Raw genomic sequence first — 72,089 nt, forward strand, 5'->3', positions numbered from 1 at the left:
ACAACTTATACCTTTTCTGATTTTACTTACACCTTCTTATGAAAAGTTACATCATTTATAAATTAATTTTGTTCATAAAAGTTATACATTTTCTTGGAACTTACACTTTTTGTAAAAATAAAACTTACACATTTTCAGAAGTCACTTACAGCTTTTGTGGAAAAACATACGCCTTTTGTGAAAACATGACTTACACATTTTGTGAAGTGACTTACACCTTTTGTGAAAAAACATACACCTTTTCAGAAAATTTACACTTTTTGTGAAAGAAATTGTTTCATAAAATTTACACATTTTGTTAAAACATTCACCTTTTCTAAAAACTTATACCTTGTAGTGAAATTACTTACACCATTCCTCAAAAGTTATACTTTTTGTAAAATATATTTTTCCCAAAAATTTACACCTTTTGTTCGAACTTACACATCTTCTAAAAACGCAACTTACACCTTTTGCGAATTTACTTAGATCTTTTGTGAAAAAACTTATACCATTTCTAAAAAATTACACATTTTTGTGAAATAATTTCTTTCCAAAAATATACATCTTTTGTTAAAACCTACACATTTTCTTAAATCTTACACCTTTTGCTAAAATAGTTACACCTTCTCTGAAAAGTTACTTCTTTTTTGAAATAAATTTTGCATAAAATTTATACATTTTGTTGAAACTTACACATTTTGTGAATCGAAGACTTACACTATTTGTGAAATCATTTACACCTTTTGTGAAAAACATAAATATTTTTTGAAAAGTTACACCTTTTGTGAAATAAATTTTTTTCATAAAATTTACACCTTCTGCTAAAAATATACACATTTTTTAAAAGTTTACACCTTTTGGTGGAAATACTTACACCTTTTTCTGAAAAGTTACTTCATTTGTGAATTAATTTTTTTATAAAATTTACACCTTTTATTGGAAGTCACACATTTTCTGAAAACAAAAGTTACACCTTTTGTGACATTACTTACATATTTTGTGAAAACATTTACACGTTTTTTGAAAATTTACACCTTCTATGGAAAATTTGCTTTCATAAAATTTATATGTTTTGTGAAAACTTACACCTTCTCTGAAAGTTTACACCTTTCATTGGAAATACTTATATCATTTTTGAAAAGTTACTCCTTTTGTGAAATTATTTTTTCATAAAATTTACACCTTCTATTGGAACTTATACCTTTTTGAAAAGAAAACTTACACCTTCTGTCAAATAACTTACATCTTTTGTGAAAACATTTACATCTATTTTAAAAATTTACACGTTTTATGAAAAATTTACACATTTACACCTATTTTAAAATTTTACACCTATTTTAAAATCTTACACCTTTTCAAAAAGTTTACGCCTTTTAATGAAAATACTTACACCTTTTCAGAAATATTTTTTCATAAAATTTACACCTTTCATTAGAACTTACACATATTCTTTTGACAAAAGTTACAACTTTTGTCAAATAACATACATCTTTTGTGAAAATATTTACACCTTTTTAAAACTTTACATCTTTTATGGAAAAAGTTGTAAATGTTTTTACAAAAGATGTAAGTTATGACACAAAAAGTGTAATTTCTAATAAAATGTGCAAATTTTATGAAATTTTTTTTTTCACAAATGGAGTAACTTTTCAGAAAAGGTGTAAATATTTTCCCCAAAAGGTGTACATTTTCAGAAAAAGTGTAAGTTTTTAACAAAATGTGTAAACTTTATGAAAACATATTTTCCATGAAAAGTGTAAATTTTCAAAAAACGTGTAACTGTTTTCACAAGAGATGTAAGTTACGTCACAAAATGTGTAAATTTTGTTTTTAGAAAATGTGTAAGTTCTAATAAAAAGTGTAAATTTTATGGAAAAACTATTTCACAACAGGAGTAACTTTTTAGAAAATGTGTAAGTATTTCCACCAAAATGTGTAAGTTTTGAAAAAAGGTGAAAACTTTATGAAAACATATTTTTCATAAAAAGTGTAAATTTTCAAAAAAGATGTAACTGTTTTCACAAAAGATGTAAGTTATGTCACAAAAGGTGTACCTGTTGTTTTCATAAAAGGTGTAACTTCTAATAAAATGAGTAAATTCCATGGAAAAAAAATATTTCACAAAAGGAGTAAATTTTCAAAAAATGGTAAGTATTTCCACCAAAAGGGGTAAACTTTTAGAAAATGTGTAACTTTTTAATAAAAGGTGTAGACTTTACGAAAACATATTTTTCATAAGAGGTGTAAATTTTCAAAAAATGTATAACTGTTTTCACAAAAGATGGATGTTTTGTCACAAAAGGTGTAACTTTTGTTTTCAAAAAAGGTGTAAGTTCTAATAAAAGGTGTAAATTTTATGGAAATAATTATTTCACAAATGGAGTAACTTTTCAGATAACGTATAAGTATTTCCACCAAAAGGTGTAAACTTTAAGAAAATATGTAAGTTTTTAACAAAATGTGTATATTTATGAAATGAAGTTTTCCATAAAAAGTGTAAATTTTCAAAAAATGTATAAATGTTTTTAGAAAAGATGTAACTTATGCCACAAAAGGTGTAACTTTTGTTTTTAGAAAATGTGTAAGTTCTAATAAAATGTGTAAATTTTATTAAAAAAATTATTTCAAAAAAGGGGTAACTTTTTAGAAAATGTGTAATTATTCCACTAAAAGGTGTAAACTTTCAAAAATGGTGTAAGTCTTTAAGAATATGTGTAAACTTTATGAAAATATATTTTCCATAGAAGGTTTACATTTTTTTAAAATGTGTAAATTTTTTCACAAAAGATGTAAGTTATTTAACAAAAGGTGTAAGTTCTGTTTTCAGAATGGTGTAAGTTCAAATAAAAGGTGTAATTTTTTCTAATAAAATTATTTCACAAAAGGGGTAACTTTTCAGAAAAGGTGTAAGTATTTCAACGAAAATGTGTAAATGTTCAAAAATGTGTAAATTTTAAAAATAAATTATTTCACAAAAAGTGTAACCTTCCAGAAATAGTGTAGGTGTTTTCACAAAAGATGAAAGTGACTTCACAAAATGTGTAAGTTTCATTTTTTCGCAGAACGAGTAAGTTGCTAAAATCCAATCAAATCGTATATGTGTTGTTCATGGCAATGTGTGAGAGAAGAGGTGTTTGGGAGGGCTTGGAATAGTGAGTCCAAGTCCAAATCCAACCAAATATGCCAATGTAAAAAAGAACCTGTTTTTAATATGCTGGAAGGAAGGGAGAGAGCCAAAAAGAGATCGATCGACAGAGAGACCGAGAAAGACATGGTTTGACAGAGAGAGAGAAACCGAGATCAACACAGACAGACCAAGATCGATAGAGAGAGACCAAGATCGATAGAAATAGAGATCGGCAAAGAGAGAGAGACCGACATCAATAGAGAAGAGCCCAAGATCGACAGAAAAAGACCGAGATCGATAAAGAGAGAAAAAAAAACCTTTGATTTGCGCCAGCGGCGGTGGCGGTGGCGGTGGCGGTGGCGGTGGCAATGTCAGACGGCGGTGAGCAACGGTGGCCCGCAACAGTTGGGCGGTCAGCAGGGGTGAGGATTGGTGGTGACTGTTCTGTGTGCGTGTGAGAGACAACAGAGAAAGTGTTGGTGTGGAACAGAGAAGAATGAGGGCCGATGGTGATAAAATTTACAACATATAGCGACTAAACTATTATTCGTCGATAAAATTTAGACCTTTTTGGGGAACTTATATCTTTTGTAAAAACAAAACTTACACCTTTTGTGAAATATTCTCTTTCACAAAGTTTACAACTTTTCCTAAATTTTACACATTTTCTAAAAATTTACACCTTTTCGTAGAAATATTTATTACTTTTTTGAAAAATTACTCCTTTTCTGAAATAATTTTTTTGATAAAATTTACACATATTATTGGAACTTACACCTTTAGTGAAACAAAACTTACATCTTCTCTGAAATTATTTACACCTTTTTGTGAAAAACATACACCATTTTTGAAAAGTTATATCTTTTGTGAAATAATTTCTTTTATGAAATTTACACCTTTTCTGGAAAAGTAGAACAAAAGGTGTAAGTTCTATGCAAAATGTGTAAATATGAATAATAAAAAAAACTTGAGAAAGGTGGAAGTATTTTCACCATAAGGTGTAGACTTTTAGAAAAAGTGTAAGCTTTTACAAAATGTGTAAACTTTATGAAAACATATATTCCATAAAATGTGTAAATTTTCAAAAAATGTGTAAATATTTTCACAAAAGATGTAAGTTATTTGACAAAATGTGTAAGTTTCAATAAAAGATGTGAATTTAATAAAAGATTTTTTTTTCACAGAAGGTGTAAGTTTTCAGAAAAGATGTAAGTATTTCTATCAAAAAGTGTAAACTTTCGTCAAAGGTATAAGTTTTTAACAAAATGTGTAAACTTTATCAAAACATATTTTCCATAAAACGTGTAAATTTTCAAAAAAGGTGTAATTGTCATCACAAAATATGTAACTTATGTCAGAAAATGTGTAAATTTTGTTTTCAAAAAAGGTGTAAGTTCAATTAAAAGGTGTAAATTTTTTTAAAATTTTTGTTCCACAAAAGGAGTAATTTTTCAACAAAGGAGTAAGTTTTTTAAAAAATGTATGAACTTGATGAAAAGATGTTTTCTATAGAAGGTGTAAATTTTTAAAAAAGTGTAAATTTATTCATAAAAGGTGTAAGTTTTGATTTAAGAAAGGTGTAATATCCAATAAAATATGTAAATTTTATGGAAAAAGTTCTTCCACCAAAGGAGTAACCATTCAAAAAAGGTTTAAGTATTTCCACAAGAATGTGTAAACTTTCATAAAAGTTTATGAAAGGTGTAAACTATAAGTTTTTAACAAAAGGTATAAATTTTATGAAAATATTTTTCCCATGAAAGGTGTAAATTTTCAAAAAAGTTGTAAATGGTTTCACAAAAGATGTAAGTTATGTCACAAATGGTGTAAGTTTTGTTTTCAAAAAAGGTGTAAGTTTCAATTAAAGGTGTAAATTTTGTGGAAAAAATTATTTCACAAATGCAATAACTTTTCAGAACAGATGTAAGTATTTCCACCAATAGGTGTAAACTTTCTGAAAATGTGTAAGTTTTTAACAAATGGTGTAAACTTTATGAAAATATATTTTCCATACAAGCTGTAACTTTTCAAAAAATGTGTAAATGTTTGCACAAAATATGTAAGTTGTGTCAGAAAAGGTGTAAATTTCAATAAAATGTGTAAATTTTATGGAAAAAATACTTTCACAAAAGGAGTAACTTTTCAGAAAATGTGTAAGTATTTCACCCAAATGGTGTAAACTTTCAAAAAATGTGTAAGTTTTTAACAAAAGGTGTAAACTTTATTCAAACATATTTTTCATAAAAAGTGTAAATATTTTTAAAAAATATATAAGTTATGTCACAACTGGTGTAAGTTTTCTTTTCAGAAAATGTGTAAGTTCCAATAAAAAGTGTAAATTTTATGAAAAAAACTATTTCACAAATGCAGTAACTTTTCACAAAAAATGTAAGTATTTCCACTAAAATGTGTAAACTTTATGAAAACATATTTTCCTTAGAGAGTGTAACTTTTCAAAAAATGTGTAAGTGTTTGCCCAAAATATGTAAGTTATGTCACAATAGGTGTGAATTCCAATAAAAAGTGTAAATTTTATGGAAAATATGATTTCACAAAAGGTGTAACTTTTCAAAAAATAAAGGTGTAAGTTTTTAACTAAATGTGTAAACTTTAATCAAACATATTTTCCATAAAAGGTGTAAATATTTTTAGAAAAGATGTAAGCTATTTCACAAAAGGTGTAAGTTCTAATAAAAAGTGTAAATTTTCTGAAAAAAATTGTTTCACAAACGGAGTAACCTTTCAGAAAAGGTGTAAATATTTCTACTAAAAAGTGTAAACTTTCAGCAACGGTGTAAGTTTTGGACAAAAAGTGTAAACTTCATGAAAACATATTTTTCATAGAAGATGTAACTTTTCAAAAAACGTGTAAATGTTTGCACAAAATATGTAAGTTACGTCACAAAAGGTGTAAGTTCCAATAAAATGTATAAATTTTATGGAAAAACTAATTTCACAAAATGAGTAACTTTTCAGAAAATGTGTAAGTGTTTCCCCCAAAAGGTGTAAACTTTTAGAAAAAGTGTAAGTTTTTAACAAAAGATGTAAACTTCATTCAAACATATTTTTCACAAAAGGTGTAAATATTTTTAGAAAAGATGTAAGTTATGTCACAAAAAGTGTAAGTTCTAATAAAATGTGTAAATTTTCTGAATTTTTTTTTTCACAAACGGAGTAACTTCTCAGAAAATGTGTAAATATTTCCACTAAAAGGTGTAAACTTTCAGAAAAAGCGTAAGTTTTTAACAAAATGTGTAAATTTTATGAAAACATATTTTCCATAGAAGGTGTAAATTTTTTCACACAAGATATAAGTTATGTGACAAAAAGTGTAAGTTCTGTTCTCAGAAAAGGTGTAAGTGCCAATAAAATGTGTAAATTTTTTTAATAAAATTGTTTACAAAAGAAGTAACCTTTCACAAAAGGTGTTAGTATTTCAACGAAAACGTGTAAATTTTACAAAATAAATTATTTCACAAAATGTGTAACCTTCCACAAATAGTGTAAGTGTTTTCACAAGAAATGTAAGTAACTTCACAAAAGGTGTAAGTTTCGTTTCTTCACAAAACGTGTAAGTTCCTAAAATCCAATCAAACTGTATTTGCATTGTTCAAATAATGGCAATGTGTGAGAGAATGGGCGTTTGGGAGGGCTTGGTCTTTCTCTCACTACAAGTCCGTTTTAGAGAAGAGACATTTGGAGGGGCTTGGAATAGCGAGTTCAAGTCCAAATCCAACCAAGTATCTCAATGTAAAAGAGAACCGTTTTTAATATAGAGGAAGGGAGAGAGACCGAGATCGACAAACAAAGAGACCGAAATGGACAGTGATCGACAAAGAGAGATAGACCGAGATCGACAGAGAAAGACGGACCGAGATCGACAGAGAAGAGACCGAGATCGACACAGACAGACCAAGATCGATAGAGAGAGACCAAGATCGATAGAGACAGACCGAGATAGACAGGGATCGACAGAGATCGGCAGAGAGAGAGACCGACATCGACAGAGAAGAGGCCGAGATCGACAGAGAAAGACCGAGATCGATAGAGAGAGAGAGAGAGAGAGAGAGGGAAAAAAAAAAAAAAAAACCTTTGATTTGCGGCAGTGGCAGTGGCGGTGGCCGTAGCGATGGCGAGGTCAGATGGCGGTGAGCAACGGAGGTCACCGACGCTTGGGTGGTCAACGGGGGTCAGGATTGGTGGTGACTATTCTGTGTGCGTGTGAAAGAGAATAGAGAAAGTATTGGTAGGAAACAAAGAAGATGGGGGCCGATAGTAATAAAATTTTCAACCTTTAGCGACTAAACTATTATTTGTCGCTAAAATTTAGACTTTTTGTTAGAACTTACAACTTTTGTATAAAAAAAATAATTTATACCCTTTTTCTGAAACGTTACACCTTTTGTGAAAAATTTTCTAAACTTATACTTTTTCGTAAAAATACTTATACCATTTTGTGAAAATTTACACCCATTTCTAAAAATATTTACACATTTTACACCTTGTGTAAAATTAGTTACACATTTTCTGAAACCCATTACATCTTTTCTGAAACGTTACACTTCTTATGACCTTTTATGCAATTATTAATATATTATATTATTTTATTAATTTACGTGGAAAGTGACCCGCTTAATTGGTCACCAATGTATAAACTTTTAAAAAATGTCGTATAACCCAATACAGAAAAAGTGTAAATGCGAAATAGAAAGGGTGTAAATGCCTTGCATACCATATGCAAGGCACACCTAAGAAAATTCCATGAAAACTAATCCTGTGCACAGTCTCATGGTATCCAATCCCATCTAAATTAATTCTGCAACCAAACAAAGCCTTAGGGCACTGTTAAAAAACTGATTCTGAGGCTATATCTCTCTGATCCAAACTTTCGGTCCAAATGTTTTAGTTCAACGACCAAATCATTTGAAGGGCACCCAATTCAACAAGCACAGAATTGAATTCTGGCTGTCATACGACTCTTTGTCGTCACAAACAAGAAAAAGCACGACACACAAAGATGTCATTCAAAACGAAGAGTAATGATAGGAATCATGGAAAAAAATGTCATAAAGATGATCATGAAACATTCTCTACCTTTGAATTACATATATAATAAAACACAACACACTAATCAAATAATGAAAAATCTTCGTAATGCATTTCATAATATTTTTTTCATGATTCCTAATTTTACTCCAAAAAGAATGTCTGCGTCTATAACCTACACCAATTCCTCTATATTGAAAAAAGAAAAGAATACAAGGTGACTGCTTGTGTAGACAATAATATTTACGCTACAGTTTACATAAACAGATTATCGTAATACCTTTATGCCCTGAATATAGAGGACAGTTAAAAACATGAGGATCCCACCTTTTTAATATCATTTGTTTGGTTACAAGATTTGAAATCCAACGGCATACTACACTCATCCAATATCCAACGGTAAAAAATAACCACTCCCCTCTTATCGCATACTATATTTTATCCTAGCCGAACATAATAAATTGACTCCAATTATATCTAATCCATCTCATATTCTAAGTATATTATATCTCATATCCCTAAATATTACAAACCCTCCTCACTTCCTTATATCTAATCCTCACAATCAAATAGGACTTAGTACTCGAAAGTAATTCAACTGCGTGGTGAAATGTACAGTAGTAACCAGAGTCCACAAACCCAACACCAATGACAAACAGCCAACAAATAATTTCAACATAAAACCAACAACACATCTATTTACAGAGACAAAGGAAACTAATAGAAGAGGCAGAGATGTTCTTTTTTCACCCCTCCCCAATAAATAGTTTCTTTATGCAGAGTCTAGGTACAGAAACTGAAACATCATGTACATATACAAACACTTGAGAGAAGCAGAGAGGCTACGGATCCACAGGCCCTGCCATTGCCTCATCGCTAGATTCGTACTCGTCTTCACTCATCTCCTCGTCATCACTAGATTTCTCTTCTGGAGCAGCTCCCACGTCTTCTGGTTTCGCATATTTCTGACAGAATTCTGGATGATACAGCAGCACAGCAATGACAGTCAAAATTCACATTTAGTTGCTCATGCTCTGCATTTTTTGGTGTTTGGTACAACGGAAAACGAAAGTCTAATGGGAAAAAAACCTATTTGAGCAGAAAATGTTTTCCAGAATTCTTTGAGAAAACTATTTTCTACTCCTTCGACATCTAAAAATGACTAGTTTTTGGTTCAAATAACTATTTTGCAATGCCTAGAAGTTGAAGATATACATAATGCAATTCATAGAGTACAAGCCAAAGAACCATGAACTATTCATTACATCGATTGAATCCTCTTAACTTCTTATGTTATTACCATAGACATAGCCACTCACTCCAGCCTATCTGAACTAATCTCATATTTTCCACACAAGGATGGAACTTTAGCCCCTTTACCCTAGAATTTTAGACTCAAAGAGGAAACATGATTAAAACTTCATTATAAACCATCCATAATTCATAGGTTTCCAAAAAGCAAGTCCATATATTATCCGTAATCCATCATGCATTATTCTAGATGGGCTCATCCCACAAATCCCATTTCAAGCCCTAAATGTAAATTAAACCCTGAAAAATCATCTACTCCAATTTAGTAATTTCAAACACATTAATGAGGGTGAACATCTTCCCAAATAACTTTTTTTTCTATAATGGATATGCTAGTGGGACGTACATAATTTTGGTCTGCCTAACAAGATATGAGCTTCTTATTTTAAAACCATTAGAATCAATTCCAATCAAACAAATTAGAACCTAGTTTTAATATGTTTTTGAACCAAAAGTCATAGCCAAAAGTTAAATCACTGCTCTTCTGACTTTTTACCTTGTTCTGGAAACAACTGACACAATACAGGCCGCAAGCAAAATCAGCACATAATGCTGCATTAAGCACTTAAGAGAGTTTTTAAGATTGATTACAACAAGCAGCGTTGTTTTGTTTGTATAAGTATAATAACCAAAGGGCATTAACCCCTTTCTTTTCTAGCCTCAAAATTTGTTTCCCAAATTATGAATTTAAAGTTTGCAATCAAGACTACCCTTCTTGAGCTTGGAAATGAATTGGTTCAAAGCTGCATGACATGAAAGATTGGTCAACAATTGGCATAAGCAAAAGCTTGTTGCTTTTCAAAGCAAAATATTTCATTTCCCCATAATACAGGTAACATCACCAGCAACAGCATTGTTACCAACAGCATCACATCTACCAGCCCCACAACCACCAGATCTTCACCCCAATACTGTTAATTCACTAATTATCCCAAAAGCTTAAATTGTCAAAAAATGGGTCCAACAATGTATAACACGCTATTTAACACCCTCCCTCATGTGCAACTCCATCTTGCATGTGGAGATGCAACATACATACATACGAAAGAAAGAATGCAAACGGAGAGATTTGAACCCAAGTCCCACCCCAACCTAAGCTCTAATACCATGTTAAGTCACCAATTGTCCCAAAAGATAAAGTTATTAGGAAACGGACCCAGCAATATATATATATATATATATCAAGCTATTCAACAAGCATGCACTATAGTCTCATATTGCACTCCTACAATACCATGAGATGCATGCTTTCTTTCCAGTTTTGTCCAGTCTTTGCATGTCAATCCACCACACATGCTTTTCACTTCTATTTTAAATTTTGTTATAATCAAAAAGTAGGGAAAAGCATGTTTAGATAATAGCTAAGAAGCATGGACACGGACACGTGACACGACACGAATACGACACGGACACGCCGACACGTTAATTTTAAAAAAATGCAGGACACGACACGTGGAGGACACGCATGAAATATATAATTTTATATATTTATTATATGTTATATATATGAATATATCATTCAAAGATAATAAAAAATGCAATATAGCACTAATTCCTATAAATTTATATGCTTTTTGTTTTATTATTGTATCTTAAGTTGTTTTGTTCAAACTTATAATTAGTTTCACATATGTATAATCAATAGACACATGTGTTTAAACAATTGACACGTGTGTCTTCCAAGTGTCCAAAGAGTGTTCGAGTCTTTAAAAATTTTTAAAAAATAGGATACGTTTTGAAGAGTATCGGACACGTGTCCTAAGAGTGTCCAAAGAGTGTCGGTGTCTGACACGGACACGACACGGATACGTCACCTTCTTAGAAGTGTCCGTGCTTCTTAGGATAATAGTCATGCAAAAGGAATATTTAGTAGGAAACTGTATTTGGTGTGGTATGAGGGCATAGCATGTTTGAGGTGACGAGACATTAAAGAACTTCTGGCAGTGGTGACAGAATTTCAACCAAAAACAACATTTTTTTATTTCGCCAAAAAACTACTCTCTTCTCTTATTACAGAAAATACTTCCAATGTGCATTACCAAACCTAACTTCGATGTTAGCTTTATTTTCTTCACTAAGTATTCTTAAGATACAATGTAAACTGTTTTGCAAGGGCAACGTCTGTTGAGTTTAGATACATTTGCTATTACTTCAGAATTTATAAAACAAGGCCTGCCATTATATTCAAGAATAAAAACTTCATTAATTTTTTACTAGCAAGCATCCTATGTTCGTTGGAAGGGAGAAAAAAAAAATAAGAAAAGGTAATTTTGTTGTGAAGAATCACTCACACCATCCAAACAAAAAAATAAGAAAAGAAAAGAAAAAGAAGGTTTACTTACATTGTTCAACTCTTAGCTACATTATTTCCAAAAAAGCACCTTAGTTATTTCATGATTTAATTTCACATTCATGTAAAAGCTTATACGTAGTCCGCTTCATAGATAAAAAGTAATATGGAAAGACAAGACCAATAATTTCTGAAGAACTCTGTACTGTACTTAAGCCAACAATAGTCATTATATATAAGCCATGATTTTGTTACCAATAGCTTTGTAGTTGACAGTGAAAAAAACTCCTGACCCACAAGTTACACATTATATATTCATGATGACATCAAGTTCATTGACATCAGAATTCTATTCAGAGATCACAGTAATGTTGTATCTTTCCTTTCAAAGCTAGTCCTACCAGGGGCCCCCGATTTTGTGTTTTTTCTTTCAAAGCTAGTCCTACTAGGGGCCGTTTTGGTATGCGTTTCCCTATTTTGAAAGCCTTTAAGAAACTCCTCCTAGTGATACTGAAAATGCTAAATTGAAAGTGATTCAGAGTTAGTGGCAGGAAGGATAAGTTCCAAACAAGTAACAGTCTTCCCTGTTGTGATTATATCATGAAACGAGAAGGCTTGAGGTCAATTTTCAAGAGCAAGGTTTGTTGCATTTAATTACTTTTTCTCATCATTGGAGTTTTCTCTTCTCCAATGTTTGCTTTGGTTTACAATGTGTTGGGTCTCTTATGTTGTCAATTTCTCAAACAAATGCCTTTTTAGTTTGTAATCTGTGTTTTGTTTTGTCATGGACCGCTCGAGTAATGGAATGATCGCTCGAGCGAAGAATCCCATCTCCCAGAAGTTTAGTCAACCTGCAAAAGTACTAGGAGGGTTCAATGTTCACTCAAGAAAACTTGTTGGTGGCTCGAGCAAACTCACTAGTTGATTTCAAGCGTACGTGACACATTGCTCAAGCGACCATTCCATGGCTCGAGCGGTCTTTGCGGCCGCCTTGTTCTCTATAAAGTTTGCGTGAAGGACTGTGTTACATGGACTCGGCACTTTGGGGCGAAGTACCCGTGTCGACCCGACACAGGTGTGGGTGTGGGGTCTGTGTCGGATTCGCCTGTTCTCTCTCGGACACGGCTCATCACAGAAAGCAAAAGAAATTAAAGAGGAGAGCGCAAGAGAGAACCTGGTCGAAGCTCCATCCAGTCGAAGATCGAAGACCTCCAGTCTCCATCCAGTCGATCTAGTTGAAGATCGAAGCTCCATCAGTCGTTCGAAGCTCCATCTGGTCTCTCTCTCTCTCTCTCACATTTTATCTTCTTCTTGATTCAGATCTGTCTCGCTATCTATCTATTCGTATCTATCTATTATTATAATAACTATAATAATATATAATAATAATAATAGTTAATAATAATAATAATAGTTAATAACTATAATAATAACTATTATTATTATATATTATATAATAATTATTATATAGCCTATAATATATTTATAAGATAATATATTTATTATAATAAGTATAATTATTATTATTATTATAGTTATTATAATAAATATATTATCTTATAAATAATAAATATATTATCTTATAAATATATTACACATTATATAATATGTAATATATTTATAAGATAATATATACTTATATATATTAATAAAAAATAAATAAACACATGTATGTAAAATAAAATAAAAAAATTAATTAGAGCATATTGTTTAAAAAATATAATAAATAAATTAAATAATTAATGTATATTAAAATAAAAATATTTATAAAAAATGTATACATAATATAACTCATCTTCATAAAATAAATATATATTTTTTAAAAAAACTATTTAACGTATCCTCGTACCCATATCCAAATTTGGATACATATCCACGTATCCTTAATTTTTAATTTTGAAGTGTCCGACCCTTAGATACGCACCCGCACCCGATATCCGTACCCGAGTCCGTGTAACATAGGTGAAGGATAGAATTTAGGGTTATGTGGGAGCCGAATAATGGGGGTCGTAAATAGGCCGAGTATATGAACTTGAAGAACTGGAACGTATGTATAGTATTCGGCTTCATCCCACATCCAAATCCTACTCTATTCAGTCAAATAGCCGAATAGGGCAAGGGCCGAGTAAAAAGCAATTTGCTACAAAGGAAGCCAAATGACGAACAGAAAGTGGGCCTAATCCCGAGGCCCAAGAGAGAAAGGATATAAATAAAAGAATATCAGCCAGTAAGAGGTATGTGAGAATTATTGTGCTTAATTTAGAATACAAGTAAACTTGAGTGTAAATACTGACTTGTCCGTCGGAGTGCTAATTCTGGTACCCCCGACCGGAGTGTTTATTCCTTTTCAGGTGACTAGAAGAGGATCACTAGCGTCTCCCAGGATCAGAAGAGTATTTCTAAAACCACTTCTCCACAACTGGCGCCGTCTGTTGGAATACTCAAACACATCCATGGCGGGCGTAACAGAAGTCCCTCCGATAGTCACTGATGAAACCACGCATAGAGACGACCTCACTCCATCAAACATGCTTGGACCGGAGACCATCCCCGTAAGACGCGCTCTGAACTTCGCCTCACCCTAGACTCCAGAGCGTGAAGCAATGCAAACGATCATGGAACAAGCAAAGCAAAGCGAACAAAGATTGGATAACATGATCGCAAAGAACGAACGTCTCCGCCAGGATTTGGCCTTGGAGGTGGCGAAGTCCAAACAAGGTGCACACCAAGGCCCGAAACGACCTGTGAGGGCAGGTGGCCGACGATCTCGAGCCCGATAACAAGATACCGATAGCAACTCCGACTCATTATCCCCGGAGCCCAAGAAAAAGGGACGATCTGAAACTTCCAGTTCCTTTGAAGAGAGTCCCCGTATAAGGCATCAGCGAAGAAGAAACAGTTCGGATAAAGATCAACACGATCCTTTTGTAAGACGGATTGCAAAGGCAGTGCTACCAAAGAAATTCAAAGCACCGTTATTCACCTTGTACGAAGGTAAATCAGACCCCACTGATCACATCCGCCATTACAAACAAGCCATGACACTGCATGCAGATGATGAGGCTTTGATGTGCAAAATATTTTCGAGCAGTCTGGGACCACTAGCTGTTAGGTGGTATTACAAACTGGAGCCGGCTTCGATTAGAAGTTTCCACTAACTCCAAAAATCCTTCGGGGCAAGGTTTATCACTAATGAGGTCCAGCCAAAGCAAGCCGATTCCCTCTGGGCAATGCAGATTCAATCGGGAGAAACCCTTTGTGCCTACTCGGCGCGGTATTGGGAATGTTTCAATCTGGTAGACGATGCTTGCAATGACTCCATGGCCATCACCACCATCAAAATGGGGCTGCATCACGACAGTGCCCTCCGCAGCTCTTTGACCAGACGGCCCCCCAAAACAGTTTGATCGTTGATGAAGAAAGTTGAAGAATACTGTAAAGTGGAAGATGATGCCTTGAGGGTTAAAGCCGGCAGTGTGACCAACATGACGGCTCCTGCTGAAATTGCTCAGCCGTTAAATTCTATAGCACCTCAGAGCCCTGAACCACGGCATCGGGCGAAACGAGATAAGAGACGGGATTCCCACCGATCAAGCGACCAATGCTCTAACTAAGAAAATGAACAACTGCAAGTTGATAGCAGGCGCACGAGGCGCGCCGACAAGAAATATACAGAGTTGACTAAGCCAATCAGTGCGGTTATGTCCAAAATCCAACACCTTCCATTCTTCAAATGGCCGTCGAAAATGGTGGGACCACCTGATACGAGAAGACGGGATAGACGGTGTGAGTACCACAAGGACCATGGCCATGATACTGATAGTTGTTATGCACTGCAGGACCTCCTGCAGGAATTGGTACAAGATGGCCGGCTACAACAGTACGTCCGAAAAGGAAACCCAACCAAAGCAATAGCCTTGAGACAGGATTCACCCCCGCTCGGCGTGATCCACATGATATACAGCCTGCCAATGTTATCGGCAGTGCATGCGATTGAGTCGAGGTCTAACCCTCAAAACCAACTCACTCCGGCTAAACGGCCCCATGAAGCCGAGGTTATTACTTTTGATGATTCGGATTTGACCGGAGTAACACTATCCCACATTGATCCCTTGATAATTGAGTTACACGTAAACCGATTTACAGTTGAGCACGTACTCATTGATCCAGAGAGCACATCGGAGATTATGTACTATAAGACATTTACCAAACTCGGCTTCTCCGAATCGGATCTCTCTCCAGCCCCTTATCCACTATTCGGCTTCAATGCCAATCCAGAGTACCCGTTGGAGAAAATTAGACTACCCGTTCGAGCAGGTTCCCAAACAGTGGATGTGGAATTCTTGGTCGTCAAGCTGCCGTCGCCATATAATCTCATCATGGGGCGATCCTAGTTGCATACTATGCGGGCCGTGCCAAGCACCTATTATCAGCTGCTACGCTTCCCCACAGAACGCGGTATTGAGCAAATCCGTGGCTCCCAGAAATCAACACAAGCATGTTATCTCCTTGCTGAAAAAACGCCAAAAAAACTACATGTGAATTCCATTGAGGTGCCGGATCGAGAGAGCCTCGACGATGTTGGGCGGCTCCCAAATGAAAAGGCCACGGAAGGCTTAGACCAAGTTGAAATCGATGGAAGCCTAGACAAGTTCTTCATGGTCGGCGCCTCCCTGAATCAGGCCGACAGACAGCAGCTAAACTCTTTCCTACTCAGTAACCTCGATGTCTTTGCGTGGACTCCATATAAGATGTCGGGTATAGATCCGTCAGTTTCACAGCACCATTTGAATGTCGATCCTAAGTGCAAACCGATCATTCAGAAAAGCCGGCAGTCAACCGCAGAGCACACTGCCGCCATTGTTGAGGAGGTTGACAGGCTGCTTGACACCGAGGCAATTAGGGAAGTGACCTACCCTACATGGCTCTCTAATATAGTGGTGGTGAAGAAGAAAAATGAGACATGGCGAGTGTGCGTCGATTTCACGGACCTAAACAAAGCCTGCCCCAAAGATTGTTTTCCCCTACCCAGAATCGACCAACTTGTAGATGCGATGGCACGCCATCAACGCATGAGCTTCCTCGATGCTTACAGAGGCTACCATCAAATCGCCACGCATCCAGAGCACCAAGACAAAACTGCATTCCTCACCCCACGAGGAACCTACTGTTACAAAGTTATGCCTTTTGGGCTGAAGAATGCAGGGGCAACCTACCAAAGACTGGTCACCGCCATGTTCAAGGAGCAACTCGGCCACACTATGGAAGTGTACATTAACGATATGGTGGTCAAGTCCAAGGAAGAATAGAATCATATAGCCGATCTAGAAAAAACATTCAGCATTCTACGCAAATATAGAATGAAGCTAAACGCTTCCAAATGTGCGTTTGGGATCAGCTCTGGCAAGTTTTTGGGTTACATTGTCAACCACCGAGGAATCGAGGCCAACCCGAGGCAAATCACAGCAATCTTAGAACTCGGCTCCCCTCGTTCAGTAAAAGAGGTTCAAAAGTTGATGGGGATGGCCGCCGCACTCAACAAGTTCATCAGTCGGTCTACAGATCGCTGCCGACAATTCTTTCATACACTACGGCAGGGCAAGGCTTTTGAATGGTCCGCCAAATGCCAAGCCGCTTTCAACGGACTCAAGACCTACCTCCGCTCAGTACCACTCTTGACAACACCCGCTGCTGGTGACCCGCTCATTTTGTATCTGGCAGTTTCCGACAGAGCCGTCAGCACCGTACTGATAAAGGAAGAGCTGGGGGAGCAGCGGCCAGTGTATTATGTGAGCAAGGCAATGGTTGACGCCGAAACACGGTACCTTCCGCTGGAAAAACTCATCCTAACCCTAGTCATGGCGGCAAAAAAACTGATGCATTACTTCCAGGGACATAGCATTGGGGTGCTAACAGATTATCCCCTCCGATCAGTACTACGAAGTGCAGAAGCATCAGGACATGTTTCAAAGTGGGCTCTTGAACTCGGCCAGTACGACATTCAGTTTCTACCCAGAACCTCAATCAAGGGACAGGTACTTGCCGACTTTGTTGCCGAATTCACTGGGGGTCTTGCTGATTTCAAGTTCGATGAGATTCGTCCGGAGCCCAACTGGAGAATTTATGTTGGGGACATTTGGCAGTTGTACTGTGATGGATCATCCAATTAGCGAGGCAGCGGAGCCGGAGTTGTAATCATGGCTCCCGACGGCGCAATAATTTAGCAGGCCGTCAAGCTCGGCTTCAAAGCGTCAAACAACGAAGCCGAATACGAAGCCCTTCTAGTCGGTTTGCGGAATGCACATCTTCTGGGTGCTCGGCGTTTGTTTGTATTTTGCAATTCAAAACTGGTGATCAATCAGCTAAAAGGAGAGTACCCGGCAAGAAACGACCGTATGGCGACTTACATGAAAACAGCCAACTCCTTACTAGCAAAATTTGACCATCATGAATTGAACCAGATAACACGTGATCAGAACACACATGCAAATGCCCTTGCTTGCCTAGCCTCCGCCATCAACTCAGAGATTAAACGAACTATCGAAGTAGGTTTCATCCCAAAGCCGAGCATTGGCCCTTCGGAAGAAGTCCAGGTCAATGTTATAGAATCTTGACCGAGTTGGATGGATCCCATTGCCGCATTCCTGTCTTCCGAACAGCTCCTAGAGGACAAGAAAGAAGCGCACAAGCTGCGAAACAAAGCCCTGCGATAATACTTGGATCCGCAAGGAAGGCTTTATAAAAAAATCTCTCTGGTCCATATTTGGAATGTGTACACCCAGACAAAGTCGAAAAGCTTCTAACTGAAATACATGAAGGCAGTTGTGGCGCCCATTCTGGCAGGCGGTCCTTGGCCCATCGAGCCGTGACACAGGGGTATTACTGGCCGACAATGAGAGCAGATACCGAAAGCTACGTGAAAAAGTGTAAACAGTGCCAGAAGTTCTCTCCTTTGACCCACCTGTCTGCTGAAGAGCTGAGCTCCATACCCAGTCCTTGGTCATTCGCCCAATAGGAACTTGACATCGTCGGACCACTGCCTCGTGCCCCGGGTAACAAGCGATTTTTGATTGTCACGACAGATTATTTTACAAAATGGGTAGAAGCGGAGGCACTTACCCACAACCAAGATACCGACGTGAAGCGTTTTGTTTGGAGAAACATCATAACACGATTCGGCATTCCGAGAGCACTTATCTCAGACAACGACACCCAGTTCGATTGTAGCGTCTACCGAGAACTGTGCAGCAAGTATGGTATACGGCCTTACTTTTCCACGCCGGCTTATTCACAAAGCAATGGTCAGGCTGAACACTCTAACAAATCCATCTTGGATGGCATCAAAAAGAGGCTGGAGAAAGCTAAAGACAAATGGGTCGAAAAATTACCGAGTGTGTTGTGGGCTCATCGAACTACGCCGAGGCGGTCTACTGGGGAAACGCCGTTTGCTCTATGCTTTGGAACCCAGGCAATCATACCCCTGGAGATCGGCCTCCCAACCTTAAAATCGACAGTTTTTGATATGGACCAAAACGACATGATGCTGGCCTTGGATTTGGTTTTGATTGAAGAACGAAGAGACCGTGCCCTCGCATCCATGGCGCGGTATCAACAGCAGCTTGCTAAGTCGTATAATCAACGAATTCAGTTGCGCCGCTACACACTAAGAGAGTTGGTCCTGAAGAAGGTACTTCCAGCTGCCAAGAAACTGACTGATGGAAAATTGGGTCCTAACTGGGATGGCCCCTATCAGATTGATTCGATCGCAGGAGTAGGGGCATATCGGCTTAAAGACATGTCAGGAAGGAGTCTGCCACGGCCTTGGAATTCCACGCATTTACGCAAATTTTATCATTGACCCGACTTGTGGGACATGATGTTTGTTCTAAACGGTTCGCCATGTACATCTCTTTTTCTGTAATACAAAGATCCCTATTTACTCGCTACAAATTGCAGTTCAACGGTGTTTCGAAAAAGCCTCTGGATTCGGAGCGCCCATCGGCAAATGACGCCTTTGGGCCGAAAAAGCCTCCGGATTCGAAGCGCCTTTCGTAGATATCACGATTGGCCAAACAAAGTCTCCGGATTCGGAGCCCCATCGGTGCATGACGTCTTTAGGCTGAAAAAACCTCCAGATTCGAAGCGCCCTTCGTGGATATCACGATTGGCCAAACAGTCTCCGGATTCAAAACCCCATCAGCACATGACGTCTTTGGGCCGAAAAAGCCTCCGGATTCGGAGCGCCCTTCGTGGATATCACGATGGGCTAAAAAGACTCCAGATTCGGAGCCCCATCGGTGCATGACGTCTTTGGGCCGAAAAAGCCTCCGGATTCGGAGCGCCCTTCATAGATATCACGATGGGCCAAAAAGACTCCGGATTCAGAGCCCCATCGGCGCGTGACATCTTTGGGCCGATTAAGCCTCCAGATTCGAAGCGCCCTTCATAGATGTTTGAGCCGTGCGTAACATGATGTCGATTAAATACGTAATAAATCAGGCCGATCAATGTCCATTCAATCTTCTGAAATACGTTTATTCAAACTTTTATACAATAAAACACATGCAAGCACGTGTGTGCCGAACAAAAATTATAACAAAACATTGAAAATAAAATATTTTTATTTGACCAACCAATAATTACATAATTTTAGACGCAATTCGCGTTTGAACATTACAATGCATATTTTTATGCGGCGTCTCCCTCATCGTCGCTCTTTTCGACTTCAAAGGCGGAAAATGGCAAATGATCACGATGGTACAGCGGCAACGCCGAATCGACACCCTTTGCTCGGAGAGCTTCCGCGGCCTGAAGTGCCATAATCCAACCATGCTTAAAGCCCCGATTCTCGCATCGGCAGACCTCCTCTGCAAGTTTCTCTTTCGTTTTGTCGATCCCAACCTTCCAGCCCGCATGGAAGCCTTGCTCATAACCCTTGGCCCTCGCATTTTCTACGGCAAACATGCTTGCCGTATCTCGATCGGCAATGGCATGACTCAATAGCCGTTGGGTCACCCTCTCCTCCACAATCGGGTTAGACTGACCCGCCGCATGCGGCTCGGCGGCTTTAGCCTTCCTAAGCTCCCTAAGCTCACGCTCAGCTTTCTCCGCACGAGCCCCCGAACTGTGGATCCGTTCGTCCATTTTCTCTATCTCCCGCCGCGCGGTGCGCAGGCGCATGCCGACTTCGTAGGCGGTGTACAGCCCCTTCACCGCCCCAAGGGAGGCAATTGTGGGGACCGAATAATGAGGGTCGTAAATAGGCCGAGTATATGAACTTGGAGAACTAGAATGTATGTATAGTATTCGGCTTCATCCCACATCCAAATCCTACCCTATTCAGTCAAATAGCCGAATAGGGCAAGGGCCGAGTAAAAAGCAATTTGCTACAAAGGAAGCCGAATGACGAACAGAAAGTGGGCCTAATCCCGAGGTCCAAGAGAGAAAAGATATAAATAGAAGAATATCAGCCAGCAAGAAGTATGTGAGAATTATTGTGCTTAATTTAGAATACAAATAAACTTGAGTGTAAAGACTGACTTGCCCGTCGGAGTGCTAATTCCGGCGCCCCTGACCGGAGTGTTTATTCCTTTTCAGGTGACTAGAAGAGGATCACTAGCATTTCCCAAGATCAGAAGAGTATTTCCAAAACCACTTCTCCATAGGTTAGATCTTCCAGAGCATATTCTTAAAGGCTAGGGTTTCTCTCTGGAGGTTTTTGCTTGTTTCCTTTGATGTCCTGTTGAGGTTATCTCATGAACTAAATTGTTTACATCAAAAGAATGGTTGATCATTCAAATACAAGAGTTCTTGTTCGGTGGATTCTGAAGATCGGAGCGTGAAGGCTATGAAGGAGTTTGAAGCGGCTTGTTGTCGTAGATTCAGCATGGATGTTGTGGATTCAACATCAAACTAATCAATTCTGAGACGAAGGTGTTGGTGAAAGAGGCACAAGTTGTTGAAGACAATTTTACAGAATGTAGGGTAAATTGTTTGGTAATCTTGTGTAATTTCATTCTTCATAGTGGATTGATTAGTGGCGTTTCGCCCGTGGTTTTTTTATCACGATTGGAGATGCTCCAACTATGATTTTTTTCACATAAAAATCGTTTGTGTCAATTGATTAATTGTGAAACAACAATCTAAATCACTTTTTTACGTGCTAGATGATTTAGATTGTTAGTTTTGTTTGATTGGAAATTGTTACAATTAAATTTATTTCGAATCACGAATCACTTAGGTTTTTCACAATGGATTCATCATCCTCCTAATTCTCGTATTTATTTTCTTATGTATACATTGAATTATATTCCACACAAGAAACTTTACCCTCTTGAGAAACATAAATTACATACAAACAAGACTTTAAGGGCTGCACCTAAACTTTCATTTGTTATGACAACCTACAATAGTCAAAATCTTGCTCATAAATAATTAGAAACAAATACATGTGATTTTCCAAATCACATTGGCATTGCAAGGCATGCACGTGCATATAGCTTTAAATAGGTTCAATACCTTTAACTCTTTGCTCATAAGCAGTTTTGTCACGCATCATGAGAGCTGCAGCCTCCCCATTCAACGGGTCTGATGGGTTAGGATACAACAGAAGTTGTGGAAGGAACACTTCGAATACATTTACCAGATCTGGGAAAACACAGGCAATGAGATCATTTTTAACTATTTAACCGAAAGGTATCTTTGCCTTTAATTTTAAGAAGTCCATGGAATCTTGTTAGTGAAAAACAGCAATATAACTTAATTTACCAAACATAGGGCTCCAGGTCTGATTGATAACATCTAAGCACACCGAGCCTGACCTGTATTTACATAATCCACCAAGATTGTCAGAGTGGAAACCATTATAGAAAAATTATAGAATCTTAACATTTTTAACTCACATTTCATCAACATTTGGGTGGTAGATCTTATTAATAAAGCCTACTGATGGAGATTTATAGGGATAAGCATCAGGAAGCTCAACCCTTATCCTCCACACACCTCCTTGATAAGGACCTGCCATGGACAATTCAGTAGAAAAAAAAAATGCTTGGAGTTAAAAACACCCATTTCCATACCATTACTAAATTTAGCAGATTCATTGAGGACTATAAGCAAACAAGTAAAGAAGAGGTCTGCAGCAATTGCGTGAAAACAATTATTGCAACAAACCAATAACTCTTTTAGAAGTCTTCATTCACAAAGTCCAATTTAATGCTAGATGTGGAGTAAGAACCCACAATTATTGCAAAATTGAGGGTACCAAAAGCCCAAATAACCAGGCTTATGTCAAATTAAAACCCAGAGAAGAAGGGTAGACATATAAAGAAACATGTGAATTGCAAAAATAATTGAACCGCTCAACTATACATCAAACTACTAAATGTGGCAAATTCATTAGGACCACAATTAAACAACTAAACAAGAAGCCCGCATCAATCATATGAAAACAATTATTAAAACAAACCAATGAGTAACTCCTTTAGAAGTCTTCACAAAGGCCAATTTAGTGCTAGATTTGGAGTAAAAAGCCACAATTATTGCAAGATTGATTGAGGCTCTAAAAAGCCCAAAAAACCATGCTTGTATCAAATTAAATTCCACATGCTCATGTCAAAAAAAAAAAAATTAAAAAAAAAGGTAGACAAATAAAGAAATATGCCAATTGCAAAAATAATTGAATCCCACAAATATATCTACCAAACACCCTTTTTAGTGCTAGAGTAGGAGTAAAAAGACACAATTACTGCAAGATTGAGGGCATTAAAAAGCCCAACAAACATGTTTATGTCAAATCAAAACTCAGGATTAAAAAATATATATATCCCAATTGCAAAAATAATTGAATCCCACAACTATATCAAAAACCCAGATCAAGAAAACCAGTCAAAAAGAAAATTTCAATCACAACATCTAAATATGCAGGCTTATCATATATGTCGATGGTCAAAAGAGCAAAATCAGCGAATACCCAGAATAACAAACATCTAAAAAGCTCAAGATTTTCAATCAAAAGGTGTAGAAAGCATCTGATTGAGATATGGGTATGAAGATTTACTGTCACTGGGTCCATGGAAATGTACATAGAATTCTTGCATCCCATCATTGATCATCTCCACCTTGTAATCACTCATCATCCTAATTTTTAAAAACAAAAAACAAAAACAAAAATCAAACAAGTTCAAATTAAGTCAAGAAAATTTAAGAGATGAGTTAGAGGATTAACAGTTTCATCAAGTCCATCTCTCGGCGTTTGCTCGGGGAAGACATGGTTTTTCTTGAAATTCTGTGGGTTTTGAGAAGCAAAGAAAAGTATTAGATAGAGAGAGAGAGAGAGAGAGAGAGAGGATGAGTTTTACTTGCGCAACTATAAGAGAAGCGAAAATGGTTTTCAGACATGAATGAGTGAAAATTGGAGATAAAAATAGATCATTGTATTTGCAATTAGACCCGTTAAATTGTTGTTATTTTATTTTACATTTCCTTCCATCCATTTTCAAGATTCTTCTCTTCCATTATGTATATATATGACACCTCATACTTGTATATAAATGTGATTTTGTCTTTTTTCATCATCATTATTACTTAGGAGGCTATGATCTTTCTTTTTTTTTAATTTTTTATTTTAATAATTGTTGGATTATTTAATAGATTCGGACACTCCGTTATTAAAATTGATAAATGATAATAGAAGAAGAAACTATGTTCTTGATGAAAATTTGAATTCAGACATCATATTTGATTAAATCAAGCTTCAATGGAGAATTAATATTGTAAAAAATTAATCATTATTTTCGTTTATAAGCTATGAAATTTGATTTTAGAACTTCTACAAATAAATAAAGAATCATTTGATAAACTAAACATAGATATTCTAGAATCAACTTTTATTAACAGTAAAGTTGGAGTTATTTGACGCATGTGATTTGTAGATAATTATATCTAGAATTTACCTTTGAAAGCTAGTTGCAAGTAGAACTGTTGATTAATTATTATTAACCAAAAAAACTCTGAAATTTTATGTAGTCAAATATACTTTTTTTTACTTCAGTTTAAAATTACTTATGTTATTAAAACACGAATCCAATATTTTTTTAAAAAAAAAAGAAAAATTAGTTTAATGTTTCTTTTGGTTAGAAAAAATATATATATACAATAAGCACAATAATTTTAAAATAATTACACTGACTTCCTTTTCCTTTTCAGTAGGGTTAAGACCTAATAATAAATAATATATATGCATGTTAGTATAAAAATAATGATACATCGTTTTTTAATCATATAATTAATGAATTATGAAAAAAAATTAACTTTTATGTAAATTAAAATCTTAAAGAAACTTAATGTAATTATGTTAAAAATGTAAGATTTATTATATATATATATATATATATATTAATTTTAAGAGAAATCAATCTAATATAAAAATAAGTTAAAAAATATATGAGAAATAAAGAGGTGGATGGCTTTTTGGATAGGGTGTTGGTATAGAGGTCTTTGCCCCATCCTTATTTCTTATTGAAGATTCCAAGCACTTGATTTGGTAAGAAACTTTACATTATTTTATATCTCATGTTTATTGTTTGCCCAATTGAGAGGAGAATTGAGACTATTATATATATATATATATATATATATATGTGAGCCACGTCTCTCTTATCTCATTGATCATTGTTTGGTTCAAACAAAATAATATTTGAGATTATCTTTTATCTCTCATATGAGATATTAAATTAGGCGTAACCAATCATACCCTTTTGGTATTAGTTAATCCCCTTTGGATTATCCTTATTCCTCATCCAAAAGCTTTAAATAATCCTTTCCTATCATCTAATCCTATTCAAATTATGATAGATATAAAGAAAAATCTTAAATAAGTCCTATTTTTTTTTTATAAAAATTATATTGGGTCTTATTAACACTATATTGATTTCCCATCCAAAAGTTTTAAATAATCTTTTCCCATCATCTAATCCTATTCAAATTATGATAGATATAAAGTAATATCTCAAAAAGTTCTATTTTTGTTATAAAAATTATATTGGGTCTTATTAACAATATATTCGGTCAACTGATTCTTATATTAATAGGACTCAAAAGAAAAATTAATAGAAAAAGTATGACTTATTTGGAATTTTTCTTAAATATAATGGCATACATTATCAAATAATATTACTTATTTTCTCTTATTCTATGATATTGAACCCCTCGTAGAAATAATCCGAAATCAAACATGGCATTTATTGTTTATATTGCTTGTAATTTTTGGCTTGGAAAAATGATTAGATATTTCTGAGGTGGCTTGGTCTATGTTAAGTGGTATTCTACGTTAATAAAAAAATTACAATACACACAAAACTAACATTGATGAATCAATATTTCTACCAATAATTTTTTTGCTACGTAGTTGATTTGGAATACCACATAAATAATATTATATGATATTTTGAAATTACTGAATAATTATCCTTACAGCTTTAACGAGACTTTTGAGCTACTTTTTGGTACAATGCATTGGGGGGCAATTTGGAAAGATTAGCTTTTTAATTTTTTTTAAATTTTTTTAGCTTTTTTAAATCACATCACCTCTCTACTTTTTTTACAACAAAAAACTAAAAAAAAGTCAAAAAAATTAACTTTTTATCATCTTTCCAAAACATCACTAGGTTCCAATACCATTTATAATTTTAGAATTTAAAAAAAAAGAAAAAAAATGAAGAAAGAAGAAGAAGATGATTAACATTCATATGCAAATGATGATTTTATGCATCTAATTTAATCAACAATGTACTTTAAATGACTTTTTGACAATATTTTCAGGACTGGGCATCAACTTTTATGATAAAATTCATCCAACCAATCATGATATATTTAGTAATGATAGAGACCCACAAAATATAACTCTCACAACCTTAAAATGATCTAAACCATTCATGTCACTATCAGATATAATTCTTCAAAAAAAATTCAAACACATCAATGGTCGATACATCAATAAAGATCATGGAGGTCCTCCTTTATGAGAGTCTTCCTTTGTGGGGGTTTCCAATATTTTTCTGATATATTTTAGGCACTCTCAATTGTTTACAGTATTTCCAAGAAAAATGAAATGAATTTTCATACAAATGGAAGATTCCTTTTGGTGCAACTCACTGGGAAACCAAACTAGTAAATTAACATCATGTTTGGATATTATATTTTTTGAAATATTTAGGAGAAAAAAAGAAAAGCAAGGAAAATTGTGAGAAAATAAATAAGTAAAATTTTCCCTTTTTTGTTGGTTTGAAAATATGAGAAGGAAATGAATTCATGATTGTCAAAAAAAAAAAATCTTTTCTTATAGTAGTTACTTAGGTCCTGTTTGTTTCACTAGATATAAAATAGAAGAAATGATATAATGTGGGATTTAGTCAGGATATATAATGAATAGGATATAGATATTAGATAATATATCTCCCAATTCATATTTGTTGACTTGATATATTAGATTGGATATATATTATTCATGTTTGTTTTACAAAATATATTGTGGAATATAAACAAGTAATTTCCAAGATTGCCCTCATAATATTATATTATATTATATTCAAAATTTATATTAAATAATATTATATTATATTATATTAAATAATGTTATATTAAATTAAATTCAAAATTTATATTAAATTATATTATATTAAATTAAATTCAATAATATTATATTATATTAAATTCAAAATTTGTATTAAATTATATTATATTAAATTAAATTCAATAATATTAAATTAAATTCAATAATTATATTATATTAAATTCAAAAAATATATTAAATTATATTATGTTAGATAGACAAAAGGATAAATTGGACTTTTTAAATCATATCTCAACCAAGGGGATATGATATAATGGGATGGTGATATTATATATTCTCTATTTTTGGGAAATATACAATATCATAGTATATTATACATCTTCTTTAAAAAAAAATTATAAACATAAAATATATAGACCCCACAAAATATAATATCTAATCGCACCTTTTATATCTTGAAATCAAACGGGGCTTACTGAATACAAATGCGGAAAAGAACCAAGTAATGATTACTATAGCGGTATAACACCGTTAAAATGGTTATCTAAATAATGTACTTGACAAAAAAAAGCAGAAAAAGAAAATAATTTTATTTGTAATGTATATTCTTTTCCTTTTGACTGAACTATAAAATAAGTATTTCAGTAAAATAATCCTTCTATTCCAATCTCACGTAAATTTTTTATTTTTTATTTTATTTTATTTTTTGGCGTGTGTAGTGAAATGAAAGTAGGGATTAAAAGCTTTTTTGATAAATTTTCTTTTTAAGAATTTTATTTCATCTAATTCATATTTTTTTTTTTACTAATTCATTAGATCTTATTTGAGGTAAAAAGATCAAAACACCTTCAATCTTTCCTATCCCTATTAATGTTGATATTTAATATTGATTGTCATTATATTTTGGTAGTTCATATGCATCAAGATGTTGATTGTTATTATATTCATATTAATTTGAAATGAATTTTTGTCATTGTGTTGATGTGAATATTCATATCATGTAATTGAAATGAATATTCACATCATTATATTCGCATTAATTTAAAATAAATTTTTTGTTATTATGTTATCAATTACATGATGTAAATATTTATACTAAAACATACGAATGTAAACGTTCACATCACTACGTTAGATGAGAGAGAGTGTTCACATCACTACATGTTGTGAATAAAAATGTGTTGTAAATTAAAAATATAATGAACTTTATTTTTAATGTGTTGTCAATTAAAAATAAAAAGGTTCACATGTTGTGAACGTTCGCATCACTACATTAGATGAGAGAGAATTTTTTGAAAATGTATTGTGAACGCTCACATCAGATATGAGAGACTGTTCACATTATTTTTAATGTGTTATCAATTAAAAATATATTCATATCAGATGTGAGAGAATGTTTATATTATTTTTAAAGTGTTCTCAATTAAAAATATATTCACATTATATAACAATATCAATGTTATTTAATTTGTATATAAAATTTCCTATGCTTTGGTCCTTTCTCTTCTCTTTCCTCCCCTAACATTAAATATCAATATTAAATATAAAGGCATAAGAGTCTAAGAAAATAGTGTAAATCAAGAAAATAGACTTTATGAAATAAAAGTATAAATGCATGGAACTAAATTGGTTAAAAAATTCATTTATAGACTTTTTTAATTAGAACACTTCTAAATGAAATTTATCAATAAAAATTTCAGGGATTAACTTGATGAGTGGGAAAGCACATTTTTTAGTCGTCATAAGGTCCTTTTCTGAATTACAGTTGTCATTGATAGCTCAATCAACATTTTCTCTTTTCCCTCTCATCAACCAAACGTAAAAGGCATTTTCAAAAGCAACCTTTTTTCTTTTTTTTCCGTTTTTCTTGCTTTAGAACAAGTGCATGTCCTGGTATATCTTCTTGGCACATCAGGTACCAAAGCATATTTGACCTCCATGGTAAAGAATTTCTTTGTAAAGGGAATACCTAACAAACCACCACACACTCCCAAAAATATATATGCATGTGTATATATGGATAAATTATACACACCTCCTTTAAAATTTAAGAAAAATACAATTAACCGTACACGTTTAGCATAATTATATTTGATCTCCCTTCTAACAGGGTTAAAATAATTAAAATTAATTCATATAGTGAATAGATACTAAAATAAAAAAATTTAAATATACATTTTCTTATAAAATGTATGATAATATCATTTTTTTCATCCATATAACTTGAATAATTGAAAAAAAAAATGTTATGTGAATTAAAATTTTAATAAAGTCCAGTGTAATTATGTTAAAAATGTAGGGCTAATTGTATTTTTTCTAAATTTCAAAAAAGTGAATATAATTTAACCTATATCTGTATATATAAGAATTGCTTAACTACTTGAGATTCGTCTTTTCTTTTTGATTTTGCCCTTTCATTTTGAATAATTTACTAATAGTGACCTATATGTTGAGTGAATATTTTTTCATAATTACGCAAATATTCTTGGTCAATTATGCAACAGGTTTTTTCGTAATTACACAAATATTTTTGGTCAATTATAAAATAAATTTTTTCGTAATTACGCAAACATTCTTAGTTAATTATAAAACATAAATATTTTATTTTTTAACAAATTACAAATACACCCTTAAGATTTGTTTAAAATATGAATCGGTTATATAATACTAGAAATTATAACTATCGTTTGTTATAAATTTTAATTTAACACAATAATCAGAGGAAAAAATAAAATATATATATATATTTTTTCCTATGCAATAATAAATTATCAAAATTGTTTATTGAAAATTATTTTTTATATCATTAAAACTTATTAATTGACTTAATGATTTATTTATTAACAAAATGGTTAACTAAAAAATATTTTCCATACCATTAAAAATTGTTAATTTACTTATTAATAAAATTGGTCATTTATTATGCGAGTATGATTTATGCATTAATAAAATTAATCATTTGTATATATATATGTATTTTCTTCTGTTTTTTTTTATTAGTTCATGAATTATCTTAGTAGTTTTTTTAGATGAGAGAATTATTCTAATATTCGTTTTATATTTATTTGTTGAAAAAGGCTCACCATAATTGTTTTTTTTCTCTCATAAATTCGGAAGAAATGTTAAAGATATATAAATTCACCTAAAATGATATGGTAATAGAATTGGAGTCTACATCATTGGGTGTATAACAAAATAAAAAATGATACATATCATACCACATAATTCTGTCATATATATAATGATTTATTGTATTCAATTTCATACAACAATATTTTAATTTTAAAAAAATTATCAAAATATAAAATTTAAATATACTATAATAATAACTCGTACCTTGCACGGCCTTTTGAAACTAATATATATATATATATATGGTGTTGCTATGTTGGATAGCTAGCTTAGCTTTCCAATCAACCAAGCAATACCTATCCTTAGTTACACATGCGATAAACTAACCCCAGCCAGAAGTATTTGTTTGACCAAAATTTAAAAAGGAGGTAGAACAATTCAATTAGCTTACCTTAGATTCATTGCATTAAATCCATTTTAATATAATTCATAGATGATGGCACCTCCCTAGAAAAAATGGTATTCAATTGAGTAGTTGGTTATTGGCAAGAGTCGTATGGTAATTAGGTATAATCTCCATGGAAAAAATGTGGAGAAACTATGTAATAAATAAATTTAACTAGACAACAAATTTTTACACAATTGGATACAAATATGATAAATCCCACATTAAGTAAATCCACATGTGAAACTCACCATATATTGCATATCTGTTTTTAATTCTATAAAAATCTTTTGTTTTCATAACACAACCATATGTTAAGAATAATGCTAAATGGCATCATGTCCCACTGACTTCTTTTACTTGAAAAATTAAATGTTAGGGCATTACATCAAGAGCATTAAATACCTTATTTCATTCAAACCTTCATATATACCATGACATTATGGACATAATCAAAAGTAATATCATAAGAAAATAGATGTGATTATAAGGTTTTAAAAATCGGATAGGACTAGCCGGTTCAACCGGTTGAATTGTCGATCAGTTGGGATTTCAATTCGGATATACTCTCTAACCCGTTCCAATCCAAAAACGGCCTATTTAGAGAGAACCAAAAAAATCAAAGGTTGGACCGCCGAACTGGTCAACCCGATGACGGGTCAAGTGAGCCGGTCGGGTTGATAAAAATAAAAATTTTAGACTCTGTTTGGAAGAGCTTTGGAATTTTGATTCCAGCTCTTAGTTTGCATATGGTGTTTGGTTGTGGCTTTCAAAAATTAATTTCACATTCACTTTTGAGAACTCGGTTGAAGACGAAAAAATTTGGACTAACTGGTCGTCCGGCCGGAACAATGCAATTTTTTTTTTTTTTTTTTTTGCAATTGACACATGTTAATTTTTATATATTCAACAAAAAATATTTTCCGAATTTTTTTAAAAAAAATTATGAGCTTTAATAGAATTTTGAGTTGTGTATTTGGTTATGAATTGTAAATTTTTTATATCAAATATCATGTCACATCAAAAATTCCTCACTCAATTCAAAACTCATTCACCAAACAAATTTTTCACACTCAAATTATAATTCTAAAACTCACAAATTCAAAATACAACTTTATTCTTAAATAATATTTAAAAAACTCTAACAAACGCAACCTTAAACTTTCTTTTGATATTTTCTAACTTTCTTTTTTTTTTATTCTTTCTTTTTTTCTTCTCTTTCTTTCTTATTTTGTATATGAGAAAATTTTAATTAGAATCTTTCTTTCAAAGGTTTCCTCTCGTGAGAAATCTCATTGAGAGTTTGAAATTACAGCAATGATTCAGAACATTAATTTTGATACTCTAATAAAGCACTAATGACATGGCAAGAGAAAAAAAAAAACAAATCAAGACCAAAACATCACATCACAGTGGATGGGATCCACAACCAACTCATTAGAGCTAACTTTGTGAAAGTCTTTTAAGAAAAAAATTCTTTTAAAACAACTTAAGAAATCCATATAGGATTCAATCAAATTTATTGGAGGGAGACTTAAAATTTTGACATCCCTCCAAAATTTTTGCTCTTCTTTCGATCGAATTATTTGAATTAAAATCATATAAAAGAAATATTAAATATTTGGTTTCCTATTCCAAAATTAAAATTAATAATATTTTAAAATATATTATTATATTTTTTAGTAAAAAAAATATTTTGAGAAATATTCAAGATAATTTAACATTATCAATATTTTTTAATTTATAATTTTATTACTTATATGTTTATTTAATATATTTATGACGTCATGATTCGATTCCGATTCAACTCGACGGTTGAATCAGTGACCCGTCCACCCAATCTTTTTTCTAGTTCGTTCACCGATTTGATTTTTAAAACATTGTAAATATAAGTTTCATAAGATTAGTTGTACTAAGTTTCATTAATACAAGACAAAAGACAAAATAGGAAGTGAAGATAATCCCAAAGGAGATTAACAAATCCCACATAGGTGGGATTAGTTATTCCCATTTAATCCCATCACTCAGCCTTGGTTTGGCAAACTATTTTGGACTAAATGATCCCAAAAAGACAACAAAAAAATTACAAAATCACAAAAAGATCAAAAAATTACCAAACTAACCCATATACAAATAAAAAGTAAAAAAAAAAAATATCATTTCCAAGTGGAGGGCAATTTTGTCATTTCAATGCCAAAAAGTTAAAAAAGCCAAACAAAAAAACCAAACAAACAAAAGTCTCAGACTAAAAAAGTCAAAAAAACTAAAAAAGTCTGCCAAACGACCCCTCATATGAAGGAAAAGGCAGAATCTCAAGATTAGTCATTTTGTGCCAAACATTGATCAAAGAAGAAAAGTGGTGTTTTTTTTTTTTTTTTTTTCTAATAATTCACTCACTCCTTAATTCAGCAAACAGACAGGCCATAGATACAGAGGTCCTCGTTGCAAAAGTGAGTGGGACTACGTCTTTTTTTTTTTTTTGAACTGAGAGTGGAACATTTCAAAGGGGATTTTGTTAGGTATTGAAACGTGGGCAAAACTTGTTCAAGGGATGTCTGAGACCTTTCTCCACCAACTTTGAGTTTAGACTCTATAACTTAAATGCCCATAATATATAGTGTAAAAATATGCCCCACCTTTTGAATTTATATTTATTACAAGTACAAATCCAACAAAATGCCTTCTAATTACTAAAATGCCACTACCAAATGTGCCACGATTCTATATAAAAATTATGTAAGAAATCAACGCCAATCATCCTAGTATTATTTATACGGTTTTTTATTTTTATTTATATTTTTATATACAATCGATAAGAGGGGAATAATGAAAGAGAAGTTACACTCACAATAGTAAAATTTAAAAAGAAACATCATGTGTTATAAAGAAACATCTCGAGTCCATCAGGTCAACCCTTGGATCTTTACTTGTATTTATAAGATATATATATATATATATATATACATATACATATACATATGGACAATAATGTTGGAGCAAAGTGAACCTTAGAAATAGCCAGGAAGACTCCTAGTGGGATAAGATGCATAAATAAATAGGTCACATATTTCTCAAAAAATAAATAGGTGTCACATGATGTCTTTACCTCTTTATGTGGCTCAAAAGTTGCATTGCATTCATGTACAACTCTCTAACAAGCATTGAAGATAAGACCTTCCAATAAGGATAGGCACTTTCAATTTGTGTTGACAGACTGTACTAGAAACAAATTGAAATTGATGAAAAAGCCACCTGTGTGGTGGCGCCTGGTGCTGAAGGGCTTAGTCCCCAACAATTTGGTGGATAGGATCATAGAAGGTTATGAGTTGGGAGTCTCACTGGCAGTTGTTGCAGCATGAAACTCATGCCACCGGCTTGTTATTATGCCTATGCCCCCTCTATTAGGGTAGGGCACCCTACGACTTGAGGCCAACTTGAGAGAACGCTAGTGGATCCCCCACATTTGCAAGCCCATTATCTAGGCCTCTCATGTCAAACTACCCAACAGGTAGGGACTCCTATGGTCCCGTCCAAAGAAGATTGCCATGCGCCAGTCACTCCCTCCTATCATTTTTATCAAGCATAAATCAATTCCGGATTTGAGTTTTTGAAACTCCTCTAGTTAAGTAACATCTACAAGGTTATATTTTAAACCATATAAGCATACACACATTGATAATCATGCATGTTAAGTTTCCTTTCCTTTCCTTATCTTCCAAATAATATTTGAAAAGAGGCAAGTATCCCATATGCTGATCAACTAAGTCAAAAAGGCCCTTTACTGCACAAAACAAAAAGCAGCCAAAAGGATAATGTTACCTTTCAAAAGGTAGTTCCATATCAAAAGTAACGACATTAAATCACTTTATGCACCTATATTTAGGGTTCTAAAATGAACCAATTTCCTCAAATTTTACTCGTATTCAGCTTGCTAAAAGCTCGTTCAAAATCATCTTGTTATGTAAACAAGTCAAGCTTAAACAATCTACTACACAACTCGACTAGGCTTGGTTACAACCCTACCCATAGTTAAGTGAGAGGATGCACATACACACACACACACACATATATATATATATATAGAGACAGAGAGAGAGAGAGAGAATGGAGAGACCAAAATGCAAATGGTTGAAGCAAAAGAGATTCTCGCAAACCATGTTTGAAGACCGTCATACCAACAAGGGCATGTACTCTTTCTCAGATGGACTACAATTCAAATTCTACAATATCTTCAATAAAATTAAGTCCTCCCTACAATCCTAAGGTTTCTGGTTTTGGACCAACCTTGCCATTCAAGTAACTCAGTGAGAGAGAAAAAAAAAAAAGAAAAAAGAAAAGGTATGAAAAGCAATGGTACCTGTACCACATGTTGGGAATCATGATGAATGGACAGAAAATCAGAAGTACACAATCAGAACAAAACAAAAAAACGTGAACCAAAAACGCTTTCAACTGCTTCAGTCGTCATGCTCCTACATCAACCTTTTCAAAAAAACACCTGAAGCCAAAGGTTACCTTTCAAACTACCATTCCGAACTTGTGATTCTCGGTGATGAAGGGGTGTATTTCCATTGAAATTGCTGAACATGAAAAACCACATAAAAATATGGAATTTAGATTTCTGAGCAAAACCCTTGATCCTTATACCTATCTGAAATTCAAGTGTGGTTTCTTTGGGGAACGGAAAATGGAGCCCGGAGATTTAGCTGCTTCACGCTTAAATCCATTAGTCAACGAACCAAACTCTGAATCTTCGTCATCACTATCAATGTTTCTTGGAGTGGACCTATTCTGGTAACCCCTGCGCCGTAGAAGAAAGACATTGAAGTAGTAGCTCACTAACTCGTCCCTCCTTTTGTTAAGAAAAGACTTGACAATTTCATCCCAGAAACACTTATCAAGAGACGGTGGATTTGACTTAATTATGCCCTCAAATCTTTTTTCTTCCTCCCTCGTCCAAGAAAGTGCAACTTCCTCACCCATTTTATCGAATTTCCAACGATTGAAGGCCAAGCCAAGTTCAAGCTTCACTCTCATCCTCTTCTCAGCAATATGGAATCTGACACAATCAACAGAACCAGGGTGTTGGCAGCCACACGAATCTTGCCTTCCTTTCCCAATGCGTTCTCTTTCAATTAGATATGTGCTTCTGTCCCCACTTTCTAGAGGCCAAACCCGTGAGCCACACCAACTACTGTCACTTTCAGAAATCTCCCCAGTCCATATCGGTACATCTGCTTGAAAAAATGGGCCCACTGGGACTCGTTTTCGATTTTGATTGTCATTTAGATAAACAAACACTGATTCTGTGGATAAGGATCCGGATTCTTTGTCAAAGTGGTCTTCTAAGTCGCTTTGTGTACCACAGGATGATGACTCTGAACAAGCTCGTGTTTTGGAAGAAAATGCTCGAGACTCTTTTGCTGAAAGGATCCTCTGGCTACATCTTAGTCTCTCAGATCCAGTATGATCATCATACATTGACGGGTGCATCTTATGCTTCACCTATAAAGGCGAAAAAAAAAATTATATAATGTTTCTTTACATGTTTAATTATTATTTGAATAAAAAAATGAAGTTTGTACAAGATATCAAAAAAGAACACATAAAACACATTCCAAAACTGAAACTAGCAAAGAAAGGCCAAAGTACTAGCTCCGTCCATAAGCAGATAAATTAGCACCAAACATGGCCTATGGCAAGTATTACCAAATAAACAATCTCACATTCAATTTTTAAGTGCATTTGAAGAGGCATATCATTTGGATTTCCAATTATAAAGCAAGCCCACAAATATTTAAATTCTAATGCATCTCCTCCCAATAAACTTATATAATGAACTTCTTTATCCAACAGTTCAGTATATACTGCATAAATGCATTGGGAAAAAAAAAAAAAAAAACCTTAGGAAGTTATTATCCATCAAATATTTAGGACCTTGGACCAAAAACTTCATCTCCTTACCTCTCGGTATATCTCTTCACAATTTCTTTAATCAATTTGAAACTAATACATAGAGAGAGAGAGAGAGAAACAATTATCCTACTTAGAAAACATATTCCAACAGGTGTAACCAAGGTTCTGAAAAGCGGTTACGGTCGCCGTAACGATGGCGGTGACACGGTTGTGGTTACAGAGTGTAAAGGCCGTAGCGTAATGGTTGCGGTAACCGGAACCTTAACCTTGAATTTTTTTTATTTTTTGCACAATTTAAAAAAAACTTACCGATACACATATTTTTTTTTCATAATCATATTTATTGGGTTTTAAAATAAATATTGATCAATTTTTATAAATTTTTAAATATTATCCACTATATTTCATATTTTTAAATCACTATAAACTGAATTTTTTACATTTTATTTTAATAATTAATGATTTTATATGTCATAAATCCATATTATGCTTGTGGCAACAACAAAAAAATAAAATAAAATTATTGGATTTAGATGTATAGAATTATTTTTTTAATTATTATACTTGTAGAAGCATATGCAACTTTTAATTTGAATAGTTTTAAAAAATAAATTATACATGCTAATGTAATCATATAAAAATTAAAAAATAAATTATAAAGAAATTTTTTTTGTTTGGGTTTGGATCACTTGAATATTCATTCTCTTTTTGGATAACTAGTAAATAAAAATAAAATAAACTAATCAAAAAAATTTGACATGTATAAAAAATGTATTAATATATAATTATAGGTGTTATGTTTTCTAAATATTTTACAAAAAAATCAATCACTAAACAATAACAAAAGTAAAAGAATAAATAATAGCCTAAATATATATATAAATAGATAATAGCCACACATTATTATTATTTTCAAACAATATATAGACAGGCGTACACAAACAAAATGGTTGAATGATACCAGCTGAATAGAATAGCATAGGTCTTACAACTTCAACAAATCAATAACATGTTCTTCATTTTTTCTCTTCTCTCTCTATCTCTTACTCCTCCATCTTCCATTTTCATCTTTCCTCTTCTCTCTCTACTTCCCTCATTTTCAGTTTTTTTTTTTTTTTGTTTTTTTTTGTTTTTGAAAGAAGCAGTTTGGAACCATTACGTAACGGTGCGTAACAAGCCGTTACAGCACCGTTACAACCGCTACGGCCGACACACCTATGAATCTCAATCACACTGCAAAAGCGGCCGTAACGGGTGGCGGTAACCACCAAAACCGTTACATAACGGTTGCAGCCGCTTTTTAAAACCTTAGGTGTAACAATTATCCTCCTTAGAAAAGCTTGCATCATTGTCTATCTCAAAAATCTTCTCTTACACAACTAAATAACAAGCATATAAAGCACATCTGCAACATAAAGCATAATAAAAAAGGAATGAAGGGAACCCAAGATTAGGTGATGAAAGTCAATGAACAACCCAAATTAAATGCCAAGGGTATAGGATGACACACTATGAGTTCATTTGGGAAGTGGGTTGACTTTTTGACGTTTTTGATTATTTTAGCCTGAGGCTAAAAAGTATTGTTTGGGAAAGGCTTTTGGCTTTTTTGTGAGAGGAATAATGTAATGATTATGAGTTGGATGTGATATTTTATCTTATTGAGCTAAAAAAACTATTTTGTTTTTTGTGGATAAAATAGCCAAAAAAGCCCCAAACTGGGCTTCTCAAACGAAGCCTATATCTTCTAAGTGCATCTTTCAACATAAATGAAAGAAATCTGGGTAAAGTGTCTAAATTAATTGGTTGAATACAAGGTTGTTAAAATCGGGATCCTACGTTGGATCGTTGGAAGTATTTATAGGATCGGATCGAGAATCGTAAGATCCTACCGAAAAAGACAAATTACATACTAATTTAATTTAAATAAATATTTCTTGAAAGTATACACAAAATGAGCCTATATTCTATTAAAAAGAAGTGAAGATATTGTGAAAAATATAATAATTCGTGTAAAATGTACATATACTATTATACAATATAAAACTCGTTGGTAAAAATTTTGTATTTCCTCAAAAAAGAAGATGAAGAAGAAGAATTCTATAACAAAATACTTTACAATCTGCAACAATGCATAAAAATGAAGAAAAAATATTTAACAAAGTTGGATATGAAAATAGATTAAGAACTCAAAAGAACAGCTCCGAATGATAAGGTTTGTCATTAGCATCCCTGGTGAAGAGGATTCGAGTCACAAAAATAATCTCTCCAAAAATTAAGATAAAGTTGCAATCATCTTACCCTCCTTAAACTCTGCTAAAGCTAAGTTTGTTTTTCAACTCGTTAATTTTCTTAAATTATTGCAATATTTGAATGTTTATTTCCTAATTTGTTTTTTTTTAGTCTATTTGATTCAATACTACTTATTTTTTATTATTTATTTTGACCACATAAATTAGTATTTAGACAACAAACATAAAATTTACAATAAAATATGTCATACAAAACAAAACAAGGCTTGTAAATTGGATTGGATAGGATCGGATTCGGATCGGGATTCCACGATCCTGTAAGGGCCCATTACCAGGATCGAAAGATCCTACCTATAAGGAATTTTTTACACGATCCGGATCGATTGTACTCAAATGGATCATAAGATCGTAGGATCGTAAGATCCGGATCAGGATTCTAATAATATTATAAACAACAGCATTAAGCAGTCATATGTTTCCTTGAAATGAGAAACGAACATAAACACAAATTAAAAGGAGATGCTAAATTATCCCAAACCAAAATGGTGTGACGTACTAAGGAAGCTACATCAAGCAACCTGTGGATATGTATGATCTCATAAATGCAATCAAGTCTTACACAATACATGGACGTAAGAAAATGTATGTGTACACAATTATTAAAGCTCTTTCCCTCCCCTCCCTAATCGTCCTCATACATGCATTATTTCTTACCTAAACCAAATACCTTATTATGTTGTTTCCTCTACAATATGTTCTTTTAATATGGTCAGAGATATATTGCTAACTCCATGATGTATTAGTCCACTCATCAAGCGTGTTTAAGGGCGTCACATCAATGTGATAGTAACTCATGAATATAGATATTAAATCATCCCAAAAACAATTGCCCTATTGGTGATGACATATATAATATAAATTATAAAATAGGTTGACAAATAAGACAGCCAATTAAGAGATGCTTTCCCTTCTTTTTGTTTTTTTGTGGTTTGAGATTTGAATGGACCATGAAGGCAAACTACATATATTTGCCTCAATGAGTCAAAAGTAGCTTAAACAAGCAAATTAAATCAAGAATGAGGTGAATATTTAGAAATGTTGACAAAGTATGATTGGGATGGAAAAATGAAAATCATGTATTTCAATGGACAACTACCTTAGATAAATTAGTCAAGTGCAAAGAGACCAATGGCAATGACATCATCAATGAGAATATGTTCACACAAGTTGAAAATGAGTAGAAAGTAAAGGCAGAATGTTACCAAGACTAACTCGGAGGAAATAACATTAATGCTTTAAAATGCAGCCATTGAAAAACTATTAAGTATCAAAGCAAGAGACTGAGTTATCAAGAACAAAATTTACGGGTATGTTTGGTTTGGTTTTGAGAGAGTAGTTTTTAAAAATTGTTTTGGGGAGAGAGTTTAGAAATTTTTTTGGTTTGTTTGGTTGTGTATTTTGAAAGTAGTTTTGGAGTTTGGAATGATTTGATATTTTATTGTAATTGAGTAGATGTGTGTGAGAAAAAAAGTGATTGAGAAGGAGAGGGGAGAGAGAAAAAGTGATTGATTGATGTGTAAGAGAGAGAAAGTGATTTTGAAAATTGTTTTAAAAAAATTACAAACCAAACAAGTTTTTTCAAAAATTTTCCCAAAATCACTCTACAAATACAAACCAAACATATCCTCCATAAAACTAAATAGTTGCAAGATAACATATTTTGCATCAAGCAAACTGCTTTAATGATAAACTGAAGAAATAATAAAATCAAATGAAACACCAGGAGTAGTAATCAATGTGTCTCCCTAACTAAATATAAACAAGCTATGATGCATAATACAAATTGATGTAGTTTGGAGCCACACTTAAAATTGTTAGATCACCAATTGCCCCAAAACCCCAAAAAGCTTAAGCAATTAGGAAATGAAACGTATATCAAGGAATCTAATACCCTCCCTCGCTGCAATTCATCTTTGCATGTAGAGATGCAAACATCCATATTCCATGCATAGATCGAAGAAAGAATACAAACAAGAGAAGAAACAACGCAAAGGGAGACCAAATGCAAACAGAGAGACTTGAAACCAAGTCCTTCATCATCTACCATGTTCAATCACCAATTGTCTAAAAAACTTAAGTTATTAGAAAATGGACCCCGACCATTAAACAAAGATGAAATATGGCTTACGCGGGCAAGCAAAGTAATTTGTTGAGACAATATACAATCAAGTAAAGGCCTAGTGTACAAGCATGTTTTAGTAAACTAATAAGCTCATTGCATAAGGATTATTCAACGCCTTGCAACACACCATGATACCATGGAATGCAGCCTCGGGGCCCTAACCTATTTAAAGGTACTGGCGAACAGTGAAACAAACGAGATCCTGCTTGAAATGCATAACAAATCATCATGGGTGCAATGTACTTATGAAACAAGAGTTTTTAAAACATACCACCCAATTTGAAATTGATTGATCAGCACTTATATCAAAACTTCTTTTCAGAAACATTGCCTCCCGGGCCAACAAAACCTGCTTCCATAACTGCTCACTCCCATAAGACTTCCACTGAAACTTTTCTGGTAAGGATCCAACTTCTGGATCACAAGGATCCTGTGCAACCTCAACAACCCAATCCAGCATTCCTCGGCAACACTCCCGCCTTCTCTTCCTATTAGAAACCTCCTCTGTAACAACAGTGGAATCAGAAATCATGCTATCTTTGCCTTCAGACATATTTCGTGGGTCTTCCACATTTTTCCTAGCTTCATTGGAAGCTATGGAACTTGGAACCTCATCGTCATTGCGCAATTTTCCAACATTTGTAGAATTCAAGTGACTCTTTTCCAAATCCAAATATGGGTATTCTTCATCTTTCTTCTTTGGATCCAAAATTTCCGATGAAACCTCTCGAAACTCTCGCTCTAGCTCCATTAAACAAGCACTCAGATCTGCACCACTATCCCTAACAATTCTCTGTAAACATCTATCCAAACTATCTAAATACTTGATGTAGATCAATTTCACAGCAGAACCAACACCAGAACCCAACCCGGACTCTTCGGCCACCCAATCCCACAACCCATTTGTGGAAACCGACTCATACCCACCTCTCTCTCTCACTACCAAGTATAGCTTGAACAAATCAACTGATTTCTCATCTCCAAGCATTGGAGGCAAAGGCCTAAAACAATCACTCCCAGAGTTCTGTTTGAGTAAAGTACACAAGAAATGATTGAACAAACAACGAAGCTTGTCTTCTTCAACACAACCAACATAATCGTTACAAAACCCGTTTGTTTGAAGCTTTTGAGGGGTTTTGAATCGATCTAAAGCAGACCCATCAGCTATCTTCGACCACCCTGCCATGGATTGTGAATGCAAACCCTAAAAACAAATTATTACTCTGTTTCAAAAAAAATTCAAAACCCAGAATAAAAAATATAGCAAAACATTGACAACAACAAGAGTATATTGATAAATAGAGTGATTTATGTACCGATTAACCATCTGGGTATTTAAGAGAGATGGGTTTTTGGCGGGAAGAACTGATCTAGGGTTTGAACCATTTTTGGATCCCCATCATTTAAGTCCCGCTCTTTCTCTCTCTAAGAAAAACCCAGAAGAGAGAGAGGGGGGTATTTCAATTTTTGTACAGAAACAGGCCCTTCTCTTTCAAAAAATTCAAAGATTTGTGATTGGAGAAGTAAAGGAAGAGAGACGTACCAGTATTTTCTTTGTTTTGAGGGGAGTGTTTGGGATTTCGCTTGACCTCTTTGTCCTTTCCTCCTTTTTTGCCCTCTTTCCCAACCACCCCTTTTGTAAGGCAATTGTGAGCAATAAAAGGGAGTGATGGGAGGGAGAGATCTAATGAAAGGGATTTTGGATGTGTATATTAGGGTTTTTTAAGGGTTAGCCAATACTCTTTAGTTGGGATATTTAACTAACCATGGTTAATTAACTAGGGTAGTGAGTTAGAGGTAGGGTTGATGGTGGGTTGTGATTGGGTGAAGGGTTCTTTGGGAAAGAAAAAGATATGAATGAGCCCACCTACATCAACTTTATATGAGATGTAATTTGGGTGGATTCAATTCAAATAATTTAAAAAGTCTCAATTTTTAGTTTATAAAAATTAAGAAGTAAGTTTTTATTTATTTTTGTAAAAAAATAAAAATAAAAAACTTATTTAGCGTATAAAAATATTTTGAAAACAAAATAAAAATAGAAAAATATATTTGATGAGTTGCCAAATTTGGCATTGGAAGATGGATGGTAGATAGATGTGGCAGCCAGCAGTGGTAAGTGGCTGAAGTTAGTGGTTAGATGTCAGCGAACGTCACAAAGTGGCCAAAAGCACTTCAAAAGGTGGCTGAAGATTATGACTATGCGCATGCCACCCATCGAAGAGTTGTCGAAGGTTGGTTGGAACTCACCATTCACGAGCAGTGGATAGTTGTCTTTGGTGGCTAGTGGTTCGTGGTGCCTAGTGGGCAAAGGTGAACGCTGGAAGGAGATAGTGAAAACACATTTTATATTTTCAAAAAATTTAAAAATTTTGAAATCAAACCGAAAACATAAAATAAGAAATAAAAATGTTAATAAACAGCCCTTTATATGTTGTTTGATAAATTTTAGGATTTAAGTAAAATAATTTTAATTTTGAACATGGTTTGAATTCAATTTGTCAGTCCAAATTAAAATCAAATAGGGCATGTGCGAGGGTTTTTATAACACGAGCAACTTAATTCTATTGTTAATATATGTAAATTATATATGATAAAGATGAAATATTATAAATTATTTTTCAGTGTTTAGATTAAATCATGTTTCGTGTTTGTATTTTGACACATTTTTAGGGGTGGTTTGAGATGATTTAAATTAGTGTATTTTTTGACTTAAGGGTTGGGTAGGGGTTAGGTTTGAAGTGATGTGTTAGAAAGGTGATGTGACTTAAATAAGATAGTGACTTTTTGATTTTTTTAGATCATGTCAAACAAGGCTACTTTGTGGGTGTTTGAGAAGTTGCTATTTTAGGAGACTATTTTAGTTTTTGACTATTTTAATAGGCTAAAATTTTTGTGTTTAGGAAGATAATTGAATTTTTTCGTAATTGGATATGATATTTGTGAGAGAAAAAGTGAAATGATTATGGATTTAATGTGATATTTTGTCTTATTAACTATTTTAGCTTATTTTATCTTTTTGTATATTTTAACCTAAAAGAAGCCAAAATTCTTCTTGCCAAACACCCCCAATTTATTTTAAACTATGCAACACATAAGTATATTTTATTTTAAAATTCGCAACACATAAGTATACAACAGCCAAAGATAACTTTTATGTATTTGAATTTATGCAAATCCTAGTTCAGGGTTGGTTTGAAATATTATAAATAAGTGTATTTTTTTATTTTTTATAAAAATATGTGTAAAAAAATAGAGAGGATATATTGATTGATGTGACTCAAAAAAGATAAAAAGTATGTACTTATTTAAAATAAATCCTTTGAGTTAAGAGCTATTTTGAAAAGATGACTAGCTTTTAACTCATTTTTAGTTACAGCATCTCTCATTTTTATACTTATTTTTAAAAATAAAAAAATCAAATTTTAACATCTCCCAAAACAATCCTAACCTTGGACTTAGGTAAACATGTTTGAACAACTCAAGCTCATATTCGAATTGGGGCAATAGGGCTGACTTTGGACACAAGCCAAGGAAGCCGCCTCTTTGGGCCTTAGAAAATTAATTTAAAAAAAGGTCATAAAAATTTGTTAATTATTATATTAGTCTATAAAAATAAAATAAAAAATCAGTGGAATGTAAAGGATCTCAACAAAATTCAATTATAATTTAAAATTAATTGATGTGATAAATTGTTTGAAATTATTGAATGATTATTTTCTAAATGTATGAATTATATACAGAATTTGACTAATTATACTACTTACAATTGCTATTTTCAAATTAAAATTGATTAAATCTTACATTTACTCAATTATGCCAAATAGAAGATTAAATGAACTAACAATTTTAACCATCGAAAATGATTTAACTTATAAATTGGATTACACAAACTGGATTAGTAACTTTACAATTAAAAATGTCAGAAGAATGATGTTTAAGTGATTTTTGTTCCACTCTGTTTACTTTTTATTTGATATTTCATTTCAGATTATTTTGATCATTTTTCTTATTATAAACTTTAATGTATATTTAAGTAAATTTCAATATATATTATATAATATATACGAGAAGTAATATTTTTTACAAATATTGTCAAATACCCACCCAAAAATTACACACATGATTATTTTTTATATTTATTAAATATGTATGAAGGCCCTATATTAAAAGTTTGCTTTGGGTCCCCAAAAAGTCAGAGCCGACCCTATTGGACAAATCCCTCTATACTTCCATGTCTAAGTCACCGACTCTCTCAAGAATTCTACATTATTCCAATATTGAAAACTAAAAACTCATACCACAACTGTGGGGACCCTGAATTTCTCCAGCATGTGAACTCCTTATGGTCAAGGTAAAGTAGCTGTGAATGATGTCGTATGACTTGAAACTCAAAAGAACAATGAGCTTACCGACGGATGCTTGCTGAAAAACTCCTTTGATGCTTAAGTTAGCAGCTAGGATCAAATTGCAAGAAAGCACAGAGTATATTTTGAGTATTAAGAACTACATTACCATGTTTTAAAAGTTGAGACTTTTATATCTTTCAGCATAGTAGACTCTTAGTGGGACTGTCATTCCAATTGATAACCTCAATTTACTGGAGGTTTATCTCTTAAGGATAAAGCTCATCCTTAAGCACCCTGACCTAATAGGTTTCTATGAAGCTTAGCAATTGGGCCGAGCAAACCATCTTCTCGATTTTTCTCAACTTGTTCAGCTATTTAGTCATTTCTTGCTCATTTCGGCCAAAAGGCTATAGAGCTATGAACTAAGGCTTTGCGTCATATTTTACTCAAGTTAGGTCTATTAACCTAGCATAATTATGCCCGATCACTTGAGCCTAACTCGACCCAATACTTGTGGGACACACTGTGGGATGCTTTTGCCTAGCCCAACATTTGTGCTATACTCCAAGGTCATGTTTGATTCACAAAATTAATAGTGAAATATTAATAACCCTATTAAATTAGTATGGTATTCACTATCCAATTGGATTAATATCCATTGGATTAATAATCCCATCCATATCCCATTACTAATAATCCTATAAACTTGTTGGATTAATTATCCATTTGATTAATAATCCTAAACCAAAATGTTAAAACAAACATAGGATAATTGGGCCCACGGATTAATAATCTCAATCCCATACTCTAATCCACCCAATCAAACATGCCCCAAGTGTATAAAATGTCATCATTTTAGTAGGTCATCTGTGAAGCCCCTGAAAAATGTATTTTTTTTAAAAACCCTTACATTTGAATTATTTCCTTAAAAGCCCCTCAGTTTCCTAAATTATTTCGAATCTTGTCGGTTAGTTTTTTTTTTATTTTATCGAAACAAGAATATCCTAGCTGAATTAGGTTCCTTAGTCTAATTTAATTTAATTCTACATAAGTAAGGTTCCAATACATGAGTTTAAATTCCAAGCCCTCACTCTTTATTTAAATTCAAAAATTACCCCAAGAACTAGTACATCTACTTTATATTATAGGTATCATCAATCAAATTGAGATCTATATATATATACATTGGGAGATGTGTCCCTAGTACCTAAATTGAATAAAAAAATAGCCCCATCACCCTTCCCAATGGCTGGCCACCCTAGGAAGATGTGAGTAGCCTATTTCCAAGAATTGTAATCATGGTATTCTAGAAACCCTAACACCTAGTACCCCTAAACTTAGAGTTTTGTTTCCAATGCTAGTTTCATTTCAACTAGGGACCAACTAGACATTGCCTAATCCTATGATTAAGCTCCCTAATCACTCCTATTCCATTAGACTCCAAGTAAATCCTAACTTTTCCATCAAATTCCAACTAGTGAGCCTTTATATCTTTTTACACCAAAAATTGCCTATAAATACCACCACCCCCTAGCATGGCAAACACAAACAACACACTCACACACACATTCGGCCTAGAGGAGAGGAAGGAGAGCAAGAGAGAAGTCTTGAGAGGGAGAGGAAGGAAGAGGAGAGCCATCTTGTTCAAAGTCTAGCAAGTAAGCCACAACACAACATTCTCTTTCATTTTCCTTTGTCAAATACATGTTCTTAAGGGTTCTAAATAATGTTTTCAGATGTGTTATTGATGAGTTACTTGTGTTAAAAATGATAAGAGTTGAGCCTTGATTTTACCTCTCTTGTATTTTTCCTCATTTCAGTACAAAACTATCTTTTTCATACCGATCTCTCAAACTTTCCAAGGGCACACCTTCAAGCAAATTTTCTGAGTTAAATATAAGTTATTTAGCATGTTTTCATCACAATAGAGACGAAAATTTTCCCTTAGTGGATCCCTTTTCTCATAAAATTTCTTGTTTTGGGCATTGTACCTTAGAATCTGTTTTCACAGCCCACTTTCAAAATTTCTAGAAAAATGTATAAAATTATTATTAACCTCTATTTTATGTCAAAATCTTCCTTAAGGAGTTAGATTTCAACTAAAATTGGTTTCATTGAAAAACAGTGAGCGGTTTGCAAGAAAATCAATTTTTCATAATGGTCGACGAATCTGGACAGCGCTGGAGTGTTTTCTAAATAACTTAAAATCTAGAAAAGCTATCCCATTTCCTAAATATGTTCTGGAAACTAGATTAAATTCTCTACGAACCATAGGAAGGCTGAGTCCGGTGAAAAATCTAAAATAGTCCTTTTCATTCTAATCCTCATGTGATATCAAATCTGGAAATATTGTTATGCATGGATATTTTATGCTCTTGTATTCATGAAATGCTTATTAGCTTATGATCATATCTTGGCATGATAGTGTACATGTTATGGTTATGTTCTTTACCGCCTTCATCTTAATGATGCATGCTTATATGGATATTATTATCTTGTTAAGTTGGTCTAACCTTGGTTTAAAACATTTAACTCAACGGAAAACTTAATTGGGATGGTATTGGGTTTTCGATCACTTGAGTAATGAAAAGATGATAATATGTGATGTATGGATTGTTGGGATGCGTTCCCTATTTGGAAGTTTAAGTCTTGCGCAAGCAGTTATCGCGTAAACCCTATAATGGAACGGATGTATTCGAACTCCTTGCGATGGTTTAATTGGTGAGATAAGGTTGGATCCGGATGGGGCATTCAGGAAGATAAAAACTTTTTTGGAAGGATAAGGTTGGATTCTGCGTGATAAAACCTTTTTCTTTTCGCTGTCCCTTTTAAGGCCCTGCAGTTGGCGCTACGCGGTATATAACCGTTGGTAGGCATCCGAGGTTAGTTCTGCAACAAAGCAGCAAAAAAGGGAGTTCCGAATAGTCCGATGTCCAATTCTTGTGGTTGGGAGGATGAAATCTCTTTGGGAGATTTCTAGAATACTAACCACTAACATCGTAACCTTTGTTATCTATTTGAATGACATGTTCATTTCCTCAGTTATCGAAATTGCTATTATTGACTTGAACATCATGCTTCATCATTGCTCGCTATAAAAATGATGGTGTATTGGAATGGAAAAAAGAGACGGGGTGTGTGTGCGTTTACTGGGCATTCAAAGCTCACGGCGTTTCATGCCAGGTATTGAAGACTATTAGACCGGTCGAAGGCAAAGCTGGAAGCATTCGAGGACGTACGGCTACCCTAGGAGGATTAGAAATTAGTTTGTAAATGTGTTTTGAGATTGCAAGTGATAAATCCCATGTTGTATTTAAGACATAATTTTTTGTACTTTGTACATATATAACATTTGTAGCCTATCTCTATACTCCGTTAACTCATGTAGGTCTTGTGTTAATACCCTGTCAAGATCTGTCAAAAAGGTAGCTTTGCTATCTAAGGTGGTTGGACTTAGAAGAGAGGCTATTTTGACTCCTCCGACCTTCTTGGGATCTTGCTTGGTTATTAGCCAAATGACTCATTAGTGACATTTCTTACTCTTGTAACCTTAGATAAACCCTATATTTAATGGTTAATATATTATCTGATGTTTTCGATTTTTGGGGCGTCACATCGTCAGAGTTGGCTTTGCTCGACCCACAAATTTAGTCTTGATAGGCTTTGCTTGGTCCACAAATTTAGTAGAAATCTCATTCTCAACAACTCATGAAAGTGTAACTTTTATAGTGAAGTATTATACTGTCAACCTAAGGTCTCGTTTGGGAATATGTTACTTCAGTAATTTTTTAGTTTTTTTGCTAAAATACAAGGTAAAAAAAAAATAGTATGATTGAAATGAGTTTTTAATTTTTTACGAAAAGATGTACAAAAAGTACAGAGAAAATGAAATTTTTGATTTTTTGGTATAAGTTATAAACCTTTTGATATTATTTTATGACTTTTCGACTTTTAAACTAAAACTATAACATGCCAAACAAGCCCTAAGTTTGATTTTTCATTTAAGAATATATTTTATCTAACAACTATTCATTGTATAAAATTCCTCTCCTCGTTGGAGAGAGTTTTATCTTCTACTGTTCCTTATGAACTTAGGTCCTGTTTATTTGGAGAGTTAGATGGGGGATTGGAATTGAGATTGAGATTGTAGTGAGGTGAGACTTATTAATATTGTGTTTGTTTTGAGAGATGGGGAGATGATTGATAGTGAGCTCCGGATTAGGATGGGCCTCCAGGACTTAGTATTAGAAAAATAGTCCGGCGGACTAGAAATATTTTATTTATTTATTTTATTTTATTTTATTTTTTACATGTCGGGCATTTTTTTTTGAACATTAATATTTAATTTTTTATATTTTTTGTTAAGTAAAAATTATTATTTTATTTGTTTTATTTTTTTCTAGAATTTTTATTTTATTTTATTTTTTAATTTTTTTTTACATGTTGGGTATTTTTTTTAAAACATTAACGTTTAATGTTTTTATATTTTTTTTATTTGTTTTATTATTTTATATAAAAATAATTTAACAATCCCTATACTAACAACTATCATCAAAACAACTATAATTTTACTTAATCCTTTCACTAACAATTCTCTCACTATCAATTTTTTCCATCCTATCTCTAAAAATAATCAGGCCTTAGTGGTTTCATATTCATTAGAATTACACAATCTAAAATTCATACTCTAACCGAGTTTAACCACAGTCCTTATCTTGATGACATATATCTTGTCATTTGGCACCTTTGACCGAGGTTATGCCATATCATTTGAGGTCATAACATGTGAGTTCGTACCACATGAATAATTATTTAGTTCTTACCATTGGGAAAAAATATCAAAGAACATAAAATCAAAAATTTTTATAATTTTTCTAAAAAATATTATTTATTTTAAATTTCAATATAAAAGTTATAAATTAGTCGAATGCATGATATCATTTAAAATCATATTTAACAATTTAATCTATTATGTTAATCACTTTGGATCTGTGTGGATTAGGTGTTTTTTAGGCTCTTATTTTGTTTTTTAAATTTCTCTATTTTGCTTAGTCAACATTTTACCCTGCACACACAAAAATAAATAAATAATTGGGCATGCTTCTTTTTTTATTATTTATTTATCTATTTTGGTTAGTCAACATTTTACACGAGACACTAAAAAAAACTACAACTAATTTAAGGACTTGAACTTATATTTTTAAAATAAAGAGATTAACTATTAAAATTTTATTGATATACAAATATAATATAAAAAAACACTTTGCAAAAACTTATAAATTTGAATTCAAATCCATTATTGATACACAAATATCTATAAATAAATAATAAAAAAAAAAGTAGTTCAACCATGTTATCCTTAATCTTTTAAAATAGTAGTTCTAATTTTTAAAAGAGGTACCTCCTCAATCATTGTTATCAAACAACTATAAATATTAAATTATTATTACCATGTAATTATGTATGTCAAACTGAATTATTAAGCAACACAAGAAAATAATTGTTGGAAAATGGCTCATACACCCACTGGGGGTCGACCCCCAGTAAGGTGGCAGTCTATAATTGGACAAAAAAAAAACTGTTTTTTTTTTTTTTTTTTTTGGGTTTCGGCCAGTGGGGGCGCGACACCTCACTGGGGGTATGCAGCAGGATTGATAATTGTTTGACAAATAATCCAACAGACACAAGTAACTATATATCAAATCCTCTAGGGAAAGTCTAATATATATATATCTTTGAAAGTGGTGTATCATATTATGTCATTTTTTTAATTATAATTAATTTTCTTCTTTAACTATAACATTATTTTAGTTATAACTCGTGAAATCTTTAATTATGTCTCATATTGTGTTTAGTTATAACATTTTCTTTTAATTATGATTCAGAAAGTATAAAATTATGTCATTTTCTCTTTTAATTATAAGGTGCATATGTTACACCCTTTGAAGGGTGTGTACTATAGTGTTTTCCAATCCTCTGTCATATATCTCTCTGCAATGATATTCAACAATTTGAATTTAAAATTGAAACAAAATGATTGTTTAAAGTACGTCAATTTTTTTATTAAAAAAAATATGGTATTTTGATATTATTTTACTTTAATTTTAAATTTGGCCCGTTAAATTATATATTTTATTGACTTATCTTATTATGATAAACAATACAATAAGAGTGGTCATACACATTAGATGGTGAGAGCTACTACTGAAATACTTATCCGTTTGGTTTGAAATTTTTAAAAATAGTTTATGAATTTTCAATTCATATTTTTTTTTTGTTTCTAGTACATTTTTTTAACACTTTAATCAATTTATTTATTTATTTTTTAGATCTACTTATTCTAGATACAATTAAAAAGTACAAAATTTGTATTTTTCTTAAAAAAAATATTATATACAATAAATAAGAAAATATACAACTTTTTTGTATTTAATGAAATTTTGAAATATTGTTGCGCAAATTTCATCTTTTTAAAATGTATCTAAATTAAATGAATCTAAAATCTTAAAAAAAAAATTGAAAATTCAAAAAAATACAGATAAAAAATTCAAAAGATTATTTTTAAAAATTCCAAGCCAAACAGATTATATATTTTTTTGGTAATTAATTATGTGACAATTAATATTATTTTTAATTAATCCTTTAAGTGACACAATGATTAGCAAAAAGTTGGCACATGTCAGCCAATTTAATTGACTGCTTCTGAGGATTTAAATAATCATTCCTTTTCATTTTTTAAATTTTTTATAATTTAATATCATGACATTACAGCTAAAAGTCCACTATACACACCATCATGCATTGTAGTTGTTGTTACTTGCATGTGGGGAGCACGTGATGCTGCTCAAAGGTGGAGAAGGCTGCACGCAAGTTGAAGAGCTCATCCATGCCGGTGGCAGCAGCTGGCGGAGCTGGGCTGCCAGGCGGCGGCCGGTGGTGGTGCCATTGGTCGGTTAATATTCGATCCACTTATCACCGAATTTTCAATTATTTTTTTGTTTATAAAAAAAATTGATACACAAGAAATTAAAAATCAATTAATTAATCCGTCCAGTCATAACTTTTGTAACTTATTAGAAGATGAGTAGCTTGAATTTCTTCACTTTATTCGTTAAAATAAATATTTTAAAATCTGTTAAGTCTCAAGTCAAATTTGAATAATTTATTTAGTACTATTTAGTTCAATTCATTTATGTGCACAATAAAAAAATGAGATATTTGAGCGTACCTTCATAATTAATTTGATTAAAACTCATTTATCATTAGCTTAAAATATAAATAAATTAAATTTTAATATGTTTTTGGGTGATTGATCCATAAATCCCAAAAAGTGAACTTATGAATCAAGCAATCCTAAATTTATTTTAATGAATAAGGAAGTCCCATTGAAAAGGATTGACTCATTTACCCATGTATCTTGCTATTGTTTGTAACAATATTGTTGTTATCTAAAATGTAGTCCTTCCATTCCAGCCACGTAAGTAAAAAGTGCATAATAGAGTTTTTAATTTTTTTTCCAAATGTGGCATATGATACTCCAACGTGGCAAATATAATGTGATATTATAAAAAAAAGTTTAGTGCATTTTTTTTCAAATGTGACAACGTAACGAGTATGATGTGACACTCTAAAAAAAATTAAAAACTCTTTAGTGTACTTTTTTCAAATGCGGCAACATGGCGGGTATGATGTAGCATTTCAAAAAAAAAATAAAAACTCCTTAGTGTACTTTTCTCAAACGTGACAACATAACGGGTATGATGTAACACTCTAAAAAAAATTAAAAACTCCTTAGTGTACTTTTCCTAAACGTGATTAGTATGATGTGACACTTAAAAAAAAATTAAAAACTCTTTAGTGTATTTTTCTGAAATGTAACACTCTAACGTGAAATGGTGTTACACTAAAAAACTCCAAAAAACTCCTTAGTGTATTTTTCTTGAATGTGACAACGTGATGGGTATAATATGACAATTCAAAAAAAATAAAAATTCCTTAGTATACTTTTCCCAAACGTGACAACTTGACCGATATGATGTGACATTTCAAAAAAATTAAAATTCTTTAGTATACTTTTTTCAAACATGGCATATGACATTTCAACGTGACAGATATGATGTGACATTATAAAAAAATTAAAAACTCTTTATTGTATTTTTCTCAAATATGACACTCTAACGTGAAAGGTATGGTGTTACGTTAAAAAACTTTTTAGTGTACTTTTTTTTTTTTTTTTTTTTCCTAAATGTAACACTCTAATGTGACGGACAAATGAGTTATTACACATCCAAAAAAATTAAATAAATAATAAAAAAAATATAAGACTATATAAATGACAAATTCAAAATATGAAACTTATTGATCAATCACCCTATATTATTTACACCCCGCCTCCAGAAAGATTTTGTCCATATCAATTATTTTAAAAAATGTGGACAACACCAAATGTGATTGAAGAAATTCAAAATCCCTGCTAAATTTGTCACCCCCATCAATAAAGGGGCAAAAATTGTCACCCCATCAATAAAGGGGCAGAATCGTCACCAAAATCCATACCACGATTCCCTAACGCTGTGTTTGGTTGGGGGATTTGGGAAGGGAAATGGAAAGGGAAATGGAAATGAAAGGAAAAGGAGAAAGAATTAATAGAATTCCAAATCCCAACTATGTTTGGTTGTGTTGGTTATAAAATAGAATTGATGTCCTAAAAAGGTATCCTATTTCTTTATTTATTTCTCACCCCCTTTCTTTTCCCATATATTTTTTTATTATAACCAAACATAAATAGGATTACATTTCTCATTCTTTTTCTAAATCCCACCTCAAAAACTCCAACCAAACACAGCATAAAGGACCTGTTAGATCACATTCCCCCATAATAGGACTTCATAGTTCATTAATAAAAACGGGAGACCATTCAGATCAACACTCTCCTAAATGGGACTTTTCAAATCCAGTTAAATTTTTAATTTTTAAACCAAATTTAAAAACAACCTACTATTCATATCCAATTGACTCATTTACAATCTTATTGTTGATATATGGTGATTTTGTTCACTAATTCATTGCTATTGTGTAGAAGTCATTGAGCCTTTGCAACAAAAAATTATTTCATATCAGACGTGATAATACCATTCATTAATCAATGAGTCCGATAATACCATTCATTGATCAATATGAGCAATTTGTGAATAGCCTTCTTGTTCATTTTATCTATGAAACGGAGATAATCATAATCTCAATTTGGCATAAATATATATAAATTTAGCCGAAGTTTGACATATTGTAAAAAAATTAAAAAGTAAAAAAATTACTTAAAAAGTTAAAAAGTTAACAATATTCACCAAAAGTCAATAATTACAGCTGCACAACTCCCAATCCTAATTTTTCCTTACAAATCAATTTTTACAATTTTTTATTACACATTTTTTCATAAAAAGTCAAAAAGTTAACCCAAACATCCATATTTTCTTCCTCAATTTTTTAGTCCAAAAAGCCAAAAAGTACACTTATTTAAAACACCCCAAACAACCCCTTAATTTTTTCCCTCTTTTTATATTTTTTTCTTCATTAAATCCAAACATAATTTAGGCAAAACAAGGCCACAATCTTAACCAATGCTTGCGACTTTGCCAGTTGAAGATTAAGATTAGGGTAAGTTACACTAATCGTCCTTCAAATTTTAAAAATATATATCATAAACTTTATAAGCTTAATATAATTATACCAATAGTGACAAATAATGTATAGACATAATGATAATGAAAAAATAAAATAAAATGACAGTATTTATATTTTCATCCACACTTCACAAAACAGCATGAGACAAACACATGAACTTCTACACAAAATAACATATTATAGTGAGGTGACAAAAATTAGAAAATCCGTTTTGAAATGATTTACAAACATGTTCCCCATGGATCCATGAAGAACTGAATTGAAATATTAAACCAACTTCTTAAAACATACAATCCAAGAATAGGGACATACCAAGATTTGGGTATTTTCAACTCTCTACAATGAATAAAAAACTCTGTAAAACAATGGTAGTACAGAACAGATCATGAGGATAAGAATTTGGCTTTTTATGAAAAAATATGTAAAAAATGTGAGAAATAATTTGACTCCAAATAGGTTAAAAACTGCGAAGTGACTTTTAACTCACTTCCAAAAGAGGCCACAGGCAACTCCAGTGGTTGTGCTCGGTAACTTTGCCAAAATTCTTGATTTCTGTTTACAAAATTCACAAAACATGTTAATGCTTTTTGTAGTGACACAAAAACAAATAACCTGTTTAGTACAAATATTTTCAAAGAACGTAGCAACAAAAACAAAAAAAACTTGTTTTTCAAAACGAGAGAAAACACATTTGCTTCATGTTTCCTAATTTTGAAAATTGTTTCCATTTTTCAACAAACATAACCAAAATGTTTCATTCCCATCAATTTGTTCATTGATCAGGCCAATGATTCTCTTCTCAAAGTAACATGGAGAGGTCTTTTTCTTTCTTGGTCTTGCGGTGCACTCATTTCTGGTTTGAGAATGAAAGACACCCCTCAGCTTGACTTGAGACTAAAATTCCGCACAGCTCGCACCAATAAGAGCACTCACCATCTGGGTATTGACTCAATAGAGCAGACCAGCTGGTCCTGCATCTCTCTACAAGGGCTCATTTTCAACGGTTTGAAAATGAATATCCTCATTGTCCTGAAAGGAACCGATCTGGCGTGTAAAAGAAGTTGGAATGTAAATACTCAATCTGACTGATACAAATTCATACATAGCAGTAGAACATAGACAAAAAGATTACCGAAAGATAGAAGCCCTATTGAGAGATACAAATTCATACATAGCAATAGTACATACACAGATTACCAAGAGATAGAAGCTCTATTCAGAGAGAGAGAGAGAGACGATTGTTTTTTTGGGATTCAATCAATAAAGACTACTCTAAACCTATCTGATCTTTTAATTGATAGTGGTTGGTGAAAATTCATTAGGTATCAAGTCTGGACTTCAGATCAGTGAGATTTCAAGAATTTCACATGGTCCATGGTTATAGAAGTCATATAGATAACCAAATTGTTTTGATAAGTTTATACTATTTATCCTACAAAAATTAGTTTCAGGGAGAAGGAAAAGGATAAGAAACATATATAACCTTTGAAATCTCGTAAATGTTAAATCTCGCAAGAAAATAAAAACTGTTTTTTTTTCTCGTACATGAGTTCAGTAACAGTTGTTGCAGAAAAATATAGGACTTTTCTTGACAGAAACACTTTCCCACAAATCTTAAGACTATGCATTGCAGTGAAGGTATAATTGTTTTTATGCATAAACTTTATTGTAAACTGAACAATTAATGGGAAAATATATCATTTTTATTTTCTTTTCCTTTCCTTTAATCCATTTTCTTGGAAAACATTTTCCTGCACAACATTGGTGACAACTGATCTGAGCCAGCCAATGCAATTCACATTTCAACCATATCCTCTAATTGATTCATAAAAAGATCAAAATTCATACGAAATGTGTGCAATGTGTTTTAGTCAATTACCTATTGTTGACATTCACTGGCTTTGGCAAAGGCAGAGCTTAGGTTGCAGTGGAGAGATGGTTGAGAGAATCCGGGGAATTTCCAGAGACTTGGACATTATCGTTGGAGCAGCCGCCACTTGTCAGCTCCCCGTTACCAGAATCTGGCCCGACCCCATGAAATGATTCTCCGGAAACCAATGCTTGAAGCAGCTTTGGAGGTGGTGGGACATTCACTTCCACCACCCCTTCCAACATTTTCACCACCATCCCCATTGTAGGCCTCATTGCCTCCTCGTCTTGTATACACCAAACTGCCACCAACCCCAACCGCTCAGCCTCCACCGTGTCATAAGCACCGGCAAGCCTCTCATCCACCACGGCCGCCATGTTTCCCTCAATTATCTGATGAGCCGCCCATGGTGGGAAAAACCACTTCTCCCCGGATCCACCGCCTCCAGCTGACGGTGGCCCCTCTACGTTGCGCCTTCCACCTATTAACTCCAACAATGTCATTCCATAGCTATATACATCAGCCTTGGCAGTGATTGCCACACCAGAGATCCACTCTGGCGCAACATAACCCCATGTACCTCTCATGGTGGCTAAAACACGGCTAAAATCTCTACCAATGAGCTTTGCCAATCCAAAATCCGACACCTTGGGGGAAAAATTTTCATCTAATAGAATGTTCTCAGGCTTAATGTCACAATGTATGATACAATCTCGACACTCCTCATGTAGATACGCAATACCTCGCGCTGTCTCAACCGCTACCCGAAACCTAACATCCCATCTCATATTCCGACCATCCCGCCTCAAATACACACTCAAAGGACCATTTGGCATGTAATCATACACTAATAGCCTATGGGAATTCTCTGAACAAAACCCTCTTAATCTCACAAGATTCACATGTTGAATGTTCCCAATTGTGCACACCTCTGCCCTAAACTCTCTCTCTGCACCGCCCGGTCGTTCTAGCCTCTTCACTGCCACTGATGACGAATCCGACAATTCGCCACGGAAAACAGCCCCAAATCCACCGTGCCCTAATTTCTCTGAGAACCCCCTAGTAGCAACATTAAGCTCTTTGTATGAAAAAACCTTCAAATTTGTCACCGGGAAAATCGCTTCTTCTTCTTCAATCTGTCTCCTAATCCTTCTATTTCTCATAAACAACAATGTCAACAACATCAAAGTTATAATCACTATAGAACCACACAATGTAACTATCAAAACTAGGGTTTTAGTTTTGTCCATGTTCTTCTTCTTCTTCTTCTTCTCCTCCTCCTCAATTACACCTCCTTTTGGAACCCTAACATATAATATGTCATCAATGGTGGAATCAGAACTCAAATTTCGAAGATTCAACAGAGACCCATATAGATTCTTACATGAATTAGTCCTCGAATTGTAATACAATCCAATACAAGAACAATTACTCAAACACAATCTCTCACACATACCTCTGTTTCCTGGAACAGACTCTGTTTCAGCTCCATCAAAACTCACTGCCCCAACCTCCTCAAACCCATCATCGCGGCCATTACCACCATCGCCGCCGCAGACGGCGGCGCTGTCACGGCGGCAACCACCGGAAAAGTCTCCGGCGAACCATTCTCCGGCGTCGGAGGGTTGAAAATTGGGTAAACACTGGCAAGGATTCAGTGATTTGGGGTTGCAAAATCCGAGATTTCCACATTTCCGGTACACTTTACAGAGATTTTCGGGCTGGGACCAAAATGGGTTCCAATACTCCGCCTGGGACGACCAAGTAAACTGGCGGAGCTGGCCGGTGAAGGCGAGTTGGAACCGAGTCAGCGGCGGCCGACCGCCGGTCTCCAGCGGCGACTCGGTGTAGCCGAAAGAAGCTGAGGGAGTGAATGGGTTGGTGAAACGGAACCGGTAAATGTACGGTACAGTCATCTCCGGTACACCGGAGAAAGTTGTACCGGTCCAGTTTCCGGTGGACCAGTACGGTTCAATTCCATTGAACACGAGCTCGATCTCGCCGTACTCCGGCGGTTTTAAGCGAAGCGAGTAGTTTCCCGGCGATGGATCGGTGGAGCTCCGCCAACATATTAGGGATTGATCAACGGAGAGATTCATCCCCGGGAGCCACGTGTCGGTCGGGTGATCGAAGCTCCGCCACACAACCTTGCCGGCGCCGCCGAGTAGCACCAAGTTTCCTTCCTCCGACAGCCTTACTTCCGCCGCCGCCGCCACATTTTGGGTTCCCCACACCACTTCTCCGCCGGAATCTCTCACCCCCAACTTCCCATCCGCCGTAATCACCGCCTCCGCCGCCGTGGACACCGGAGATTCTCTGTTCGCCACCCAAACGTAGGTGGGTATAGGAATCGAAGCGTACCAAATCCCCAAATACCAATTTTCTCCATTAGAGCTGAAGAACCCGAGCTCGAACGTTCTGTTTTCGCTAAGAATCGAAGCGTTTACTCTCACTACAACAGCCCCAGCACGCTCTGTTCTCAAACTGAGCTTTGGGTTTGCGTCGATGGAGGTTTTCGACATTGTTGAAGCTGAATTTGAGCTCAAAACGAGTTGGGTTGTCACTGAAAGTAGAAGAAGAGAGACGAAGAGAGGAATTGCCGGCGACATTTTTATCGGATTACAGATATTCTGAGTACCCAACTGAGCATTCTCAGTAAAACGAACTGGGTTGTCACTGAATCTCTCTCTCTTGATCGATCTCAGTCACTGACTCTGATTGAATTGAGGTTTTAGAGAGAGAAAAAGCGGGGAGTGAGGAGAGAAGAGACGGAAGTGGATATTTTTTGGGTATCTGAAAAAGCTGCAACTCACGGACAAGATAAAAGGGCAAAAGTACGGGAAATGACGAAAATAGCCTTCGATTGTGGAGAATTGATGAGAGAGATAGAGGTGTAGTATGAAGTGGTTTTGGAGGTTATTTTGGTAAATGGGAAAGATGAGAAAGTCTTTCTTTCATAACTGGGGTGGATGACAGAAGATCTTGAAGTCCACCCACAGGGTCGTCTGTTTTCAAACCAAATTCTAAAAAATTGTATAAAACACATATTGAAATATTTAAAAAGATTTATCTCAAGAGAGTATTTTGATAAGCCGAGAATAATTTTAATTATTTGTTTTTTAAAATTTATTAAGTAAAATATTGATATAAAAACTTCAAATGATTAAACATCTATAGTTATTTATTTTTAAAAATAGAAGATAAATATAATTGCAAGAATACTTATTAATTTTTTTGTAATATAATTATAATTTAAACATATAATTATCGATATTCGATTATCTTATTTTTTACATAAATATTTTACTCAACAAGCTTTAAAAAGTGAACAGTTCAAACCATCGAAATCGATTTTAAAATGAACCTACTTTTCAAACCAAATCCTATTTAAAAATACAAAAATTGTGTAATTATATGAAAGACTTTACAAATAAACAGTTTAAATTATTAAAATAAGACTTAGGGTAGACTTTACAAGCCTCTTAAATTCTTTTAAGTCTAAATTTGAACTTGAAAAAAATTCAATTTTTTCAAAAATGAATTTTGTAAATTTTAAGAAAAAAATAGTACTTTGGTAAGGGGAAAAAAAAATTGAAAACAATAAAGAAATATTAAGAAGATTAACATTTTTATTAATATTGATCTTTGTTAACGTGTATTTTCAGAGTATATATCAAGTAATTTTAAAAATAAAAAGATAAATTATACTTGTCTCTCCTAAGATTTGTCTTAATTACAGATGCCTTCTTCGTAATTTCAAAAATGGCACAGACCTCCCTTACTTTTAAAAATAATAGTCAAATTCCTCATTCTCTTTAAAAGAGCCTTAACGATGTTAACTTGACAGTGGAATTGACCATAATACCCTTCAACTACATTGTGAAAAGACACAATTGACCCTTAAGGTAACAAACCCCTCTTATTCATTCCTATATATATATATATAGAGAGAGAGAGAGAGAAAGACAGGGTCTTCTTAGCTTGGTGTGAGACTCTGGAGTGAAAAGCTTCAGTGAAGTAAAAATCCACTCTTTCAATTGGATCTCCATCTTCGCTTACCGATTCTCGAACTTGTATCAGCGATTTCACAGCCTTTTCTAGTTCAGACTATGCAAATCGTGAACAATTGAGTAGAGCTTTCAGAAGTGGTTTTGACGAATCGTGTTCCTGCAATTTCGAAGCTCCAGCAATGGCATCGTTGTTCTTTGGCAAAGGATTAGTCTTCGATTGTGGAACCAAAGATGATGAAACCTGATAATGCAACAGTTCCAATGGAGGATGGGTCGGGCTAATCCACTCTTCTAACGGGTCTACTAGCCTTGAAGTCCACCGAGTGTGCCTGCAAAAAGGTCCAAATGGGGAGGTAATCCCCCGGTGGACACTCCAATGATTCGAGTTATGATAAAATAGATTGATTGTGTAGAGAGAGAAGAGGGAAATGAAGAACTTAACCTTTAATGCATCTCGAAAGCTTCTTTATATCCTTTACTCATCATTTCCTTGTCTATTCCAGACTGTCTTGTTGGTCGAAAATCTATATTCTAACTCGGATCGTTCATGGTGAGTCTGTATCTTCCGATGTGAAGGGGTTGTCACATTTAATGCTACGAGAGCCTCATTAATGGCTGATGTATGGATGCAATAACTTTGCAGGATCTTTGTTTGCTTACATGGCTAGTTCCCTGCCCGACAGGTGTTTGAATGCTATTGCTCATGGTCCATCATTGGTTTCTCAAGGTTACTAGGCTTTAATATCTAGTCCGTGGACTGGGTCTTGAGTCATGGGTCGGATCCTCTTGCGGGCCTATCGGTATCAATAGTTTCCCATTCCCAAGTGCAACTTTAGTCCAACGAAGGAAATAGGAAAAGTAGAGGGAGTCCTCTAAGCCCGGGTAGGAGGCAGGGGTGGGGTGAGAGGGGGGTAGTGGAATGAAGACGAAAGACCGAGCGACTGTAGAGGAGGGGATTGAGAGGAATGACCAATCAACAGGGGCGGTCGACTGTAAGGAGGGCCGACTGCAAAAGTGGCCGAGCGGGATAACTGGCCGTGAGGAGAGCCGATCGCGAAGGTGGTCGAGCAGGATGACTGATCGTGAGGAGGGTCGATCGCGAAGGGGGCCGAGTAGGATGATCAATCGAGAGGAGGACCGACCACGAAGGTAGCCGAGCAGGATAGTGCTAGAAGGAGAGCCAAAAATTCAATGACAGCACACGAAGCTTGAGGAGCGAGTAAGCACATGACGATGTGAAGTAAAATAAACGGGGGAGAATAAAGAGAATTAGTGGGGAGAGAGAGGGATCGTAGCCATACACGTGGCACAATGTTAGGCTGCGGATAGGAAATACGAATCGATGGGAGGAGGTGAAGGGGCTGGTGGTGGGGATGTGGAAAAAGGCGAAGGTTTGTACTTGTTAGTCGAATTTCAAACTGGCGAATTTTAACCTCGATCCTTGGAACACAGGCAAACCCTGGGCATTTGGATTGGTGCAATTTACTTACCTTATTGCGAAGAATCAACACATTCCAGACTTTAGCTCTTACATCTCGGTGGACTTTCCCTTCTTTCATATCACCGATTTCTTCGCCCCCGCAATCGAGGCGATATACAGAAACGTGGAGGAGATGACACAAGACAAAGTGCTGGCGATGACATCGGATGCGTTTGGAGATGATGACTGAGTGGCACTAACGGAGCGATATAGAGTAGAGAGGTATGAAGATAGGGTTGTGGAGCGGCCAGTGCGACTCTCTCCAGGGACAATGATAGCGACGGTCCAGCCGATTAGCCAAGTGGCGCCGAACCACTGGCTGACAAATCGATGCCAACGGTAGAGGATTTAGAGGAGCTACGAAGCAGATACCAGATTTAAGCAGAGGTAGAGTTGAGAGTACCCACGGTGAATGAGAGGGCTTCTGATGCACGACCAATGGAGTTCGCTTTGTACGAAGAAACGCTGCGGGGGGGGTCTGAGGCTGTCCCTCCCACAGCTAGTGGTCGATGTGCTAAATTGCTTGAAGGTGGCCTAAGGACAACTAATGTTGAACGCGTGGAAGATTCTGTTTGCGTGCACAATCGCATGGCCACAGGTGACCGGAGGAGAAAAAATGATGGTAGATGAATTTTTCTCACGCTATAAGGCGTCAGGGCACCAGGAGACATGGGTGACCTTACAAGGCATAGTAGGAAGGGGATTGGTGGCGGGACTACCTTCGTCGATGAAGGGCTAGCGGCCAAAGTGGTTTTTTGTGTCGATAAGCAACGGAAGAGGAGTGCGCACAATTTGGAAAGTCCCCACCAAGTCGTTGGAGCCAAAGTTAGACGCTGAGGCAGAGATGAGGGTCAAACAGGTGAAGGAGTAGAAGGAAAATGAGGGGCTAAAGTGGGACGACCTCGTCCAGCTCTCAGCCCTGTTCGCGCTGAATTTGGGGCTGCAACTAGCCGAAGAAGATCCGTCACTATAGGAGATGGAGGCAAGGAGGAAAGCTTAGGAGGCAGAGGACAAGCGAGCTTTTGTAATGGCGAATAAATATAAGGAAAAACAATTAGGCCCTGCGCCTAAGCTGGTTGCGAAGAGGTCAGTCCGACCATGCCCCAAACCCTTGGGAGAGAAGGACTTGACCGACTTTGTGCCCTTGCAAGCGCCAGTGGATCCACTGAAGGAGAGAAGCAAGAGGGAGATGTAGTTGGTGTTGAAGAAAAGAAGAAGAAGAAGGTGGCTTCAGAGAGAAGTGGGGGAGGACCAGTGTTAAAGAAGACGAAAGAGGGGGTGGTGGAGTTGTCCCCAGAAGTAGAGGAGGGGGAGACCAGGGTTGGTGTGGAGGCGGAAGAAGGTTTGGCGAAGTTCCCAACTGACCAAGTAGTGAACGAAGTAGACAAGCAACAAGGGTTGGTAGAAGCCAATCGGTCGGCAAACCTGTCCTCTAAGGACGTGCCCTTACAAGAAGTGCCCCCAAGTCAGGAGGTAGGGATAAAGTAGGCGAACGGAGTAGAGACGAGTGTCGCGCTGAGGACCGCCACGTATCATGTTCGCACGGTGGTCGGCTGCTTGGTGGGTGATGGAGGCGAAGCCAAGGTCGCCGCAGACCGTCTATTGGAAGTTGTTGTGAACGCGGCCATGTGGAGTATGGCTTAATTTACGGAGGTCGACCTCATGAGAAGGTTCTTCTCAACATAGATGGAAGAAGTGGCCCTGGCGGTGGCCCTACTGGGTAAGGTAGTGGGGGTAAAGGTGGAAGCGGAGCCGCTGAAGGCCCAGTTGAAAGGGGTGCGGGCACAATTGCAGAACTTAAGGGTAGAGACGGCTACCTAGAGAAAACCAGTGCAGAGCACCTGCGTAAAGGGCCTAGCCTATGCTCAGAGGGCAAAAAAGATGAAGGTATTGGTGGTGGTGCAAAGTTATTTGACTAAGCGTGCCAGGGTAGGCCAGACTGAGGTCACCTCCGAGCTATCAGTTGCCAAGTCTGAACTTGAAGTGGTGTGCCACAAGGTGGTATCACTAGAGTTTGAATTAGCGAGCGAGCAGAAGAAGATGGGCGAGGACCAAGAAGCCGCGACATCGCCAAAGAGAGATTGGAATAGGCCCTCATAAATAATGAAGAGTTGTGCGATCAGGCCTTGAAAGACAAGAAAGAGGTAGATGCGCATGTTGCTGAGTTGGAGAGGGCCTTGGGAGAAGAAAGGGCCAAGACTACATAGTTAGCTAAGATGATGGCGTCTAAAAGGGTTGTCTATTTGGACCTGTGCACCGCGGCGGTGGAACAGATTAAGTCATCCCTTGAGTTCCAAATAGCCATTAACGTGGCTGTGGCGAGGGGCTTGGCCAGAGAGGGAGAATGTGGTGTTGGGCCGTCAGAGGTGGCTATTGCTGGGCGGACCAAAAAAGAAAAAATCTAGAGTTTTCAGCAGTCAGACTACTACAAACATGAGATGAGCCAGTACTGGGACAGCGGTTGGACAAGCTTCAAGTACAGGGCGGAGGAGCTCTTCTCTGACATGGATTTTAATGTCGTAAGGCCAGGAGAGGGGGACATAGCCCAGACCCCACTGGATAAGGGGGTTAATGAGGAAGATTTGGTATCTACCGAGGAATATAGGGGTGAAAGTTGAGCAGTGTGAAAATTAGACAGGCTTGGTTTGGAAAGTGGGTTGGCTTTTTGGCTATTTTAGCCTGGGCTAAAAAGCTTGGTTTGGAAAGGACTTTTTGACTTTTTGGCTTTTTTGGCTTTTTTTGTGCGAGAAGAGTGTAATGATTATGTGTTGGATGTGATGTTTTGTTTGTTGTAGCTAAAATAGCATATTTTGTCTTTTGTGGCTAAAATAGCCAAAAAAACTTCCAAACCATCTTCCCAAACGGTGCCTTAGGCTGTTTTATTTTTGTTATTGTTTTTCTCTTTCTTTGTTTTATTGTCGAATTGACATAGCTCCTTGTAAAGAATGGTTGACATTTGTAAAGAATTTAAATTTTGAGGATGGTTTGTGAAGTTTGGTTTTTATCTGCCTCGATGGTTTTTTTTTTGGTTTTGTTTTGTACTTGGTGTATAATAAACCTGTGCATGGAAAGATTTAAGTGTTGGGTAATGAAATGGTTTATAAAGTAATGTGGCTAAGGAGACTTAAAAGTGAACTAAATGAATCATGTAACTAGCTGCCCACAGTTTGAAAAAATTGCGTGTTATTATGGTTTATAATAAAGTTAAGTTATAAAATTGCTATGTGTTTTGCTTTTTGGATTGTGGTATAATGAACTGGCGTTGCACACGGTGCTGTGTTTCAAAGAACAACTTAGTCTGGTTGAGGCTTGGAAGGTTCAGTTTGACTGAGCTCTTCACGCACAGTCTGGCTGAGGGTTTAGAGGGCTTAGTCTGGCTGAGAGCTTCATGCTCAGTCTGGCTGAGCGCTTTGTGCTTAGTCTGGCTGAGGGTTTCATGCGCAGTCTGGCTGAGGCTTTGGAGGGCTCAGGCTGGCTGAGAATGGTTGAATATTTGTTTAACTCAGTCTGGCTAAGTGCTTCATGCTCAGTCTGGCTGAGAGTGGTTGAATATTTGTTCAACTCAGTCTAGCTGAGTGTTTCATGCTCAGTCTGGCTGAGGCTTTGGAGAGCTTAGTCTGGTTGAGGCTTGGTGAATATTTGTTTATTAAGGCACAACACAAAAAATGAGGAATTCAAATAATTGGCATTAAGGTACAGTCTTGCATAAGTTAATGCATTGTATGGCCAGCACAAAAATGAACAAGTGTTCCAAATAGCAAAATGAAACATACAATAATTAAATTTATGCAAAAAACAAAAGACGTCGTTTTACTGGAAATAGCGTTTCAAGTGCTCGGCATTCCAAGGGTGAGGGAGGTCTCTGCCTTCCATGTCTTGGAAACGGTAAGTGCCTGAGTGGGGTCTAGCTTTAACGATGTAAGGTCCTTCCCACTTAGCTGCGAGTTTCCCCCGGTCAGGTTTGTAGTGGCGAGGGTTGCTTCTCGAAGGACGATATCTTCTACTGTGAGTTCCCTAGGTCGAACTCTGTAATTATAGTGTTGCCTCACTTTCTGTTGGTATGAGGCCAGTCGAACGGCGGCTGTTTCTCGCAGTTCTTTGATGAGGTCCAGGTCGACCCTTTGGAATTCGTCGTTCAGTTGTGGATCGGGATTGATGACACTGGGCATCAGTAGGCCTACTTCTATGGGGATGACTGCCTCGGCACCGTAAGTTAGGCGAAAAGGGGTCTCCCTAGTCGGAGTTTTGGCTGTCATTCGATATGCCCAGAGGACGTTCGGCAACTTCTTTGCCCAATGTCTCTTGGCGGCCTCCAACTTGGTCTTAACGATTTTCAATAGAGAGCGGTTGGTAACTTCTAGAATGCTCTGAATTTGGCGTTGTCAAACTGTTTGCCATTGTCAGAGACAATGGCTTGAGGAGACCCGAAGTGGCACACAATAGACTGCTAAATGAACCCTGGTGGTATTTCCCACGGTAATCTTGGCAAGGGGTTCTGCTTTTACCCACTTGGTGAAGTAATCAATGGCGACCATAGCAAGCTTCACTTGGCCTCGGTCGGTTGACAAGAGGCCTACGAGATCGATGCCCTATTTGGCAAAGGGGTAAAAATTGTTGAGGGTGATCAGCTTTGTTGGGGAGGAGGCGTAGAGGATGTTGGCAAAACGCTGGCATTTATCACATTTAAGCACAAAGTCAATGGCGTCTTGGTTCAGTGTGGGCCAAAAGTAGCCTGTGCGAAGGATTTTATGAGTTAAAGATCGTCCCCTAGAGTGGTTTCCGCAAACGCCTTCATGTATTTCTCTTATAATGTAGGTGACTTAATCATTATTAAGGCATCTGAGGTATGGTCGTGAAAATCCCCTCTTATACAAGATGCCATCGACAAGGGCATAATTTGAGGACCGAGCCCTGACTTTGGTGGTCTGCTGTTTGTCTGCAGGTAATATTCTCTGTTCTAAGAATGTGATAATGTCCTAGGCCTATGGGATAGGCTCATCCTCGAGCAGATGAATTGTTTGCTGATCTGGTGAAACTGCTGGATGGGTTATATATTCAATTTGGATGCCATGGCTGAGGTCTGATTGATTTGCTGAGGCTAACTGTGCCATTTCATCTGCTTGGGAGTTCTTTGCCCTAGGGACATACTTGATGCAAAAGCTATTGAAGAGGCGGGTGAGAGGAAAAACGATGTCCATGTATGATCTCATTGCTTCCTCCTTTGCATCAAACTCGCCTGTGATCTGTCCGACCACCAACCAGGAGTCCCTAAACACTTGGAAATAGTCGACCCCAATTTCTCTAGCCAAGCGGAGACCGGCTATTAGGGCCTTGTATTCGGCTTGGTTGTTATTTGCTGTAAACAGGAATCAGAGGGCACATTTGAAGTATTCGCCCTCCGATGTGGTGAGCATTAAACCAGCTCCACTACCCTCTTTGTGAGATAAACCATCAACACTAAGGGTCTAAGAGTGAGGGTCTTCTGTATCAGTAGTGACGTGTGCTGGTAGAGGAGGTGCGTTCGGAGTAAGATTGGTGAACTCCAAGATAAAATCGGGGACGGCTTGGCTTTTGATAGCTGTTCGGGGTCGGTAAGAGATTTCATACTGGCTTAGTTCAATGGACCATTGCATGAGTCTTCTTGACGATTCTAGTTATCGCATGATCTTTTTCAAGGGCTGGTCAGTGAGGACCACTATGGAATGGGCTTGGAAATAAAGTCGGAGGCGTCTGGAGGTGATGACCAGAATGAGGGTCATTTTTTCTAACGAGGGTAGTTCCGTTTTGCCCCCTAAAGTGCACGGTTGATGTAGTAAACCGGGCGCTGGACGGAGTCGTCTTCTTTGATGAGGGCAGCACTAACCACTGTGTTGGAGACGACTAAGTAAAGGGAGAGGGTCTCGCCCGAAAATGCTTGAGAGAGGAGAGGAGGGTTAGCCATGCACTGCTTCAGTTGTTGGAAGGGCCCCTCAGACTCGGTGTTCCATTCAAAAGCCTGCCAGAGAACTTTGAAGAATGGAAAACATTTGTCAGTTGCTCGGGAAATGAATCGGTTGAGGGCATCAACTTTGCCAGCGAGCCGTTGGACCTCCTTTACCGTTCGGGGAGATTGCATTTCGATTAGGGCTCTGATCTTTTTCGGATTGGCCTCGATACCTCTGTGGTTGACCATAAACCCCAAAAACTTACCAGATTCCAAATCCGACGCCGAAAGTGCATTTCTCTCGGTTCAGCTTAATCTTATACTTGCATAGGGCTTGGAAGGTCTCCCGTAGGTCTGCTAGATGATCGGAGGAGAGTTTGCTTTTGACGAGCATGTCATCGACGTAGACCTCCATGTTGCAATCGATCTGATTCTTGAAAATGGCATTAACCAGACATTGGTAAGTGGCTTCTGTATTCTTCCAACTGAATGGCATCACTCGATAATGATAAGTTCCTCTGTCAGTAATGAAGAAGGTATGTTCTTAGTCAGCTGCATGCATTAAGATCCGATTATAGCCAGAGAAAGCATCCATGAAGCTAAGCATCTGGTGGCCGGTCATTGCGTTGACTAGTAGATCCATTCGGGGAAGTGGGTAGCTATCCTTAGGACAGGCTCAGTTGAGGTCAAACTAGTCGATGCAGAGTTTCCACTTGCCATTGCTTTTGCAGACCAAGACTACGTTGGATAGCCATTTGGGGTAGTCTACATTTCTAATGAACTAGGCCTTCAATAACTTGTCCACCTCAGTGGCAATGAGGTTGTTGCATTCTGGATGAAAAATGCATTGTTTTTGGCAGAACGGTTGGAACTGGGGCTTAATACTGAGGCAATGGGTAATAAAAGAAGGGTCGATGCCTGGCATGTCCGAATGAGTCCAAGAAAAGACATTTTTATGCTCGACTAAGAGAGCCGTGAGGTCGACCTTGGCCTGAGTGGACAACTGGCTGCCAATCTTAGCCGTTTTTGTTGAATCGGTGGGATCAATGGATATTTTGACCAGTTCCTCCACTGGTTCACCTTTAACTAGCTCTTCCTTATCTCTAACATCAAGGCCTTTGATGATCATAGCCTTCTTCATCTTGACTTCCTTTAGCGAGGCGGCGTAGCACTCCTTGAATGGACAGTTGGCTTCCAATCTTAGCCGTTTTTGTTGAATCGGTGGGATCAGTGGATATTTCGACTAGTTTCTCCACTGGTTCGCCTTTAACTAGCTCTTCCTCATCTTCAACATCAAGGCCTTTGATGATCATAGCCTCCTTCATCTTGACTTCCTTTAGCGAGGCGACGTATCACTCTTTGGCCACCGTCTGTTCGCCCCTTACTATGCCGACCCCCTAATCGGTCAGAAATTTCATGGCCAGATGGTATGTGAAGGTGACAGCTTAGAGGGCGTTGAGAGTTGTGCGACAGAGTATGATGTTATAAGCATAAGGGCAGTCGATGACGAGGAAATTGAGTAGTTTGGTAGATCGCCGTGGATATTCTTCGATGGTGATGGAGAGATCGATGGAGACTATGGAGGTCACCCGATCTCCGGTAAAGCCGACTAAAGGAGTTTGGAGATGCGACAACTTTTCTTCTCCGACCTTGAGTTGGCGATAGGCGTTGAGAAAGATGATGTCTGAAGAGCTACCATTGTCAACAAGTACTCGTCTGATTTTATAATTTGATAAGAGATCGGAAATGACCAAGGGATCGTCATGGAGGTAGCGAATACCTATGCAGTCTGCCTCCGTAAAGGTAGTTGGTTAAGACCATTGCTTGGGCTGTTTGTAGGGGCAATCTAATGTTGTTATTTCCTTATTAGAGCCTTGTTTGATTTTTCTGAGCTTGCCTTACTGTGCCGACCGAGATGGTCCGCCGCATGCGAGCCGCCAGCGATGACTCTAATCTCACCGATCGGGGGGTGGGGTCCTCTTGTGCTCAGGTTGTGGTGGGATCCGATCATCGTTCTGCCTAGGTTGTGCAAGTTGTCAGAGAGGAGTATATCGGCGGTTGTGTCCCGAGGGGTCAGTCCTAGGCCTTTGCTGGGGACGGGCTGCATGAATTAGTTGAGACGCCCCTTGACGGATCAAATCCTCAATCTGGTCTTTAAGGTTGACACATTCCTTAGTGTTGTGGCCTTGGTCTTGATGGAAACGACAATATTTAGATTGATCTTGCCGGTTTGAGGGAGATCTAGATGGTTGAGGCCATTTCAGGTTGTAGTCTCGTTGAATTTGGTGCAAAACTTGCTCTATGGGTGAATTGAGAGGGGTGTATCGTTCAAACCGACTAGGTGGGTGGGTAGGTAGGTGCCGGTCGATCTGCTCGAGCTAGTTGGTTTATATACTGAGGGGGTCGATGTGTATATTGTGAGGACCTATGCTCGAGTTCTTTTCTTTTGTCCTTAGGGGTTGGATTTTTGGACGTGGAGTTTTGGCGGGCAGCCAGGGAGTCCTCGGCATTCATATATTTTTTGGCTTTGGCGAAAAGGGAGGCCATGGGGGACGGGGGGTTTCTAGAAAGGGAGAAAAAGAAATCTGATGGGCGTAAGCCGGCCATGAAGGCTGTGAGAATGGCCTTGTCATCATTTTCCTCCACTTGTAAGGCCTCAATATTGAAATGGGTGACAAAACTGTGCAGTGACTCCCTTTCCGTCTACCGGATGTTTAGCAGTTGGGTTGCTAGATATCGCTATCGCTGAACACCAATGAAATGGCTCAAAAACGATTTGCTAAGCTGGCGAACGAAGGTGACAGAGTCTGGGGGAAGCTGGCTGAACCATAGGAGCGTCGACCTTTTCAATGTGACAGGGAAGACGCGACACATGATTTCATCAGGAAAGACATGGAGAATCATGAGTGTCTGATATGCTTCCACGTGGTCGATCGGATCGGTGGTACCATCGAAGGTGTCGATCGATGGCATTTTGAACTTGGGAGCGAGAGGTTTATCTCCGATGGAAGGGGCAAAAGGAGGGTTGATGGTAGATGAAGTTTTATGTTGCATGTTTTGCATAACCCCTTGCAGCTGCAGCTTCAGCTTCATGGACCTTAGCTCCTCGTTCCAGACAGAGGCATTATCCTTACAAGCAGCAATCAAAGGTTGAACACTGCTAGCCTCGATTTCATGAGCGGCGGCATGGTGCGGTGGGAGGTGGTTATGGAAAGGCAGTGGCGTCTTTTACCGAAGCTGTGAGCCGAAAGGAGAAGAGTGCGGACCATCGAGATTCGATGGTTGAGGGCGTGGGGCGAATGGTGGAATTATTCCACGGGACACCTGTGGTGGGATTTAGCGGTGATTGTGGGCTTGTTCAAGGTGCAGGGGAACTATTTCTGGTGGTGGAGGAAGGATAGATAAATCGTGCTGGAGTAAAGCGTTGACCAGGGCTTAGTTTTGTTTGGTTAGACGGTTGATGCTGTTGGTAAGTTCTGCAAAATATGAAGGTGGGTTATTCAGGTTAGAGGACTCAGCTTCAGGGTTACCAGCATTGTGTTAGGAAGCCATGGACCTAGTCGTTACCATCCACCTTGACGTAGG

At 35.6% G+C, this 72,089-nt stretch overlaps 3 protein-coding genes across 13 annotated transcripts; all 3 read right to left on the reverse strand.

Annotated features, from left to right (window-relative positions):
• Positions 1–8,804: 8,804 nt before the first annotated feature.
• LOC114263505 (ubiquitin-conjugating enzyme E2-23 kDa) lies at positions 8,805–24,311 on the reverse strand. 3 transcript variants are annotated; one of them, XM_082917014.1, is made up of 7 exons: positions 24,125–24,311; positions 23,983–24,042; positions 23,815–23,894; positions 22,658–22,772; positions 22,524–22,576; positions 22,275–22,403; positions 8,805–9,131 (listed from the first exon to the last, which is right to left on the reverse strand). In XM_082917014.1, the coding sequence occupies exons 2-7, from the start codon at positions 24,024–24,026 to the stop codon at positions 8,998–9,000; spliced, it is 555 nt and encodes a 184-aa protein (XP_082773140.1). In that variant the 5' UTR covers positions 24,027–24,042; positions 24,125–24,311; the 3' UTR covers positions 8,805–8,997. The 3 variants fall into 3 exon arrangements, with proteins under 3 accessions (XP_082773140.1, XP_082773139.1, XP_028059859.1); XM_082917013.1 differs by having other exon boundaries at positions 24,235–24,308; XM_028204058.2 differs by having other exon boundaries at positions 24,116–24,275.
• A 10,661-nt stretch (positions 24,312–34,972) lies between these two features.
• LOC114263504 (ARID/BRIGHT AND ELM2 DNA-binding domain-containing protein) lies at positions 34,973–43,041 on the reverse strand. Of its 7 annotated transcripts, none has more exons than XM_082916987.1 (4): positions 42,735–42,892; positions 42,508–42,616; positions 41,463–42,395; positions 34,973–36,349 (listed from the first exon to the last, which is right to left on the reverse strand). In XM_082916987.1, the coding sequence occupies exons 3-4, from the start codon at positions 42,375–42,377 to the stop codon at positions 35,492–35,494; spliced, it is 1,773 nt and encodes a 590-aa protein (XP_082773113.1). In that variant the 5' UTR covers positions 42,378–42,395; positions 42,508–42,616; positions 42,735–42,892; the 3' UTR covers positions 34,973–35,491. The 7 variants fall into 7 exon arrangements, with proteins under 7 accessions (XP_082773113.1, XP_082773119.1, XP_082773116.1 ...); XM_082916993.1 differs by having other exon boundaries at positions 41,463–42,370; positions 42,735–42,884; XM_082916990.1 differs by having other exon boundaries at positions 41,463–42,414; positions 42,735–42,838.
• A 12,338-nt stretch (positions 43,042–55,379) lies between these two features.
• On the reverse strand, positions 55,380–60,093 carry RLK4 (receptor-like protein kinase 4). Of its 3 annotated transcripts, none has more exons than XM_028219947.2 (2): positions 57,101–60,093; positions 55,380–56,265 (listed from the first exon to the last, which is right to left on the reverse strand). In XM_028219947.2, exon 1 carries the CDS (start codon positions 59,698–59,700, stop codon positions 57,139–57,141), a length of 2,562 nt encoding a protein of 853 aa, XP_028075748.2. In that variant the 5' UTR covers positions 59,701–60,093; the 3' UTR covers positions 55,380–56,265; positions 57,101–57,138. The 3 variants fall into 3 exon arrangements, with proteins under 3 accessions (XP_028075748.2, XP_028075750.2, XP_028075749.2); XM_028219949.2 differs by having other exon boundaries at positions 55,380–55,773; positions 57,101–59,897; XM_028219948.2 differs by having other exon boundaries at positions 55,380–56,250; positions 57,101–59,897.
• Between the last annotated feature and the right edge of the window lie 11,996 nt (positions 60,094–72,089).

The sequence above is a fragment of the Camellia sinensis genome, chromosome 2 (genome assembly GCF_055761805.1).
Source record: "Camellia sinensis isolate YWXY chromosome 2, ASM5576180v1, whole genome shotgun sequence".
NCBI lineage: Eukaryota > Viridiplantae > Streptophyta > Magnoliopsida > Ericales > Theaceae > Camellia > Camellia sinensis.

Bases quoted from the DNA above. Each gene is read 5' to 3' on its own strand.
- RLK4 (XM_028219947.2), bottom strand. From the start codon at position 59,700: ATGTCGCCGGCAATTCCTCTCTTCGTCTCTCTTCTTCTACTTTCAGTG.
- LOC114263505 (XM_082917013.1), bottom strand. From the start codon at position 24,272: ATGGAAGAGAAGAATCTTGAAAATGGATGGAAGGAAAT. The intron at 22,404-22,523 runs GTAAATTAAGTT...GTGTTTTCCCAG, and splicing joins GACCTGGAGCCCTATGTTTG to ATCTGGTAAATGTATTCGAA. The intron at 9,132-22,274 runs GTATTGAACCTA...TGTATCATCCAG, and splicing joins TTATGAGCAAAGAGTTAAAG to AATTCTGTCAGAAATATGCG.
- LOC114263504 (XM_082916988.1), bottom strand. From the start codon at position 42,377: ATGGCAGGGTGGTCGAAGATAGCTGATGGGTCTGCTTTAGATCGATTC. The intron at 36,350-41,462 runs GTATGTTTTAAA...TCGCCTTTATAG, and splicing joins AATCAATTTCAAATTGGGTG to GTGAAGCATAAGATGCACCC.